The sequence below is a fragment of the Stegodyphus dumicola genome, chromosome 9, assembly GCF_044657685.1.
Source record: "Stegodyphus dumicola isolate Sdum_Otavi_A_Nest chromosome 9, ASM4465768v1".
In the NCBI taxonomy this organism is placed as follows: Eukaryota; Metazoa; Arthropoda; class Arachnida; order Araneae; family Eresidae; genus Stegodyphus; species Stegodyphus dumicola.
In genome coordinates this window covers 89,970,151-90,042,239 of record NC_140776.1, presented here as the reverse complement: position 1 = coordinate 90,042,239, position 72,089 = coordinate 89,970,151, and the positions used below count along the sequence as shown (strand labels likewise).

The 72,089-nt window shown below is 34.8% G+C and overlaps 1 protein-coding gene across 1 annotated transcript; it reads left to right on the top strand.

The window, feature by feature from the left end:
- Window positions 1–21,333: 21,333 nt before the first annotated feature.
- LOC118189715 (acetylcholine receptor subunit alpha-type acr-16-like) lies at window positions 21,334–61,062 on the top strand. The gene is made up of 8 exons (XM_035360373.2): window positions 21,334–21,554; window positions 33,147–33,292; window positions 36,124–36,168; window positions 36,299–36,408; window positions 43,255–43,461; window positions 46,019–46,224; window positions 55,167–55,292; window positions 60,654–61,062. The coding sequence occupies exons 1-8, from the start codon at window positions 21,440–21,442 to the stop codon at window positions 60,992–60,994; spliced, it is 1,296 nt and encodes a 431-aa protein (XP_035216264.1). The 5' UTR covers window positions 21,334–21,439; the 3' UTR covers window positions 60,995–61,062.
- Window positions 61,063–72,089: the final 11,027 nt, after the last annotated feature.

Genomic DNA, 72,089 nt, shown 5'->3' with positions numbered 1-72,089 from the left:
CATTCGGGATTATAGATCGTCAAATTCCCGATGGAAAATTGGCAGAGTGACAAATAAGGTGGAGCGCTGCATTATACCATTGACGTTCAAGGAACTTTACTGCTCCGGCACGTCGATCAGATCAGATCGATAGGGAGCGAGGTTCCGTCTGCACCGGTAATCTATGAACCTCGTATGGCTGCTACTTCAGATGGCAACGTGAAGCCACAGGCTCCGGACAAGGGCATAGAACAAAGAAGTGAAGCTGTGCACATTTCAGCCGGACTTGAAACATCGTCAGTTCCAAGGAAAACTGAGCCAGTCATTCCAGTGAATCCTGATAAAGAGTTGCAGCAACCTCAGCCAGGACTTAGACGATCTTCGCGCATCCGCAAAGCTCCTCAGAGATTAAATCTCTAAATAAGTGGGGAGGGATGTAGCATCTGATTTCGAGAGTATCAGTACTCTTATACCTGAGAACCTCTGTGAACGAGAGTAGAAGAGAATGTAATGTAACTGCGTAAATGGTGCATCGCTGCTGTCTTATGAGTTAGTTAGAAATAAATGTTTGTGTTGTGAACTAGTCCTTTTGGTTGCGTCATGCACTTCACTGAACCCACACCGCAAGACACAACACTCTATTATCATTTAGATTTGATGTGTCATATTTCCAAGACAATCTAACTCTGTAGAGAGAAGTTTCTGGCATTATATTTGATTTGTCATTTGCTCAGATTTAAAAGCTCTCCCGCAACAACACTGAAAGTCAGAGCGATGTTATCATCACATTTTCATTCTTGTAGGCACCAGCCAAGAATAGTTTCTACTACAATAAGGTTTTTGTTTAAATATTTAATGCGTCCTCTTAGTTATATTATAGTAATAATTTCCTCCAGTGAAAATGGCTGTGGATTTTTTGTTATAAGGACAATCTGCAAGTATAAAATTTTTTAAATGCCTGTTTTGCCTCATTTCTGATCTAGGAGGAGAGATGTTTTCTGCTTTCTAAACATAATTGAGTAGTATCAGAATTCATTTTTGAGTGGGTGAGATGTTCCCAAGCATATAGACCGTGAACGCTTCTTTTCTTATGAATTGAAGGTTTAATTGGTTCATTAAATAGCGAGTACAAAAGCTTTTCATACTTCCTCTATCCAACAGAATTCTGGCAAATATTTTTTTCCTTAGCTGTTTTAAAGTTTATCATGTAAGTCTGTAAGAGTAATATGTTATTTACACTATGTGAAACGGCAGAAAAAGTTTTTTCCTTCTTCTGCTTCATTTTTCGAAACTGTTGAAATATCCTTCTTATCAGTCCCTGTATTTTTAACTGTCAAGCTGAACTTAAAACATATGACTTCCTATTGTTAACCTTTGCGAACTTTGTTTGCCGTTGTCTGCATTCCCAAATTCTGCGTTTTGGCTAAGGCACGGAAAACAACGCGCCTGCTGCTTCAAAATGTATATTTATTCATCAATTGTAGACATTGTGCACGATTCTGAGTAATGATTTTTTGAAAAAAAAATGTAGTTTCGATTTGATACAGGGATAAATTCACAGTCTGCGAGGATCCTCAGCCTCCGTGCTTGTAGGTTGCTCAAAATGAGCAGCGGTGCCGAAGCATTCCCGCCTAACAGCGATTCTTATAACCACATGGACGAAAGCATCAGTACGGATATTCATCCTAAAAACTGAACTGTTAATGCAGTGGTCGATACTGCTGACGGAATTGAATATAATACTCATGAATATATAATAGAACGTATACAAGAATTGGATTTATAAATCAAAAGTACTAAGATCTACTTCAAGGCCTTTCAACAGAAACGTTGCTGTAGCTCTAGCCGAAGAAGCTAGAGCTACAGCAGCTACTGCAGTTAAACTTCTTCAGGATTTACGCCGAGAAATCAACGAACTCAGAGGTAAATGTAATTTGACTTGCACTACAGGTATTGTTCTACTTAAATGTAAAACTGATGTTCTTAAAACTTAACGTAAAAGTGATACTGTTGAAAATACTAAGACTGATAGTGATGGTTTTAAATTAGCGACCAAAGCTGCTAAACAGATTAAAATTGATACTGTACATAAGTCTATTAAAATCAGTAACCAGTTTCATGTTTTGAACAATGAAAATGTTAATAATAGTAATAATGAAGCTCCAGCGGTTCGGGTTGTAGAGCAGCAGCCGAACAATGGCCCGCCCCCGGCTATCCCGCCCATCATGGTTAAAGCTGGCAGTCTATCACATAAGGAATTTTTGAAAAAAATTGGCAGATAGTATTGATACTAAGTTTTTGGGGAACTGAACGGTGAATTTATAAAGATTTTCCCTCATACTGAAAATAATTATAATATACTTATTAGTGCTTTATTCAAAGCATATGATGTTTAACATTATGTTTTAAATACCAGATATGCTAAACCTTTAAAGGTTGGGATACGTGTCTTAGCGAACACTACTACTACAAATAATAATAATAATAATAATAATAATAATTTCTGCACTTACTGAACGTAGATTTATTCACTCAGCTGGCGAAAAGGAAAACAAAGGCTCCCATGCCTTTATTCATGTTAAAACTTGTTAAAAATAAGAATACGGATAAAATTTATGAGCTAAGAGATCTACTGTACTTCTCAGTGACTGTATAAAAATATGTATCCAAGAATCAAGTGCTGCAGTCCTATATCAACGATAGCATCATTCTTCGGACAATTGTTATTTTCAGCCTCGTTGTGGAAGGGCTCTCTTCCACACAAAACAATGGATTGTCCACAAAAAGGAAAGATTGAAGAACCCCAAGTGTAGTAATTGCCAAGGATCGTACATTGTTTCCTATCGTGGATGTATTATATTCCCTAAAATATGCCCAGCCAAAGTAAAAATACTAGCTTTGTTAAACCAGGCATCTCATATGCTTACATGGCCAAGAAACAGGCTGCGCTGCAACAGACACTCCAAACACCAATGCTACTACCTCTGACTCGGCAGCTGCTGTACCTGCCAAGTTGGTTAACAATCCTAATAATAATAACAGTAAGTTATTGTTTTATTTTAAAATTTATTCAGTACTAGTGATATAAATGGCAAAAATCAAATTTCTGAATTACGTTCTGAATTTTTTTTTTTTTGAAATAAATGAAAGTTTTAAAAAAAATAGGATTAAAGTAATGAATAATGTATTCAAAAATTACACTCCTAAGCTAAAACCAGTTAGCGAACCTATTGATAAAATGTATATTTTTCTTGAAACAACTAATGAAATTAACAATTATTACTCGGCCTAAGCAAGTGTTTGCATTTACGATAGTTACATTTCTGTTTTGTTTAATTTTTTTCGGCCAACTTAATCAAAAATACTTCATTCCTATATTAGCTTGCCTCCTTCCAATATCTGTTTTGCTTGTTAAAACACCCTAGCCTCCTATGAAATTCTTTACCGCACTTCAATAATTGCCACACCTTCCTGGCTAAAGTTACGTCAACATTTCAAGATTACCTTTTTCATGATGTTGGACTTTCCGATGTGTTTTTCTCTCTTTTTGTGTTTCACCTACTCACCATATGATTTACTGCAGAGTTCCACTAACTTCACTTTGGAGGTATACCTACGTTTGGATGACTTCATGGTTTGGAAAATTGCTATTGCCTTTTCCTCTCCTCCACACTATCGTGTTAGCCATATTTCAGCGTTATGTTCACACCCCAACGCAATTCCCAGGCGCCTGAACATGTGAGTGTCATCACCTAAGTCAGTCATGGACTGTAACGGCTTGCTTATGTTTTGGCGCTAAGAATTTCCATTATTTGCACGATGAAATTCTACGGTTATATCATTCGGAACAATTTTCATCAAAGTTGGAATAAACATGTTGGAATATGTTTCTTATTTCATAGCGAGTGCTAAAAGTTTCTGATTTGAATGCTAATTGCCTCATACAGTCTTCGAAATTTCGTTGCTTCATTTGAGCCTTGAATGGATTTCAAATTTAAGACGTTAAATATGTGTGTATCGATAACTGACTGTTTTTAAGAATTTTCTGTTTTTAAGAATGTCTATAGCCGAATCATAATTAGCCTCTGAAATTGAGAGATCTTCTATAGCTGATCTTGCATTTCTCCCTAGGTTTTCAAATAATTGAATTTTTGGATTTTCGAAAGAATAATATTATCATAATTCGTTATAGTTTCCATAAAATTTGTAAATTAACACTGCGAAATTTCACATTACAATCAGTTTGTCTTTTGGTTTCGGTTTCTATGTTGTTATTGTCTTGTCCACGCATTTCATGAAAGAATGGTTGTTAGGGCCTCAAGTAGGTTGGACTATTTCCACCACAGTTGTGAGAAAGAGCACCCCGGGTTGTGTCCGAGGGTCTCCTTCGTCTCCTATATATTAATTGTTTAAATTTGTGTTGACATTTTTGGCACTGGATTTCTTTAAATAGCGGTTGATTGTAAAGCATTTTATAATTATATTCCAAAAAAGTTTTAGAATCTGACTCAAGTTTGAGTCACCTTCAATGAAATTTTGTATTTTTCATCTAAATTGTATAGTTTGTTTTCTTTGTTTTTGCTACCAAATCTTAGAGTCCTGCATTATATTTGAAAAAATTAAATAGTGAAAAATCTACATAAATGTATATATATTTCTCGCATTGTGATAAAACAACGGTAGGTAAAGCCATCGAATTTTGATTGACGTAATCCTTCTACGAATATGGGCATGTGGAAGACCAAATTTGAAATTTGGAATTTGTTTTATTATCGATTTCCTATTTTGTAAAACTTTAACGAATTTTTGATTAACAAACTCAAGGATTTCAAAGCGAGCAATGGCAACGTTGTACAGAAAAAAAAAAATTTATCTCCAACGCTCGAGTCTCTGTATCGGAAATTCTAAAGATATGTTCAATTTAAAATTGTTTTAAAACTATTTTGCGATATTGCTGTTGAACTGAATTTTATGGTTTAATTGCAAAGAACGTGATATTTAATAAATAAATGTAACACACAAAATGTTAAAAAAACGCCCCTTTGGACGTAATTTAAAATCTGAAACCCTTCAGATTTTTCTTTATATATTTTTTTTCATATTCACAAATTATCAAAAGAAGCTTATCGTTTGTAGTTTATGCATGCCTGAAAGCACTAAATCCGAAAGTCGAGAACACTATTTTCAATTATTAATTACATTCTTTCTGGACGATGCACCATATTATAAAATGGATCAAAAGAGAAACTGAAAAATCAAAGAACTGATAGATGCATGGCATGGAATGGGTTCTTTTCATCTTTTAATTAACATTTAAATAATCATATACACATATATTCATAAGGTAAGCTAAAAGCTTAAAATCCAATTACAGAGCTTAAAAGCGAGGTCTTAATAGTCCTATTAAATATTTCTAAGGCTTCACTACACTGTGCACTGCATTTCGGATTCTAAAACAAAGAAGATTGAATTACTTATTAATTTTTACATTATCACGCTACCAGATGGGGAGGAGCTGAGTAAATCGAACAGGGAGACTTTTAACGCTATCTTTTAGATACATCAGCAAATATTTCTCAATAAGTTTGTTACGCAGATAACAATCTATTTCCATTTTCTATAAAGCACTCGTCTCAAGCTGGGCCTTTGAAGCAGTTTTACATGGCCCGTCAGTACATTCAGTATTTGTTTTAATGCAATGCTTATATATTTCGATGTAGCATAAATTCATATTGCAATGGGTTGCTAAGGAAACAGATAAGGACTAGTAAATGTTTCAGCTTTCATTATATTCCAAATGAGTTCGAAACTAGCTTTGGCGAACAGCCAAATGTAACATGCATATAACAGCTCTGTGACAGACTCACAAGAGACCAAAGAGGTTGAGGGTTTGCCTTCATAAGTGAAGGTTGCTCTTTTGACGCTCTGACTGGTTTTACCAAGTTTGGACTGCCAGACGTAGTAACAGTAGGCCTTCTGGATTTTGCTTCTTTATTGACTGAGTTTTTTTGAGTTTGTTATTTAACTTGCATTCTCCCTTCATGCGACTAGTTTGATCTGGTTCATCATGAATTCTCTTGAGATTGAAGAACGCCGTAAGCAAGAGAATATTTTAGACGAGCAAGACGATAACAACTTGCAAGATTTTGTGGCTATAAGGGAATTTTTCCTGCTTAGAAAAGCCTCTACGGTACCTCTCTCGCGGAGTATTTTACCCGGGAATGTCGTTACAACAAATCCTGAGAGGGACCGGACTACAGTTCGAAACAAGCGACCGCTAAACCTTCCATCTACGAAGTCCCATCAGATCCAGCTTTCTGATAATCAATTCTCTCTTCTTGTAAATTGCGAAAAAACTTCTCTTTCACCATATGACTCAACGTCGAAGTTGGAAAATCCAGGGAAAAAGGTAAAATCTTCGCCCAAAAGACCGTCCTCTAAGAACCCCGCTTCCAGTGTGGCACGTGACTTGGAAAGCCACGCCTCTGAAGCTGCTCCGGATCAAGTGCTGTCCAAGCAGTACTCATCCCAGGCAACCAACCAAGAAGTTCCTTCAAACTCGAGTGAGAAAGACATGCAATATCCGAAGAGAAGTTCTAAGATTCCACCCATCGTTATTAAGGACGCGAAGATTACCTGGAAGCAACTGACAGATTTACTAGAAAATTCTGAACTTACGGACTTCCGTGCTAAAGGCTGATCAGGAATATGAAATTAAAGTTTTTGACGCCGATACTCATCGCAAAATAACGGCTCTGCTTGAGGCTAAGAAAATATTATTTCACTCGTACCTCCTTCCTGACGACATTAATCTTAAAGTGGTTATTAGAAATCTTCCTTCTTGCACAAAGATAGGAGATATTGCTGACAAGCTTCTGGACCTAGGTTTCCCAGTCCTAAAAGTGGGTCAATTTACCAGACGATGCGGACCGGATGTCACCAAGCTTCCGCTCTTTCTTGTAACCCTCAGGAAAACAGACCTCGTTCCATTCAAGACCTGGATTATCTGATGCACATGAAAATCAGTGTTGAAACTTACAGACGTTGGCGAAGTCCCACACAGTGCTTCCGTTGCCAGTCATGCGCAAGCTACATGCCGTCATCCGCCTCGCTGCGTTAAATGCGGTATGGGTCATGAATCTCGAAACTGCGATAAGCTCAGCACGAGCCTTCCAGGTGCGCCAACTGTCAGGGCCCACAGACGGCCAGTTATCGTGGTTGTGCAATTTTCCCAAAACAGCTAGGAATTAACCGCTGTACTGTTCGGAATTATGCGGATCGTGTGGTCACCAATGCCAGCACTGATCCATATCACAGACAGGAAGCTGATATTGTAATCAAGATTTCAGAAGCCAAGGAAGTTCTGGAAACCCTCACCTATCTCGTATCAATGCTCAAGGATTTGGAAATACAAAACATCTTGAATCTAATGATGAAAAATCTATCTCAACTGCCAGCCCAACCTCACATCATGGATAAACATGCTTCAGGGCTTTCTACAAGCACGATTCTCCTTTGGAACGCATGTAACCTTACCACAGAATTTGCTGAATCTCACAACTTTGTGATCAACCACGATGTTGACTTAGTATTGGTTACTGAAACGCATACCAAGCCACAGCACAGCATGAGAATGGGTAATTTCAATTCTTACAGGTGTGACAGACTTCGTCATCGGGGGTTTGGTGTAGTTATATATGTAAGACGTTCCTTGAACTCCTGCCTAATAAGCATGGATAATTTAAAAGGTTATGGGGCAGTTAAAGCATCTGTTACTCTCCCTAAGTATGGAAAAATTATTTTTTGTGCATTCTGTAACCCACATGATAATCGTTTAACGGACTCTGATTTAAACGATTTACTTTGCGATCAGCATCCTACTTTTATTGGAGATTTCAATAGCAAGCATGTGGAATGGGGCTGTCTACATTCTAACGACAACGGTAAAATCATTCATGGTTACATTCTTAACAACCCTGTTTATCTGCATATTCCTGACAGCAGCACTTACAGACCGAACGTTCTAAATCGTAGGCACGTCATCTTGGACTTTTTTCTCAGCAACATAAACATCCAGATGCAGCTTGATGTGATTTAAGACCTATCATCCGATCACGTGCCAGTGATTGCCCAATTAGGAGTAAGCATCCCCAAGGACTCTTCTGTAATAAAAACCACGGATTGGAAACTTTTCTGGAATCTCGCCTTTGACTCTTCCCCCAAAATCTCCTGTTTCAGTACTAATGAAGACATCGATGAAGCAATTAATCGCCTTACTAGCAATCTTCACAGTTTTTTTGAAAATTCTACTACCACATGTAACACGGATCGCTATCATGGTCAACTTCATCTGCACATCAGGAATGTTATAGTGAACGCAACAGGCTCAGGAAAAATTTTAATCGCACCTGGAATGCTGATGTGAAGACCAAAACCAATCAACTTAATCGCAAAATTAAACATCTCATCAGCGAACATAGATCAAACCTCTGGCAGTACAAGTTCGACCAACTCAATTTAGTAGATGGTTCCTTTTGGCTTTGCGTTCCTATGCTGAAAACGAGCAGGCCCCACTCCTAATCAATCAGGAGCGAGCATTCTATTGCCTACGCTGACGACAAAAAAGCCAAAGATTTTGCTGATTTTCTCCAAGATCAATTTAGACTAAATAATTTCCCCACAAATCCCATATCGGATCTAGAAATTACGAAATTTGTCAACGAATGGATTTCCTCTCCCTTCCCCCCAAAAAAAACATGAAGTTTACTCCTCCTGCTGAAATTAAGAACATTATCAAGCACTCTCCTTCCCGTAAAGCTCCAGGTCAAGATGGCATCACCAATCAAATGCTTAATCATCTTCCTCATAAGTGCATCACTACGTTATGCAACATTTTCAGTGCCTGTATTTGGAACTGCTACTTTCCCATTTCATGGAAGAAAGCATCTATTTTCATGATTCTTAAACCTCTCAAGTCTCCGGATTCTTTTATTAACTATTGTCCCACCAGTCTCCTTTCTACATTGGCAAAATTTCTTGAAAGAATTATCTGTCATAGACTTCAGCAGTACTTGCATGCCATCAGCGATGTCCAATACGGCTTCCGTAAGGGACTCTCTACTACGAAGCAGTTAACCAGAGTTAGTGAATTCGTGGGTGCCCCTTTGCACAACAAGCTCAGTGTTGCGGTCCTCATGCTGTGCTCAAAGCATTTGACCGCGTCTGGCATGAGAGACTCATCTACAAGCTTATTAGAGTGAACCTATCCCGTGAACTGATCCTGATACTCAAGTCCTTCCTGTACAATAGGACTTTTATCGTACGACACGGCATTTCCTATTCTTCTCCCAATGTTATCTCAGCGGGAATTCCACAAAGAACTATTTTAGGACATATTTTGTATGTTATCTACGCTAACGACTTCCTCAGTCTACAAGATGACCACAATATGCTTCTTGCCTGTTACGCCGATAATACGGCGATTCTCGCCAAATCTAGGTCAATATATCATGCCATCTTACGGATTCAGAACAAGATTCCCGCCATCGAAGACTGGTGTCGTAAGTGGAAGATTAGCATAAATCCAGCCATATCCAATGCTTGTCATCAGAAAATTCAAGAGATTTGATCCCATCACCTCCCGGATCACTCTCTTCAATACCGACATACCCCGTTAGTGAGCTCCGCCAAATATCTGGATGTTACACAAAACTCTACCTTCACATGGTCAAACCATACCAGGAACGTTAAAGGAAAAACACTACAAATCATGTTCAAGCTTAATTCTCTCCTTTCGAGCACTACAAGACTCAGTCTACAAAGGAAAACGAAGAATTTACACGTCCATCATCCGTCCTATTTTTTCCTACGCTTCTCCCGCCTGGGCCCATGCCACAGCTAATGATATCAATCATCTTCAAGTTATTCAAAATAAAATTCTATGCATAATTACAGGAGCCCCATACTTTGTCAGAAACTATTCTCTGCACAGGGACTTAAAAATTGAATACGTTCAAGATTACCTCAACAAACTGAACGACGCATTTTTCAGCAAATCCGCAGCCTGTCCTGTAACGAATTTCTCGGAGCACCTTCATTATGAAATTCTTATGGATGATCTTCTTATTAGGTCTTTTGTAGCTCACCAGCTCAGAATCCAAAATTACTAGTTGGCTGTATTAACTCTGTTTATTGTCCGTCGTAAATTACTTTTCCCGCTATTCTACTGAAATAGGCTGTTTTCTACTTGTACAGTATTTGGAAAAATTTTGCATTTATTCTTAAATTTTTAGTAGTGCATTTTAATTTTTGTGTATTTTTAACTGACTCTGACCTACTGCACTGCTTGTGTAGGATTTCCAACAGTATGGACTCGTTTTATTTATTCTGCCTCAGATAGGAACTATATTTTTTACGCAACCTTATTTTGGAATTTTGCTTCTTGTACATATTTGCTGACTTATTACATTATCCTGCCCTGGATATGTTTTCTCCTACCAGCTCAGAAAATTTCATCACCATTAGATAACGCCACCTCTAACGTCTGCTTATCAGTACTTATCAGATGTTGCTTTCCACAGAGGATAATGTTGCTTCTTTTCTTCTATTTTGCGACCTTTTTCAAGAAAACTTCCATCAGGTTCTCAAATTTCGTCATACTTTTCCTGCCAATAGGAGCTGGAACGAGCTAACTTTTAGCTGTATGTCGGCCTAAATACCAGCATCCAAGTCTCGCAAAAGACGCTAAGGAGAAAAAATTATATTAACCATTGCATCTCAGAAAATGACAATTTAAAATATTGTTGCGTGCGAACGGGTTCGTTATGAATTGAATGCACAAGTTCAATGAAAAATGAACAAAATTTATTATTATTACAACAAATAAAACAAAATGCTTAAATTTCCTCAGATATTCGTTCAGTATTACAATATCTCACAGTAGTTATTTTTCAACTACTCAAACGTTCAACAGAACTTAATTCAAAACAGCTAGAGAAAGCTAATCCACGAATTCGCCACAGTCAACAACAGCAGTTTTCTAAACAAACTCTTAAAACAGCAACAAACTAACTAACGAATTGAGATCATAGATCACAGATCATCATTAGCGTAAAAGTAATGTGGCCTGTTGAGGCCTTTACCAGTCTATATATCTTAAATTCTTAATGGCATAAAGATGAGAAAAAAAATCCGAACAAGCGGAAAGTCTTAAAGCACTGAGTGCGGGTCTCATAAGAGAAAGAAGTACGACACCATCTGTTGACTTTAGATTGGATTATTCAATTATGGCAAAGCACACGAGGGCTATCTGCCTAAAGGGAGAGATGCCTTCGTGGAGGACTTTCTAAGGGAAACTGGCTCATATACACGTTACACATGGGAAAAACCACGAAAACACCCATGCAGCCAGCCCGTTCGCGGGATTTGAACCTCCCACCGAACTACCACTGTTCAGCGTCTTTACCACTCGGCCGCTGGTGGGCCTCTGTTGACTTTAGAATCTTCAGTAATGGCATATCTTTGGCGTGACGTTCATGTGGCGCCATCTGATGCCATGGAATGAAACAATGGCATAACTTTGAAAAAGTAGATTTTTCTTGAGTTAGTTCCTTGAGACAAATTCTATTTGGCATAAATACAGTGAAGAGCATAAAATTATCTACTACGCTAATAGAGCTGCCGCATGCAGAATATAACACAGTGTATACAAATACAGTCCACAAAACCTGCTATCAGGTAAAAAAATCTTATTTGCAAGGCACGAAATAAAAACTTTGTTAAATATGAATAAAAATAAAACTTGTTTAAATGAAGTAAATGAAAAAATATTAGATAATATAAGCAAGCCCTACCATTTAGAATTATGATGGATAGTGCGAGGTCTTTTATGCTTTTGCTCTATGACGTAGTCATAGTTGCCTAATTTCTTAATGATTTCTTTGTTGTGTTGATCACATTTGAGGAAGACTTTATGCCAGAATTTTAGAATTTCTGAGTCTGTAGGTTTAATCCTAAGGTCATTATGCAGAGTGAAGTTTCTTACAGACCAGGGAGCATTGACTCTGATTTAAGGCTTTATTTCGTATTCTTTGAATTTTCAGTCTGTTCGTACGAGCGGTAGCCGCCCAGGCTGGAGAAGCATAGAGTAGTATATGTCTTAAGGCTTGTAAATATAAAATTCTTTTAGTTAGCGATGCTAAGAGTTCAGTGTCTGCCTATTAACACTTCCATTAGCTTGGTTTGCTTTCTTGCAGATATACTTGATGTGATTTTGAAACGTTAATTTTCTATCTCAGTGAACGAACAGGTATTTGACTAAGGTATCACGTGCTATTATTAAGTTTGATATTTTCAAGAGGCTTTCTGGTGGGGAGTTTTTGAAAATAAACGACAGTAGATTTTTTTTCAGCGTTAACTTTTATCTTCCAGGCTTCAAACCATGGATAAATCTTATCAAGGACTGCTTGAAGTTTGGAGACGGCTTTTTTAGGGTTTAAAGATTTGCTTAAAATTGCCGTGTCATTGGCATATCATGAGATGAGGGCTTCTCTAGGATAATTAGGGATATCGTTGATATGTTGAAAAGCAAATGTTCTAAAATACTACCTTGTGCCACTCATGCAGTGATTTTTTAAATTTCAGATAAGGAATCTTAATTTTAACTTGAAAGGTGCGAGATTAAAGATAATTGGCTATGAGAAGAATGATTTCTAGTGGAAATTTATATCTCGCTAATTTAATGAGTAGGCCTGGTTGCCAAACTTTGTCAAAAGCTTTTTCTATGTCGATGAATATTCCTACGACAGTCTCCTTTTTGTTAAAACTTTACTAGATAAGCTGAACTATACGGGTTATTTGCTATGTAGTAGAGAACCCATGCCTAAGGCTAAACTGGTGATCTCTAATGATGTTATGATCTTATATGAAGGTATTGATACTATTTATGATGAGACGTTCAAATAATTTTCCTAAAGCTGAGAGTAAGCTAATCGGTCGGTAATCTGAAGTTTCAGAACCATTCTTCCGAGGCTTCTTCAGTACCAAAATAACGGCGTGTTTCCAGTTGCGAGGAAAAAGGTTTAACCTTAAGCAGGCATTAAAGATATTTGTGATTTGCAGAATTCCTCTTCTGGTAAACTCCGTGAGTGCTTTATTAGTGATGGTGTCGAAACCTGCTGCTTTTTTAGGATTTAATTTAGTAATTAAAGATTTAATTTCATTAGGTGAGGTAGGATAGGTTCCTTTAAACGAATTGAGAGGTTTTCATATCGCTTATATAAGCGCGAGAATTTTCTGGTATTTTCTCGAAATCAAAAAGAGATATTTATTTATTAAATATTAAATACACGCGCTCTTGTATTTTTAATTTTCCGGCTTAGCTTTCTTTTAATATTCGTCACGAGCTGCGCTGAACGGGAAATAAAACAATTTAATTTATAACTAGCAGCTTCGCTGCCAGCCTTCCTCTGGCTTTTAAATGTACCGGAAAAATGGCTGAAGGGAACACCAAACGTTAAATTTAAAAACTGCGTAGAATTTTACTCTGCAGAACAACTTCATAAAAAAAGTTATTACGTATAATAAAATTACAATGAAATAAGCAAAATCCTTTAATACAAGTATTAATTATCCTAATAAATAAATAAACCGACTTCCCCTTGCAAAATCTTAAGAACTCAAATGGTATAAAGAAGATTAAGAACTTTGCTTCCTTAAAAAATCACTCAAAACTTTTCAATGTCTTAAAAACAGTGAAATGTGCAATAAATAACATAAAAGATTACAAAAACAAAAAATTCTGAAAAGCAAAGTATAATTAATGATATTTTATCTCATATTTTCAAGAGAAAAAAAATACATGAAATAAGCTATATCCCTTAATACAAATATTAATTATCCTAATAAAAAAATTAACCAACTTTCCGTTGAAGAAAAAATAATCATGCAGAACTTTTCAATATCTTACAAACAGTGAAATAAGCAAAAAAAAAAAAAAAAAAAAATAACATGAAAGCAAATCAAAAAACATAAAATTCCGCGCAGAATTTTACTCTGCAGACTTTATAAAAAAAAAAATCAGTAAAAATGTATTATATATATAAAAAAAACAATGAAATATGCCAATCTCTTAAACACAGTGACATAAGAAATACGATGAAAAATAGTTGCCAAACCCAAATTTCTAAAAGAATGAAACTATTCAAAATGATGCGATTTCATCAAAAATCTATCAACAACAAAAGACAGGAAAATTTTTGCCAAAATCACATTTTTAAAGATGTGAGATGTGAGAAGTACACTCGGAAGCTTCATTTAAAAAAATTTTTAAAAATACAAAATATTATAATTTTTCCAAAATTCTTTTTGTAAAAGCAGTCGCAAGGATGAAAGTTTAACGTGTCCAAAAATCAAAGAAAAATAAACTGTACATTTTAAAAAATAAACCCTTTTTAGAAAAAAATCCCGTTGAAAAGGTGTTAAGCTCCCTTTGTTAAATAAATTCGTATTTAATCGAATTATTGAAACACGAAATTTATTTTAAGTTCGTAAAATAGCTAAGTGCCTACGTTTCATGACGATGTGAAAATGGAGTGTGTAGAGTAAAATCTCGCTTTCCTATAGCCCATTATGTATCAAAATGACGCGATTTCGTAACAAAACATAAAGTAAAAAAAAATTCTAATTCAAATTTCGAAAAAAATCGCTTCGAGATGCACTGGCTCTTGTCTAGATGCACACAGACAGACTCTTTCTTTTATTATATGTAGAGATTCTAATAACATTAGCTATTTAAATACAAAATCCGTAACAATATAAATACAAACAACACTAGAGACGCAGAAATATGAATTGTGTTTTTATGCGCGAATGCTATTCAAATGAAAAAGAACTAGAATGAATTGGTTGTACTTTTATATGCTTCCGTGCCAGGCCACATAACTGGACCTAAGGTATGACGTCAGTACAATCAATAAATGCATTCGCCAGCAGACAGTTGGTAAAACCTTTGAATTCTGGTGTTTCCTCTCCCCGCTCCTAATGGGATTGGTGCTTTTACCTTCCTCGAATCTGTCACTATTTTTTTATAAGCTGTATGCACAGTTGCGCAGTTTATCTTGCTAAACACAAACTAACGCATGGCTTGTAAAATTTGTCATTTGTTCTTATTGTTAGATCTAAGCAAGCACTTGAAATTGTGCAAAAGTTTTGAGTTTTGCTTTTATGTGAAAATTCATCTTATTGAATTAAAGCTTTAAATAAAATCATAATCATTATTTTAATTAAGAGTTTAAAATACAAGCCATATTTTTAACAAAAGGTAAAAGAAAGGTGACCAAAAAAAAAAAAAAAAAAAAAAAAAAAGACGTTTTTTAAGATAAATGGGAAATTACGTACTTTTCTGGCGTTGTCAAGGATTGTTAAGGGAATATCAGTTCCAAACGAACACAACTTACTTCGCCATTACGAAACGAATCATAAAGAAAAAATTGAAGTGTTAGAAGATGAACTGTTCTCAATAGCACTTGATAAAAGTATCAAGATGTAACAACACAACTTGCCGTTTTCGAACGAGGTGTTATTGTTCGATTTGAAGTAGTTCAGGAATTACTGGAAATAATTCCTCCTCCTAATGAAATTAAAAACTTTTGCATTTCAGACACACAATACTTTCTTCTGAAATGAAAACTGATATAGATAAATATAAATTAAGTTGGGGTAAAATGGTAGGTTTTGCAAGTGATTTGCAGCTGGAAAAAACTGAAGTAGATGTAAAATTGAGAAATATAGTGAAAGAAAATAAAAATTTCAGTATGCGTATGTGTTCAGTATGTGTATGTTATATTAGATTATTCATCAAGAAGCATTCTGTGGGAAAAGTTTTTAATGAATAAAATTATGGAAACGATAATTAAAACAGTTAACTTCATCCATGGACGAGCTCTGAATCATCGAAAATTTGTTGTATTGTTTAAAGCAATTGAAAGTTAGTACGGAGAATTGATTCATTATAATGAGTTGTTGGTTACATCGAGAAGCTGTATAAAAAACGATTTTTAGTAAATGAAATTAAAATTTTCCGGATGAAAAAAAATAAAACCATCGACGAACTACTAAATGATACATGGAAAATTAGCACATTTGGTTGACTTAATCGGCCATTTAAATATTCTCAATAAAGATCTGCAAGAACGGATCAACTTATTGTGAAATATATGCTTCTGTTAAAGCTTTTAAAGGTAAATTTCAAATAATAGGAAAAACACAACAGAAATAAAAACAGTACGTCGCACATTTTCTATGTCTGAAATCCCTCCCTATAATTTCAAACGAAAACTCTGAAGAATAGCAAGAAAGTAACATCATTACAACAAGAATTTGAAGGTAAATTTAAGGAATTTAATAATTGCTATGTTAAGCTGAAGTGAAAAATAGAGAACTGTTTAATTATTTACATACAAACACATGTACTTTTTCTGCATGTGTTGATAAAAAAAAAGTAATACATTAAAAAAAAAAAAAAAAAAAGGAGAATAGGCTGTCGTTATTTATTGTCAAGTTTTGTTTCATTGGAAAAGTTTTTTATGAAAATAATGCAATTTTCATATTTTTTTTAAGTTGATGCTAAATGTATGTTCTTTAGTGGTTTATTCAACATATTATAAATATTTGAAATAAATGTCAGTCCAAAAATTAAATATTTAGCTGCAAATACATTTGAATTATGAAATTTAATCAACACAAATATGTTACAGATAGAAAATAAGCATAATAAATTATTTTTTTTTCTTTTGATCTATTATTTTTATTGCTTATGTATGTTTTGATAAATATATTAAGTAAAATTTGAAATTATTTTAAAATTTAGTTTATTTGAAGTTTTGTTAAAAATATCTGGCCCGCCAATTGCTTTCAGGTCTTGCATGCGGCTCGCATGCAATTTCAGTTTTTCATGTATTTTAAATTATTATTAAAAATCAATTTGTAAAGATTGAATTCTTTTAATAATTCAGATACATACATACCAGTAGAATAACAGCACCAATTTCAGCGGAGTCGAGATTCTTAACGCGCATCCGCTAGGAGAATTCAGGACGTGACCTCATCGTCTATGTTGGAAAAATGTGGGGGGGGGGGGCGAAAGGTAAAAAACCCTTACTATAGCCCTTCTGGAAAAAAAAATTGCGTTAAAAATCTGTAGGAAAAAAAAAAAAAATTAGTATCGTCTAAATCATTTTGGATAGTGAACAGGACTTCCAGAAAGAGTTTGGTTATTTGCTTTCGTAGGAGACTGTTCATTAACTGAACAAGCTGGTTGTTGTGATGAGGTAAAGTATGAGGTGCAGATATATCGTCCGCGACCGAGTAAGCAGGTTTTGCCCTGTTGATAGACAATGATATTGTGTCCTTTTTCCGAAATGGTAAAAGTTTTGTCACTATGTTGAAGCACTTTATAAGAACCAGTGTAGGGTGAGTGCAAGGATGGTTTTACTGCGTCTACACGGAAGAAAAATACGAGAACATTTGTCTAAATCTTTGCAGACCAACATCTGCGTCTTTTTGAGTGATTTTTTGTTGCTGTTGGGCCAAGGTGATTTTTGTAGCAGTTGGGCTCTGTATTGTCAATAAATTTTTGTAGGAAGTCATTCTTCTGATTTTTGCTTTCGGGAGGTATAAAGAATTGTTCTGGAAGATATAAAGTTTGACCATACCCACTTTCAGCTGGAAAGCATTTAAGTTCCTTTTTAAAAACGATTAAGCCTTAAAAGAACTAAGGGTAATGCTATAGTCCAGTCTATAGATGTATGACACATTATGGACATTAAGAGACCAGTGCCACCTTTCAGTGATCCCATTGACTTGTGGGTGGTACGAGGTGGCATCATAAAAGCGAATACCAAAGTTTTACCTAGCTTTCAAAAGAACTCCCTTCGAAATTGACTGCTACAATCAGTGGTGAAGTACTACAATCAGGTATACCGAATCTAGAGATCTAGCCTGCGCAAAGAGCAATCGTGACGCTCTCTGCCGGCGTATCTTTCAATGGATAAGCTTCAGGCCAACATACTTACCTGTCAATGCATGTCAGAGAGTAAAACATTCCTTGAGATGAAAGAAGAGGTCCAATCTACATTAACATGCGAAAAGCGTTCATCTGAAATCAGTGCCGGCGCTAGGTTTTTCGCTGCCCGGTGTAATCACTTCGATTCGTAGAACCTACCGCCTAGTGACTCCCTAAATTTTACAAATTTTGTCACCCCTAGATCTTGCCACTCGGCGCGACTGCTTATGTTGCACAGGCTTTGGCGCTGTCCCTGTCTGGGACGATAAAATTAGCTAAAGGGGAGTGTACAAGGCGAGACATTAGGTTAATTTTTGGAAACAGGAAAGATGAAAAATTAGTAAACGCCTTCGCCGGGAATTGAACCACGGACCTCTAGAATACCGGCCAAGCTTGCAGAACCACTACACCACGAAGGCCCGCTAGGAAAGCGGGAGAAATACCTCATATACTCCCCCTTTTAAAGGGCGACTGGGGTTTTCAGGGGACTCAATCGCTAAATCCTGCGTATGGAGAATCCTCATCCAACAGCCGTTTAGTTCGGGCGCCACTTGTAGAGTCATTAGGTTAATTGGAAGCAGAAAAGATGAAAAATTAGCAAAAGCCTTCGCTGGGAATTGAACCGCGGACCTCTGGAATACCGGCCCAGCATGCAGAACCACTACACCACGAAGGCATGCTAGGAAAGTGGGAGAAATACTTTATAACTGTATGCAAGTTTTAATAAAGTTCATAACATCCTTTTTCATTCCGGGCTAGACAAATCGGTCATTGGTCAGCTTCAGCGTTGCTTTTGGTCCAGGGTGATAAAGGTTACGCACAGCTGAAAAGACAATTTTGTATGACTGTCTGGAACAAAAGAACGGATTTTACCATTTGAAATGTCGCAATAGAGTTTTACTAAACTTTAAACCAGGCATTTTCAACTTCTTTAATTACAGAACTGAATATTCTTTATCGGAAAAGGATTGGAGTACGGTGTCACTCTATTGCGCTTGAAACATAGAGTCGTAATCAGTAGGAATTACATTAGTAACCATTTCGATGTGAAAAAGAGCATCGGCTGGTCCGTTTTCTGCACCACTCACATGCTGAATATCAGTAGTGAACTGAATTATGAAAGTAAGTTGATTAATTTGTCGAGGTGAGAGTTTGCCATCTTTTAGAAAAATGCTTGTATGAGTGTCTTATGTTCTGTAAACACTGTAACGTTCATAACTTTAAACAGATATCTGAAGCATTTAATAGCGGAAAATATCGCCCAAAGCTGTTTCACCCTATATTAATAATTTTTTACACAAACAAAACAATAACGATTAATAAACTTTCGTTTTCTGTAAGCGAATCACTTATATAACCTCAAGTTCATAAGAATCAATTAGCTATTTCCTCTCTCTGAATGCCAAAAATTTTTAATTTTCAATCTAAGTCACCTGGTAGTTCAATAAAACAACTTTAGAATCAATAAAAGAATAAAAGAATTTGAATTAAAATTCTTTGGCCCAATTGATCAGTAGTTTCTTGACTCAGTGCTTGACATAATAGGATCTCTTAAGGTATGTGTACTGTGTTTCCTGGTTTTCCAAGAACTATAGCTGCTTCGTATAGCCTTTTTTAAGAACACTAACATAAAGGTGTTTTCGTTTTATAAGTAGCCTAAACATGATTATGAATTCAAGTAATAATTTTTCATTTGAAAATTGCTGAAATTCTGAATAAATGTGTGTAAAATGAAAAAATAAATCATTCGAAAGTTTCCTTAAGTTCGTTATATCCGCTTTTTATACATTTGGAGGTTCGCTATACCCTTAAAAAATAACATTAAGTATATAGGAAACTGAATGGAACCAAAAATGATTTCGTTATATTCGGTGGTTTGTTACAAACCGGATTCGCTAGAAAGGGGTTTGACTGCACTACAACATCATTTGCTATTATTGCTGTTATCTCAGACATTTCCTTTACCTTTTTGCATTTCCCGCTGAAAGTTTGCATTATTCTGATGAGTTTGTATTTGTAATTTTTCCATCGTTCGGCAATAAAAAAATTCAATATTTCTTTTAGACACGGCTCAGTTAATTCCCAACCTGGTGTAAGTGCTTGTAGGTATGACTAAATGATACGGTACATCTTTTCGAATTTCAGAATTCTAGAAAGGAAGTTTGAGATATGGGTTCCACGACTGGGAATAATATTTGACTTTCAGCGGGAAATGCAAAAAGTTCCTTCATTTCTTGTTCCTTCATTCCTTGTTTTATCTACTCGCTCAAATACTATTGATAAATATCAAGCTAGTTTTATATCCCAAAATACAATTATGTATTGTATTTGAAGAAGGCTTTCTAAATCACTTTCTATTTTCAGTATATTATTGTAACAAGAGTTTAAAATATTCTACATTGCTGAATTAAAAATAATTCTCTAACCTTATTAAAGGGATAGTTATTGTTCGATGTTAATTAAGAAAAAAGCATAAAGAAAATTATTTCAGGATCATTCTATAATTTACAATTTACTGAATGTTTCGAGTTAAAGAAATACATCTTAGAAAGAAAAGTGAACATTAAAATTTAAAAATTTTGTCGGTAGGAAACACTTTATTTGATTTATCAGAATTTTCAAATTATCGAAGTTCCACTAATTAGTATGTGTATTGGGGAACAAAAAGAAAATTTATGAGCATTTTCTAATACGATATCTTAATATTTAGTTGAAAAATGCAAACTATAATTTGCTACTTTAATATTCAACATAAATAAAATATTATTTAACACTCTAATTTGATGTAAAATAAAAATAATAATATTTTTTTAATTTGATGTAATTATCAGTCAAAATATGCCGAATATTAAGAAGTTTTGCACTTGATTACTGTTTAAATAATGTTTTTCTTTCGATGTAGTTGACTGAGTGATTAACACATATTAAAAGATTTTTTTCTCATTGTTAATGTGATAAAGTTTATTCTGCCTTATACTTGCCGATTGCTTGTAATCTATTATTGGTATTAAAGTTAATGGTCGAATTTCTGATATTTAGCAATGGTTTTGGTTTTTACTTCCTTTGGTATTATTTCCTTTTATTCAGAAAATAATTCAAGTAACGACAGAGAGCCTTCGGTAAATTTCGTTGAGCAGCAACTATGATTACTTAAAATCATGATTTTCTTTCGTTTAGGGGCATTACCGTGTTCCTACCAGTTAATTTTCTTCTGGCACAGGTGTTTTCTTTCGTGTGTGATTGGCAGCTTCCCCGCCTCACTGTAAAAGAATCTCGAGGTTTAATTTCCATACACCAGCGCTTTCTGTTACAATGCAACATTTTAAGACCACCAAAAAAGGAAGAAAAGTTGATTTCTGAACCATTTTTAACGCAGAAAAGTGTCGAAACGAAAAGAAAATGCATATAGGTGTCCCATACTTAAAAAAATGTTTGAAATTCTTGATTGGAGGTATACTTATAGTAATATTATTCTTCCTTTTTTTACAAGTGCAACCTTCAGAAGGACAGCAAGGTAAGTTTCCTTCATTTTTATGATTTTAAAATGATTATAAAATTTTGTATTTTATTTGATAAGTCTTGTTTTATCTACTCGCTCAAATACTATTGATAAATATCAAGCTAGTTTTATATTCCAAAATACAATTATGTATATAGCTTGAAGAAGGCTTTCTAAATCACTTTCTATTTTCAGTATATTATTGTAACAAGAGTCTAAAATATTCTACATTGCTGAATTAAAAATAATTCTCTAACCTTATTAAAGGGATAGTTATTGTTCGATGTTAATTAGTATTATGTTATTTGTGTTAAAATAATTATACCTATTAACTTTTACATCAAATTCTGCCAAATAAATAGTTTTTCTTGATTAGGATTGAGCCTAGGTGTTCAGAAGAGGTTATGAATAAATGAACTGTTCAGATGTTTTATAATCTTTAAAAATCCAATTTCCACAAAGAATATTGGTTTTGCACTATTATTAAAAGTTCTTAAAACACGAACACCTTTTTAAAATGCAAATCTTAAGTCATTCTTTGATAACATTCGGTATTTATTCTTAGTTTTCATTACAGAAATTTTCAAAAATTCAGTTTCACATAGGTAGGTGGGTACAGGGGAAAAGAAAGCAACGATTGTATAACTTCAGAAACTAGAAAGTGATTATTTTTCAAACTTATCTAAAATGATCATAGTTCCTGTTTTTGAAAATTATGACGTGAAGCTCATTTAAAATTTTAAAAAACTCTGATTCTCTTCAAACACTGCATACTCAACTACATTTGATCCTATCTTCTGGAATGGAGCAACGGAGCTCAAGGTTTAATTTTTGTAGGCGCTGAATGACATTTTTGTCCTCAGCTAACTTAACATTTTTATCTTCTAAACACAAATTTAAACTTAGGAACCAAGTTATTTAAGCCTTTTTATTTTATTTTATTTCATTTTTGAGAACATTTCCTCGAAACAATCATCTGACCTGAGACTGATAAAAGAAATAGATGCATTCAGAACTCACTTCTAAACAAGTTCGGCTAAATATATTAAGAGATCTTTTTGCTTTCATATAATTGACGTTTTGAACAATAGCATTAAAATTCTTTGAAATCTTTAAGTAAAAGTAAGTACGTCCAAACTAGCTTCTTTTACTCTTGCCTTAGATATTGAGAGCTAAACGTCAGTACAAATGCTACGATACTAATCCCAAGGCAGACATTTAAAGGATGAGTCTGTTAAATTAAATTTTTTTTTCTGTAGCACTGATGATGAGTAGATGACAAAACAAAAAGTCTTCTTCCATTTTGATGAACTAGCACAGCATGTGTTGGCTATTAGTCGTCATTTAACGTCAGTGGTTTCATGAAGTTGTAAACCAAACCATACACTGGTTTTTAAAAGATGAATTCACCTTGTAGAGTTGCTAGGGTTTCTAAAGCAGGAGACATGAAAAATGAGCAATACCCTCGTCGGGACTCAAACTTTGACCTCTCGAATACGCGCCGATTGTGCTACCGTTACACCCCGAAGGCATGCGGAAAGGATGGAGAAACCTGTTTCCTATTTCGTAAACCTGATAACCTATTTCGTATCATCTTTCGACATATCAGAGATATATGTGCGAATTGTATCATTTGACAGCGGTATTTGTTCAGCTTTTTTTGCATATATGTAATGTCGATCATCTTTATCATTGCTTTGTCAAAACCTCTCCAATGACGTGGGGGCAACTTCTGCTTTGCAATACGCCTACCTAGAAGAAGCTGCTTCATTTGCATTGCAAAATGTTGTCGCTTTGGATTCCCCCCCTTTCTTTCATAAAAGGTCCTTCTTTATTAATTAAAACTCAGTGTTTATTCGCTAGGTAACGTGTTCTGTGTGTGCTGCTCATTGCTCAGAGACGGATGATACATTGGGGTTTTACTCTTCCTCGATCTTTTAGAAATGCGAAACTAAAATTCAAAAAAATCATCATTTCATTGATCATTCACGGATTCTGCAAATCACAAAATTAATACAATAAATGTTTGTTTGATATGATAATAAACAAATAAAACTGACGAAATGTCATATATCCAAACCCCAACGCAATGGTAAGAAACAAAACGACAGATTCTACACATTGGTATAGCATAGGAAAACAATTGAAAAAGAGCACTGCTATGTAGTGACTTTATGAAAACGGCTGAAAAAGAGCAGTGCTATGTAGTGACTTTATGAAAACGACTGAAAAGGAGCAGTGCTATGTAGTGACTTTATGAAAACGCCTGCTATCTTGGAGGCCAGAAGAAGCAAAACTGTGGGTTCCTGCATTTTCATCGTGAAGAATCCCTCAGTTTTGTATATAAGCCTGAGACATTTACCGTCGAAAGGAGAGGTTAATGAGGTTCAGACAGCGGAAAGAGCTAATAGCAAAATATGCTTTTTTTTTTTTTTTTTTTTTGTTCACTTCAGACGATTGTTCCCTATTCATACACTTCAGCATGCACACATTTTCATATTTTATCGTGCATTAAATATGAAAAATACTTAAAGTTTAAAATAAAAAAGTTTAAAGCTTTTAGTTTCCCAAGAAGTTCCGGAGACCAAGTCGGAAACTCCAGCGATCAGGAACGTCGTCTTAGTACATGCAATATAGGCGACTCATGTCTATCAGTTTAAAAGTGTGAAAACAGAATATTATTTTTTAACTCACTCGTATACAATTGATTAATACTTATTGCTTTAGATATACAGCTTTGCATTGAATCTCGATTTTATTTATAATTAGAAATTTAAAACAAACCGAGTTGCTTCCTGTTGTGTCTTCTCTGATTCTACTCCTGCATACTATCCAGATACAGCAAGCATCATTAACAATATACTGTAATTAAAGAAGCCAAATGGAGCTTCTCTCTTCCCTCAACGTGTTAGAGCGCGACAATTTTTTCTCATCAGAAGGCGATCAACTTGTCAAACATTTTTCGTTAATGTCAGCACTTTAAATAAATAATTGTTGCTGGCAACGTTTTTGTTTCAGATTACGATAAACACGGTATGTTATTGCCACGCTAATTCTTTTATTAATATTGATAAAATGTTGTTAAATTAGATTAAATTTAAATCATGACGTCATACTTAGACGTATTAACCTGAAGTGTCTCAAAGTTTGTTCTTGGTTTGGCAAGAAAAAAATTATTGACGAATTGGTTGTTGCCTGAAAAGAATGAGCTCACTCATATTGAAATGTTTTTAATGCCTTTTCTCTTCAGGAGTAGAACTCATAAATTTTGCTTTGGTCTCAGCTAGCAACTTTGTATACAGTATATTAAATTAACAGTTCATTTTATTTTAACTTTTACAGTACATAGAACTTATAAATATTGCTTTGGCCGTAGCCCGCTAATAATGCTTTAAATTTTGATAAAAAACTGTGCTTGCTCGCCAGAAGCTTTCAGATCATGCATTCGGCCCGCAAACGATTTGAGTTTGAAGCCACTCCCTTAACCTAATCATATTGATTTTTCGTCGGTTAGAAAATGAAAATCGAATTTTTCATATACCTACTTTGTTTGCGAAATTAAAATATCACTTTACTTCTACAGTGAAAAGGTATTTTCTGAAAATTAATTCTTTTATTAACTGATTCTCGACTATCTGATGTATTAACTTTTTTTTTTTCGAAGTTTTGCTTTATATTTATCTTTCAAGCTAAATTTCCAGATTCTTCAAGATTATCTTCTCTCATCTACTGTAAAATAAAATTCTTATTCCTCAATTTTAATTGATACTTTATTTAATTCAATACGGCAAAACCTGCGAAGGCTATTTGGTAAGGAAGAGTATGCCATTACACAAAACTTTCTAGGGGTAAAGTCGGTCTGCATTCACTCTGCATTCAAGAAAAAATTTAAAAAATCCATTCAATGATATTCGAGCCCAGGATTGAAACTGAAGCTTTATGTGTAAAACAGTTACAACTTTTGACTGCAAAACTTTAAGTAGCTTTTCACCTTTTTGCAATATTAAATTTGGTGTAGAAAATATACATAATTTTTTTTAATTAATTTGCATCAATATGCTATTATTTTCAACTCATTGATATGATCTCGGCATGCATATAAATGTTAAGCAATAATAGCTAAGGAAAATTGCGTAAAATACGAGATACTGATTTTCTGTCTCACTTTGAATGTAAAATAATTTTAAATCTTGATTGAATATCGAAAACTAAATAAATTTTCAATTTGGTTGGGTTAACTAAGGCAGAGAAGGAAAGGCATATCTGCCTAAGGGGAAAGAATGGCTTTGCAGAGGACTTTCGAAGAGAAATGGTTGGTGCTTATATCGCACTAAGGGGGGGGGGCACTAAAACACTAATGTAGTTGCCGTTCGCCAGAGTTTGAACCTGGGTCGAACTACTAGGGTTAATATCCATTCAGCCGTTGTTGGACAAAAAAGTCTTTGAAGACAATACTTTCCTAAGAACTTTACACTTTTGTCCTAAGTGACAAAAGTCATGGGATACCTCCTAATATTTTGTCGGTCCTCCTTTTGCCGGGCGAAGTGCAGCAACTCGACGTGGCATGGACTCAGCAAGTCGTTGGATGTCCCCTGCAAGAATATTGAACTATGCTACCTCTATAGACGTCCATAATTGTGAAAGTGTTGACGGTGCAGGGTTTTGGGCACGAACTGACCTCTCGATGATGTCCCATAAATGTTCGATGGGATTCATGTCGGGCGATTTAGATGGCCAGATCATTCGCTGGAATTGTCCAGAATGTTCTTCTAACCAATCGCGAATAATTGTGGCCCGGTGACATGGCGCATTGTCATCCATAAAAATCCCATCGTTGTTTGAGTACGTGAAGTCCATGAATGGCTGTAAGTGATCTCCAAGTAGCTGAAGGTATCCATTTCCAGTCAATGATCGGTTCAGTTGCACCAGAGGACCGAGTCCATGCCATGTAAAAACAGCCCAGACCATTATGGAACCACCACCAGCTTGAACAGTGCCTTATTGACAACTTGGGTCCATGGCTTCGTGGGGTCTGCGCCACACTCGAACCCTACCATCAGCTCTTACCAACTGAAATCGTGACTCATCTGACCGAGCCACGGTTTTCCATTCGTTTAGGGACCAACCGATATGCTCACGAGCCCACGAGAGTCGCTGCAGGCAATGTCGTGCTGTCAGTAAAGGCACTCGAGTCGGTCTTCTGCTGGCATAGCCCAAGGAAGACAAATTTCGCCGCACTGTCCTATCGGACACGTCCCTCGTACGTTCCACATTGATTTCTGCGGTTATTGGACGCAGTGTTGCTTGTCTGTGAACATTGACAACTCTACGCAGACGTCGCTGGTCTCGGTCGTTAAGTGCAGGTGGTCGGCCACTGCGCTGTCCATGGTGGGATGTTATGCCTGAAATTAGATACTCTCGGCACACTCTTGACACTGTGGATCTCGGAATGTTGAATTCCCTAGCGATATCCGAAATAGAATGACCCATGCGTCTAGCTCCAACTACCATTCCGCGTTCAAAGTCTGTTAATTCTCGTTATGCGGCCATAATCAAGTCAAAGCCTCTTCACATGAATAACTTGAACACAAATGAAAGCCCTGCCAAAGCACTTCGCATTTATACATTTTCTACGCGATACTACTGCCATCTGAATATTTGCATATTGCTATCCCATGACTTTTGTCACTTCAGTGTAGTTATTACTGCCGACTCCTTCTGCAACTTACAAACACTTACTTTAAAATCAACGCGCTTAATTTTCCCTAATTTTTCCAGTGCAGAATTCAAAATTTTAAACATTTTTTTCATTTTTTTAAATTTCAATATTAAACAATTCATCTTACTATCTCATTATAAACATTAGAATAACTTCGAAATTGAGAAAATTCTCTTATCTCACCTCAAACAAATTTCTTAATTCATGTCTTCACATTCGACTCTTAACAGAATTCTACCTGCAGCCAAGCGGTAAAGTCGCTGAACACTGGCAATTTGTCCTGCATCCGTCCCAGCGAATGGGCTGTCTGCATTGGCGTTTTCGTGGTTTTCACTCATGTGTAACATGAATACGAGGCAGTTTTCCTTAAAATGTCCACATACGAAGGCATCTTTCCCTTTAGACAGATTGCCCTCGTGTGATCTGCCAAAATTGAATGAACCAGCCAGTCTTAAAAAAGAAAAGGAAACTAAGATGTAGATTTTAGTTAGTGTTCTAGTTAGTACTTTAGTACTTTAGATTCTAATTAGTACTAGTCAGTAAACACTTAAAATACATAATGCTAAAAAACTAGCTAGTTAGTACTTCAAAGTACTAATTAACTAATTAACTAGTTTTCATTAACATCAATAATTATGATGTTAAAGAAAGATTTCCTTTTCCCGTGTTAATTATAAGTTATGAATTTAACAGTTTTAGTGGGTTATTAATATCTATATTAAGAAATGAAAAATTTCGCATTGATCAAGTCTTGAATTCAGCTAATGTCCGGTTCCATTACTTCTGAGTTTTTGAGTGAAATCTTAATTCGAACCAGAACACACTGGAGCTTGAAATAAGAACTCTGTTGCACAACTGAATTACAATATTAACGAATATACTAGAAATAGACAATATTAACACCGCATGTTTTACAGAAATAAGTATATAGGGTATTTCCCCCGCCTTCTTAGCATGCCTTCGTGGTGTAGTGGTCAGTACACTCGGTGCGTATTTGAGAGGGGCGTGGTTCGAGTCCCGGCGAGGGCATTGCTCATTTGTCATGTCTCCTGCTTCGAAATAACCTAATGTCTCTACATGTGACGATATGCTTTATTTACTGGTATTGGTATTAGATGATTCAATTTCCCTGAGAAGGGTAAAACGTGTGGAAAAACTTGAGCGATTAAAGAAAAAAAAAATCTTTCTTATTAAAATGCGAGCCTATTAGGAAGAAACTTTTTTATAGGCTATATTCTTTTGGTCAAGATGTCTTTAAATATATCATAAACCAAAATGAAAATGCAGTTATATTTGGATGTGAAGAATATTGGTAAAAACATTTACGTTTGTTTTAACGTCCCCGTAAATTGCATCGCGCTTATCTGAAGCTGATTATTACCCTGAATTACAGAATGAAAGTTTGAATCGCCTGTAAGGTTTATCCTTCTCCTTCATATATTCTCACGAGCATAATATCAGACTACCCTTAGTGATGTACCCTGTGAAACGTTCTCGATGATAAGACCACTAAATGATTGGCCATTTCGACTATTCCCGGGAAAGGCGTAAGAAATAAGTATACAACCATTTGAAAATAAATAAATAAGTAAATAAACCATACCTTTATTCTATGTGTTATGTCTTGTTATAAATTTGCTCACTTTTCATTATTTAATTACTTCACTTGATTTTTTTTCGATTTTGTTTACTTAGTTAATTATTAACTTAATTTATTATTATTTTTATTCCTTTACATTTTATTTAATTATTCATTATTTATTGCTTTATATGTTCTTTTATTTGTTTATTTTTGTTCTAGTTTCTGACGCTGTTCTATAGATTTCGAGCACTTCTACCTTTAGAAATTAAACCCTACATTACAACTATAATTATTTATACTAGAATTGGCTGTAATATACAAGTGTACAGCTTTTCACATACGAGGGATGAAGAATAGATTTTCCGTAAAATAAGCAGATGAAGATATCTATAAAACTTTTTAAAGAAGAGATAATAAAGCAAAATTTATTAAATCGATTGATAAATTACTTTATATACAGTGGTGGCGAAAATTGTGGACACTTTTGGAAATTTTTATGTTTTTCAGCTTTGTATGCTTATAGAAAACGTACGTTTCACAAAATGCAAACTTGTATATATCATTTTAAAGAGAATTTATTACTGAATTCAATACAAAACACAAAATTCAATTATTTGCAATACAAAAAAAGTTAAACGATAATAGTTATCGATATACATTAGATAGTGATGATTGCAGTGAGTTATCAGTACTTAGTAGAGTACCTTTATTTTTGATTACAGCTTTACATCGACGTTTCATTGAGCTGACAAGAGTTTTAAGCTCTTCTTTCGTTATTACATAAAGCCAAGAAACAATTATAGCCTCAGTTAGTTCCCTTTTATTTGATGGGCGCCTCATTCAGACAAGAGGTTTCAAACGGTGCCACAAATTTTCGATAGGATTTTGTAAAAATTTTTAATATTTAGTCAAGACGCAATGACATCAAATAAAAGAGTAGATGGGACACCTAGAAAGATATGTATTATTATTGTGTTACGAGAAAGTGGTCTTTCCTATGCTGAAATTGCAAGACAGGTGGGTGGTTCAGTGACTACATCTAGAGCCCGAAAGTTTTGTTTACGATATCAGGAGACAAATTCAATAAAACACAAAGAAGGAAAAGGCCGAAAAGGTGCACCACATCTATTGATGACAGAAGAATAAAAAGACAATGTCTCCAAGATAGAAAAATGAATACTAGAAAGACCGTCTGTCTTTCTAGTATATATGTTACGGTGAAACACCGAAATTTGGAGAATGTCGACTTTCACCGGTGAATGTCAACATTCTCATAGTCGCTTGGTGTATGTCCGAAATATTTTCCAAATACTCTTATTTCTGACTTACACCGGTAAATGTCGACATTCACCATGTACTAATGGTGAATGTTGAACATATAAGAATATCATATTTTCTTCTCCGTAATTCAGTCGCGAAAAACGCACTTGAGACTTAAAATAAGAACTTAAGAACATAAGAACTTAATACACACAGTATATTCAAAAGGAGAAAGGAAAATAATAGAAGTTAAAAACTTACTAAATTATGTGATTCAAATCTTATTTATTGCAACAACTTAAACTATTATGACACTTTGAATTGCACAAGAGACCCTTGCATTTACAACTGCATTTATTTGTGGAACACTTCCTTTTGCAATGACAGCATGTACATAACTCCTCTCTTTTCGACCTACACCAGAGCGTATCTGTAATTGTCGACATACACCGGTGAGGGTCCGAATGTACAAGAATTTAATTCACTATTCGATCTTTCACCGACGTATTTAGTGAATGTTGACATTCTCCGGTGAAAGTCGACATTCTCCAATTTCGGTCTTTCACGGTAACATATATATACCTCCATAAAACAACAGGCCTGCAAGTAAATTAGCAAGTCTGCTGATTTCACAAATAAATAAAATTTCATAAAACTGCTAACGTTAGGTAAGAATAGCTGAAGAAATATTCGTGCTAAGATGTAGGCACAATTGGGCATGGACATGTTTTATTGATTGGATTGACTTTATAAATTGCATTTTAAAATCATATAAACAACATGTAAAGATTCAATCAAAATGAACACTTACGAGTCACAAAAAGCCAGTACAAAAAGAAAATAAAAATAAAAGGTTTTTCCCCCAAATATAATGCGCATCGAAAAATATGAAATCAGTTTGCGGTATTATGAGGCTGTAATATGTCCAAGAAAATACGTGAAAAGCATGATTCTAATTCTAAGTGCGCATTTATGAATTTTCTGAACGCAGAGAAATTTCCTATTTTTCCGAAATTTCATGAAATATATTTAACACTAGCGAATTATTTGAATTGAATAGTCTCTTTTTTTCCCTCGTAAGATTGAAAATAAACTTGTACGTAAATTTATGCCATGTATAAATACAATATTCATAGCATGATAAACGGAATTTAAAAGATTGTGTCACTGATTTTGTCAATATCAGCATTAATTGTACCAGTACTCGACTTTATCAGAGTCAATAAGTAATGAAAGTCATTTATATACTAATTATACTTGGAAGTATGTAAGATTGCTATTGGTAACTGGAGCTAGAAGATTAAGTCCTGCAGATCCTATTAGACAAGAATCTTAACAACTCGCAAACTACTAACGAAGGTTTAAAAGAACTTTTTTTGTTTTTATCAAAAATTTAATATAAAAGCACAGTTTATACCACAGAAAAACCACCACTTGTGGTTACTGAAATTAAGCAATAAGAGACAAATTCAAATGCAGGTAACGTATAGTCTATAACTACACATTCAATAGAATAAGAAATAAATTGACTCTGTTATTTTACTGGGGCATAACTTTAAAGCATCGGCAGACGAGAAATGCCCGTGCCAGAATATCACTTTTAAATGGATCTGGCGAAAATTAACAGCAGACGAGAGTGCCAGATGCTCTCAAAACCCTCGGTTTAAATTCTAAAAGCTAACTTCTGTTCTGATGAGGAATGCGAAAGGAAGAAGGTATAGCAATGATAAAAATGGTAAATTAACATTAGATACGTTACAAATATATTATAGCATGATCTGCATAAACCAAACAAAATTTTATTATGACTTTAGAATATAAACTGCATGTAAATCTTAATTGAAAAAAATTTCTATTTAGACATTTAACTCGGTGAATATAAAATTTACTATGTTCATTTCATTACTTTACATGCTGTGCAATATTTATAAATTTATTACTTTGTAACTAGTATAGCCAACTTTCGAATACATGTAATTCTAACTTCCAAATTATTCTATTCATTAATATAATTTTAAAACAAAGTTATACTCAATTATACTCTTTATGCATATTCAGAATACTTGCCTGTGAATTATAGTTAAGAGTTCCTGTTGTAGAGGGGCTAGCTGAGTGAGAGTTTTCGTGGTATTCTACACATGACTACGATCTAGTTTCTGTTAAAAAGTCCTGCCTAAAAGTATTCTCCCTTAGGCAAGTACTCCTCACGTGCTTTGCCGGACTTTAAATAATTCAATCGAATCTAGAGTACGGATATCAAATGTGGATGGATAAAAAAGTATGGATATAGTACAGAATAATAACTATTTTTATTGCTAGATTCCTTTTAGACCGCCAGCGGCCGAGCGGTAAAGTCACTGAACATTGTTAGTTCGGTTCGAATAATGGGCTGGCTGCATGAGCGGTTTCGTGATTTTCTGCATGTGCAAAGTGTATACGAACCAGTTTCTCCTAGAAAGTTCTGTACGAAGGCATCTCTCCCCATAGGCAAATAGTCTTCGAGGCTTTGCCATAATTATATAAACCAAAATAAACTTTCCTTTTTATTATAAAAAAGAAAATGATTCGGAATAATAGTTGTAAAAATTATTGATGCTTATATTTTAACATTCTGTAATTTTTTCCTTTAATATTTCTGATTTTTAGAGTACTTCTTGTTTTTGTTTAAGGAAAGGTAACACTGAAAGGTAGCACTGAAAAATAGTTTTATTACTAACACATTTATAAGACGTCAAGAAGCTATGTAACATATACGCTGCAACACCGATGGCTGAGATATCAACTTTTTTTTCATTTTTTCAAAAGCTTTCTTTATTTGAAAATGATCGAGGTTTGACGTGCAGTTGAGGATAATGCAACAATATTCTGGTGCTAATAAACACGGTACGATATGCTTAAAATTTTTCATGTCTGATAAAAACAATATTTTAATTAGAGACTGCATAATTGTGAATAATTTATTTTCCTATTGCCTATTTTATTTCCTTTTTTATCATTGTATTTTAATTTACTCTGCAATAGCACTTTAATACATTACTTCTTTTAGTATTAGATGCAACGCCTGCAAGTGAGTTAAGAAGATTGAGGTCGGATTTGCTGAAGAATTATGATAAGATTACACTTCCTGTTTTAAACCAGTCTCTTCCTATTACCGTCAAACTGTTGTTCGATATTCAGTATATTGTTTCATTGGTAAGTCAATCACATATCTGGTTAAAATGTTAGGTTTCAAAAATATAATCATGAATAGCAATAGAAAAGTGTGTATATATTACTTAACGTTTAATATAATATATATATATATATATATATATATGATATAAAAACACACATTATTAAGTTTAATTTTTAACTTCATTTAACTTTTAGAAATTATTTTTTAATTTCAGAGCTAACTGCTTTTCACTTTCTGTCACCTTATTCATGATTAATTGCTTCTTTCTCTTTCTACCATGTAATAAATTTTATTACATAATTTGTATATATCTTCATACTACAGGTACGAAATTTCACTTAATTACCATCAAATAATTTCGCAACCAATAAAATAGACCAAGATCGATGCTGAAATTTTCTGCGGAGTAAATTTTAAAAATCGTAAAACATGAATAGGAAAATTAAACTTATAGATTTTTCACTGTTTTCTCTAATTTCTCTTTTTTAAGTTTACTTTATGAAAATCGCGCAGCAACGTTTATTTAATAATATGCCATCTTTTGTAAATCATTTGTCCAAAATAGGTCAAGTATTTTGCTCCTTATACGAACAACACGTGTTTGCATTAAATACTTCAAATTAAAAATCATAGTTTCTCCAATTGCTTAGATTGAAATATGAAACTGAAATCTTCTTATTATACCAAAATGTCTACTAGTCTCGAAACACGACTTTGCCTTGATTCATTTTAAATGTCCTCTTTGTGTTGTTTCACTTTTCATTCATCTGTTGCCACTCGGAAAAATGTAAAATATTTGTATTTGAAATTTAATCTGTCTGTTATTGATTAATAAACTAAACTATTCAAAAACAATAGATGAAGTTCTGAAGAAAATTATTTGTTTATTTTTTAATCTGGTTGATTTAAGTGAAAATGTATTTAATTAAGGAATATCGAAATAAAAGCTTGAATAAATGTTTTTATGGAATTACGTCACATATTTTTACTTCTTTGTAAGAAGTAAAGGAAGTATTGTAATCACGAAAAATTTCGGGTATCATACTTCATCGAAAATATTCATTTTGACCGTTCTTGAATCCATTTGAGCGGCGTTTTTGCGGGACATCTGTACGTACGAACATAATAAATATCTTCTTCCGAAAACGGATTGTAAAATGGATTCAGAAGAAATTTTTTTTTTCGTGATGGTAAACGTATGTATGTATGTCTCTCGCATAACTCAAAAACCAGTAGCCTCAGAACGTTGAAATTTGTACTTGGGTGTATATATATATATAAAGAGAGGGTGTATATACACCATACACCCTCTCTTTTTGATTGCAATCGGTGGCATCAAAAGTGTATATACCTATATACATATTTCACTCTGTTACCGGTCTCGGTGAGCTCAGTATTATTATTGTTATGTATTAGTAAAGTGTCCATTTTTTACTTTAAAAGTTATTGGATTATGTTGTCCTTATGCTCCAATTAAGGATTTTATGCTTTAATTAATATGCATGCAATATTTGTAGAATTATCCACAATTTAAAAGTTGTTTAAGTATTAAACCGCCGTTTATTTACATTTGAAACTCTTTAGTAGAACAGTGAATTAAGTCAGTTTCTGTACCTTAAGTATTTTTTTGCCCAGGGACCAAAAGTAAACTTTCAGTTTTGTGCATCGAAAAATCTGCCTTCTTGCCCTCTGGCCGAATTGCTTGTTTTTGCGTAGAAACTCTAATTTTAATTGTAATAATCACTTGAAAAGAATATAATCTAATTTATATAGATCAAATAAAACTTACTCTAGTCTAAGAATTAATAGTCGCACATAAAAAAATTAAAAAATTCCCATACTGAAAATAATAATGAAAGCAACAAACTGCCATTCTGGAACATTTTCAGTACCATAATTTTGAAAATATTGAAATAACTATTTTGGATATTATTTGTGATTCAAAATTAAGGCTCTTTAGAGAATCGATTTGCATTCTGCAGAGCAGATCACTTTACCCTTATGGGCTCAACTCGTAACTTAACAAAACGGCTAACAGCTACAAATAAGAGTCCATATACGAACAATTTAGATTATTTAGTAAAAAAAAGTACATGAGGAAAAGGATTATTCTTTCACGAAGAAAGTTGAAAATATAGTAAAAAGGTTAATAAATTCTTTAATGAAAGGTCTTTCACCAAAAATATTATAAAGTTGCCCCACACATTCAAAAGCAATACGTTATGAAAAATTCTAAACTTTTTTAAGGAAAACTACACAGGATACCAGATTATTAAAGATATAGTACTCGACTTTTGCAGTTATAAATTGCGTAAAAGTAGTTTTCTCCAAAATGAGATTTTTTGTACTATTCATTTCAAGCACCCATTCTATGATAGAATCACCATTAATCAGATTTTTAACAACTATCAAAATCTACTGCTTGCTAAGCACTTCAAAGTAACCACTTGCTACAAATTTATGAAAACTATTGGAATTGTAATCACCAACCACCACGAAGTAAACAATAAAAATTTCTGAGACTGCAAACTACCAGAAAGCAGTATTCATTTGGATCAGAGCTAAATATGCTTACAATAAAGTAATTATTTTTGAATTATTGTTTAATTATGTTAAGTGTCATGTACTAAATGTATTTAATACATTAAAGGTCATAAATTACACAAATAAAAAACTTCAGTCGCTAAACAGTGACATTAATTTTGCAAAATACACTCTTAAAAATGTAGCAAAAAACCGGTAATTAAGGATTAGTATTTAAGGAAATAAAATCAGTAACCACCCTTTTTCAAACTCTGTGCATGAATTCTTTAATTGAACTTCTTGTGATTTGTTTGCTTTCTTCCAGGATGAAAAGTACCAGATTTTGACAGTGAAAGGAATACTGATGCTGGTATGCGTAATAATATACTTTCATAAATTTATAATATTTATGACAGCAAGTACACCTGTTATAATTTTATTTATAACGAAGTAAGAACCGTTTTCGAACGGACTTTGAAACTGGGGCATTTTTTGTTTAGAAATGGATAGATGAACATCTGAAGTGGGATTCTGGAAGTTATAGTGGTATTTCAGCTGTTCGGTTTTCACCTCAAGAAGTCTGGCTGCCTGATATCCATTCCTTATACAAGTAACCCCTCTTTCAAACATTCATTTTTGAAATTATCAGGATGTCATTGAAATGAACTTGATGCCAAGGATTTGTAAAATTATGAAACTGAATTATGCGTATTTTTGCTCATGAATCTGAAATTAACAAAGTTTAGAAGCTCTATAGAAAAAAAAAATCGATAATATTAATCAAGTTATTTGTTAATGCACATTAAAATCTTTATCGAAACCGATACGGTCTCACGATTCCTTTTTCTGATTGGCAGAGGCAAAAATGTATTTTTTTTTTACTCAATACTAAGAGTGAGGAACATGCATCAGCCTGAAATGCCTCATTCCATGCTTTTGCGAAGCGATACTTAAAATAGTTACATAAAAGAGATTGTGTCGTAACTGCTTGGATTTAACTTTTGCAGCATAAACTTTCGGCATAATTTTTAAATAATTTCCCTGATAAATAAATAGATAAATAGCGAGAAGTAAGTTTCTGAATTGCTGTTTCGGAATAAAAATTACCTAATCTTGTTAAGCAACACAACAGCTAGTACAAAATCCTATAACTCGAGAAGTATATTTGGTTTTGATGTATTTGATTCAAATGTATCTATTAATAGGTACAATTAAACCAAATACACAAGTTTTATTCTCCTGTAGTGGTGTTCTAGAGAATGAAATTTATATACAATGAAATGCAAGTATAATGGTGCTTTGCTTAATAAACCCTTCGCATAACAAACATCCAAAAAAATAAACGCAAGCACGGACAGAAATATGCATTATGCTGAATCTCGCATAATGTATATTTCTGTAACATACTCATAACATACTCAGTCTTGGATTACAAACCATACACAAATATCGATAAATATTATCAACACCTTTAACGCAGCGGCATTAATACTAAAAGCATGCCTTAACTGTCAACTGAAAGAGCAGTCTAATAGTAGTCTTTTTCAACCGAAGTGCTCCAGAATTCTACTACTCCAAGAAAAATCAGTGGAAGTTTCTTAAGAAATAGAGACAAAATTATTTATCACAAATAAGTATACAGCTGATCATACGTAATTTATGTCGAAGACACTGACAAAGAGTTGTGCAAGGTTAACAGTTTCATAAACGATGTCTAACACCTAATCGAACACTTCACTGTTTAACTGGCTACAGATAATAATAAATGAAACTGACTTGCAGATTTCTCTTCAGATACTCACGGAAAGTTCTGGAATAGTTGTAAAGGCAGATTAGGGTATTTTAAGAGAATTTAACAGAATTTTCCTTCTCACAGCTTTGTTTTAAGTCACCCACCACTCCTTGTGTAGAATTCTGACCTACTCACTGCTCTTTTCGATACCAGTAAATCATTCTTTGGATCGAGTTGGAGCAAAATAGCAGAGTATAATAAAAATTAATTTTTGTTAATACAATTTCACAAATAAAGAAATAGATAAAAGTAGAAAAAAAATAATAAAGAAACCATGACTGGACGTAACGGGAATAAAAGGTATCTTTTGCCAATGCTTTTCCTTGATGTACATGTCTCCGTTTAATTCAGTATTTTATGTTTTTAATTTAATGTAAATTTTACGTTATGGGCTGTTGACGTACTGAATATTTCTAATAGTATAAAGATTAAGGATCTCCGAACTTTAGCATACCTACATATTGGAATGAGAATCTAAATTCTCATTTCGCAATGAATGAAATATATACAAAGTTTCGCAGTAAAATGAAATATATACATACATCTATGTGTGTGTAAGAAAATGGTCATTCATGATGGCGATTCGCATTGCATCGTAAAACTTAATAATTCATTTAGCATTATTTGCGTCGGAAAAATGTATATTAAGACAATAACAACTAAAATGAATGAAGAATGATATAAAATATCATACACAGATGCAAATTTAGAATACTGTTATATACACTGGTGTGCAAAAATTAAGGATGAGACTGTTTTTTCAATATAACTTTGTACAAAAGCTTTCCAAATCAACACATTTAATACCGTGAGATCCCCAATACATAAGGAGTTGTTGAGGCATTGCTGCCCATTCGTCTTGCAGCGCCAATCGAAGCTCCGGAATCGTTACTGGTGGTAAGGTACAAGCTGCCAAGCGTCTGCCTAGAAAATCCCATACATGCTCGATGGGATTGAGATCCGGAGATCGTGCCGGCCAATCCATACGTTCAATATCCTCACTCTCTAAGAGCTGTTCAGCAGCTACTGTGCGATGACATGGTGCATTGTCGTCCATGAAAAGGAACTGCGGACCCATAGCGCCTCTAAAAAGACGCACATATGGAAGAAGAATCTCATTACAATAACGGGTCCCGTTGACTGAACCTGCGTCGAAGATGTGAAGGTCTGTACGACTATCAAGCATGATGCCTCCCCAAACGAGAACACCGCCACCTCCATACCTGTCCCTTTCAATGATGTTCCAGGGATGATTGCGGCTTCCCCGCTCTCTCCAGATGAGTATGCGATGAGAATCGCTACTCAGACTGAATCTGCTCTCATCTGTAAAGAGTACTTGTTCCCATTCATTGTCTCTCCAATTCTGGTGTTCCCGGCACCACAGAGAACGCCTTCTCCGATGGGCAGGCGTTAGAGATACACACCGTACACGGCGTCATGCAAACAGACCACCACCGTGCAGTCTTCTGGCCACGGTAAAACGCGATATCGGTCGTCCAGTCGCCTGTGTCGTGTGTCTAGCAATTTCTCCTGCTGTCTGCCGCCTGTTTCTTCTGGCCTGTAAGGCAATATACCGGTCATCTGCGGGTGTGGTTCCTCGTGGACGACCACTACTAAGCCCCCGGATAGCTGTTCCTGTAGTTTGAAATTGTCTCCAAAGTCGTGAAACGTTGCTGTGAGCAATTCCGAACTCTTCAGCCACACTTGTCACACTGCGGCCTTCCTCCAACTTCCCAATGATTCGACTTCGGGTAAAAGCATCCAGATGTCGTGTAACAGATTGATTATTCGCCATTTCTTGCTGAGGCAGCAACTCGGTGTGATTTTAACTGCTATACGGCGTGCAATCTCTTTGCCAGAAATACTGATCTTACACCGACAACATGCTTTATACTACTCAGACACTCCCCCATTACGTCTACCTGCATATCTGCACATGTGCTACCGTACATCACCTTACTTAATCTCCTGATTGGTCTTTCTGTCGGCTTTGCCTCTTCGTTCAGCTGATGTGCTAATTTTTCGACTTGATTTTTGCCCACCAGTGTAGTTTCTTTACATCCAGCACTCTTAAACAAAGTAGTAATTCAGTTTACATTTAAACTAAAATATTAATTGCTTATAAATTGAGGCAAACGTCTCTGATTAACAAGAAAATTTTCATATGCAATCGAATTCGGTTATAACGAACTTCAAGACACCGGATGTTTGGTTCGCTATATCCTATCAATTATGAAAAATGGCTTATATCACAAACACGTGTAAAAACTGAATGATGAATACCGAAACAAATTGTTTAACATTGTTATGTCAACCAAAAGAAATAAACAATAAATCTAATTTTAAACAAATCATATTAAGTTTTAAATACACTTTTGTTAAATTTCATGTTCATTTCTTTTTCCAGTCTCACCTGATTAAACTAGCAAATTGCTTCCACTCTCTCCTGATAAAGTGTCTGACAAACGCGTTAGTCTTTGTTTGCAGCATTTGTCCAGATACTTTTTAGATTACTGTTTTTCTGAATGACAAATCATTTCAGCAGTTCTTTTTCAACTCCCTTTGCTCCATGTTTCTCGACAATTTTCTCGTAACCAAACTTTTCCAATGAGCAGAAATTGCATAACTTTGATCTTTTTCATATACTACAACTGTATATTTGGATAAAGTGTATTTCTAGATGGCATCGATTTGTTTGCATCCATTTTGTATTTCTTAAATAATGCTCATCTTATCTTCGATACGGAAGTTTTACTTTTGAAACTCTCTGTGTGGAGGAATTTTTGACCCAGAAACAGAGTAGTTCAACAGATTTAGTGATAGCGAACCTCTCTAAGAAGAATAGTTAACGATTTTGTAATAATAGGTATTTGTGAGTTCTAAATTCAATATTCACAAAATTCACGCAAAATCACTCAAAATTCGAGCTACTATTATGAAAATCGATAAGTCTGATTACCGAAATTAATCTAATGATTACAAACGTAATGACAGGGGAAGTATCTAAATTATTACTCACACTTTTCCAGACATAACACTAGAAATAAAAAGTTATTTCATGATTAAAAATTTATGTTACATTAATTTGTCCCCTTTTTTTTATAAAAAAGCTATTTAAAAAACATTTTAACATACTGTAGTCGAATATTTGAATAAGCGCTGCCTGACATTGTGTGATATCTAAAGATTTTGCATTATAGATTGAATTCTTTCATCATTTTTAAATGCTGTTTATTCTTCTTTTTCCGTCTAAATTTATTTAACAACGAAGAATAAAAAGTGCATTTTGTATAGTTATCTTTGTTAGCTTCATGTTTAAAAAATTTTATGAAATGTAGAGTTTTAAGATAGATTTTTTGACAAGGTAATTTAACCTGTGATGCCAGCCTTCTGGAGTATTTTTAATGCATATTTTTAATTGCAATTTCACATCTCTGTTGTTACGAAGTCATTTTCAAGATGAGCCCACCAGCGGCCGAGCGGTAAAGTCGCTGAACACTGGTAGTTCGGTCCGAGGTTCGAATCCCGCGAACGGGCTGACTGCATGGGGTTTTCCCCATGTGTAACGTGTATACGAGCCAGTTTCCCTTAGAAAGTCCTCCACGAAAGGCATCCCTCCCCTTAGGCGGATAGCCCTAGTGTGCTTTGCCATAATTAAATACACCACACCACCATTTTCAAGATGCTGAAAAATAAAGTAATCAAACAATTTTTCTGATCTTGCGTCACATAGTGAATTTTGTTGAATAAAAAGGCCAACCACCATTGGCATATTTTATGAATACGTGTGCAAAGAACTGGCACATTCTGACATGAGTTCTAATTTCTTCATTTTGAATATACTTGTTAACAAGTCCGAAGTTTTGTGTCTTTTTTCAAAGACATTAATGTAAGAGGAAAATGAAACTTTTTATTTCTAAAGAAGGAAAAGTTTAAAGCGTAATAATATAGGCAACTTCAAAATCCATTAGATAATAATGTAATTTTTAACTGAGCAAAATAATCTCTCACAAGTCTGCTTTCGTTTATCGAAAAGTAAGAAAAACAACCCTGGAACAACATCTCTCTCATTCATGGCACTACCCGTATGAACATAGGCAGTATACATTTAAGGAAAATGCTCTGAACTACTTTTAAAAGTTCCATCCATCCATCCATAAAGAACGTTTGGCCGCTTTTCATTGCTGCCCTTCCCTCCGTATTCGAAAAACAGCCAAAATTTGGTTATCTTTTAAATCATCAAATAACAAAAATATAAGAATAATATTCATTATTATCATATATAATAATTCGTTTGGAATTTATAAATCTTCCGTACAAGTAGCTTCATGAGCATATTTTTCGAGATCTTACTTAACTGCATTTTGAAAATTGTTGAATATTAATTAATATGTAAAAACCTTGATTGCATAGTTTTCTTTATTGTTTGTTCACTATTAATTTGGGAAACTTGAATATTTTATACTTATGCTCTTGCTTTGCTACAAGTATTTGAATTTTTCTAAAGGATTTGCTGTGTCAGGTTGACGTGAACGAAAATTACTTCTAAAATGATTTCATCTTTATGAATGCAATAAACTACATTTTCCTTATGTCGAATTCGATATTGATAGCCTTTATAAAAGCTAATAGTTGCTTTCCGTAGTCACAGTAATGTCTAAAACAACCATATTAATTAAGACAAGAAATCAAAACACCAGCTAATATTGTAAAGAAATTACAAATAGATTGAAACTACAGATTTCGAGAAAGAGACGAAGCTCAGATACATCTTCAACCTAAAAATTAAGTTTGTAGAGTTCAGCAGAATCACTTTTGTGTGAAAACTGGAATAGTAGTAACTGCACAAGAGAAGGGTTAAAAGTACCCTTTATTAACTCTTTAAAATTTACAATGCGTCAACTCGACGCCAACAAACTACGCCTCTGCTTGAGCGGTAACTAAAATCAGATTACGAAACTAAAAATTTGAAGATATGAACAAGTGATAGAACTAAACCACGGGGCTCAGCTAGATCCCGTTTTTTAAACTTCCGTCGAATTAGTGGCAAAAAGTAAATGCAATTAAACCACTTGAACCAGCAATAAGCAAATATTTAAACAGCAGAGGTGTCGACTGTAGCCTAACTCTCCTCTTTTCTACCGAAACTCGGGTTTTAAACTCTTTTTTCAAAGTGAAATTTTTCATTCCTTCAGGCGCGCTACGAAATTAAAATATTGTGTCACTGACAATTATGGGAATGAAGGCTTATAAGAAAGAATAACAAATTAGATAAAACTGGTTATTTAAAATAAATATAAATCCCTAAAAATGTTCACAAAGAAACAGTCCAACCCTTTTTAATGATTAATCTTGATATCTCTCAGGAAGTACTGTATAAGTTGTGAGAGGGCGGAAGCAGGACAAATTTTCAAAACTCCGAAAACAAGACATATTCCCTTGTGGTAAGGACTTTTCGGATTCTACTGTCAATTTAGCAAATTATCATTTATTAACTTTGTAGAGACATTAGGTATTTTTTGGAAGCATACAACATGAAAAATAACTGCGGACCTCTCAATTACGCGCTGAGCGTGCAGACCACTACACCACGAAGGCTCGCTAAGAAGGCGGGAGAAATACCTTATAACCTTACTAAGAACTGTTCCTTTTTTGTTTTTGCAGTGTTAAATCGGTAGATATATTTGACAAAGATCATGGGGCGCCAGTACTGGTGTACTCTAACGGGTCTGTTAAGTGGTATCCTCCAGCTGTGTTTGATGTACCTTGCAGCACTCAGTTCAAACATTATCCTTTCGATCGCCATAACTGTACAATCGTTTTTGGATCCTGGTCCCACTTGGGAGATGCCATCGTCTTAGAAACAATTGAGTAAGTTTCTATGTTAAAAGTGTCTATCTTCTGTCTTCGTAAATAGTCTTCATTCATTTGAAGTACTAAACTATTTATTGTAACTGCAAACGTGAAAATTTTCAGAGTTTCCATCTCTAAATCTTCATATGTTTATTCGAATTTTGTTCATAAGAAAATAAATTAATACTTCGTGTCGTCAGTTTGTGTTAAATGTGGTATTCCTGCTGTTTTTTTAAAGTCATTTATTTATTCAAAAATTCCAAATATTAAAAAATAGGTATTTTCTGCTATATTTCAAGGAGAATATATACAAACAAGCAAGGATTTTTATTCTAGGGCAGATTTAGTTAAGAACTCAATCGATTTCGAGGGCAAATAGGTGCAGGTTCCTCTTCATCAGGAGAAAAAGTGCAAGACTGGAAAGTGACGATCGTATTTATACCCTAGAGCAGTAAGGAGAACGTGCAGATAGCTTTATCTTTCCCCAGAAATAGTAACGAAAGTAGCAGAATTAAGTCAGTCAAATTTTAAGAGTTATGAAGGACTGGATTAGACTCTTTGCTCTTGATGAAGAGGGACCTGGACCTGTTTGCCCTCGAAATCGACTGAATTCTTGAATAAAGGATTGGAATTCTTGCTAAATACAAGTTATGTCTTTGTTAACTTTATATTTCACATTGGTGTGTTTCTCTTCTGTTTAGAATATATATATGTAATAATAAAATTCCATAATCAAGAATACACTTGAAATTCTAACTGAATGTTCTTTTTATTTTTTAATGGCGACGTTCTCTTATTTGAAAATACGTGGAATTAAATTCACAGCCCCGTAGTCAAGTTGTTTTTCCCGCCTTTTCTACACATACAGTTTTAGAATGTTCTGGAGATATTTAAAGCGAACTGGATTGGCTGACAAGGCTGACGTCATTTCTTGGAAGCTCCGCCTTTCCAGAGGCTATAAAAAGACTCGCAAAAAGAATATCGGGGCTGTTTCTTAAATGTCACGATGCAATAAACTTCATACAAAAAGTTATTAGTAATTCTTTTTATTTACTCCGGATATCTGATTTTTGTAACTGCTATTTCTCCTGAATAATAATAAATGGATCCTGTTTTTTAAACTTATCGTCTGATTATTTAAGCTACGACTAAAGCTGATACATCACATATATATAAACAATTAGAATAATAGGACGGTTTTTTTTTTCTTCTTAATGCCCTTTAATGATATTCTTTTGTGATTTTCTAATGTTTTTAATTTGGCATACACCTGGTATGCCAAACGAATTTTCATGTAAGTAATTTGTAAGTTTTCACAGTCTGCAATCCCTGAATATGATCTCCGATTTTGATATAAAATATCTCCGTTAATTTTTCCACATGGAATTCACACTTTTTCTGCTTTTTTTTTATAACGACTACATATCTACATATCTTTCCTAAATATAAGTATAGAAGTGGCACTGTCTAAGCTCTTAGAAATCGAAAAAAAAGGGGGGTCAATTTCGTAATTTTTACAAAAATGATTTTTTATAAATTTAAAAATGCACAACATGAATGTTTATATCATTTAAAATTTTTTGTTATTGGAAGTATATGTCAACGGCAAACATTTTCGAAAATAAACACCTGGTAAGGACGTAAAGCTGCGTTCAGACGGGGCGTAAAGGACATAAGTGTTTAAAGCCGAGCTCCTTTGCCAAGGCAACCAGTCTGTGCTACGTCACAAAAGCTGGTTTAAACTTTGAACCCTATGCCACGAGCCCTAAACCAGCTTTTGTTGGGATAAGCGTCGATAAGCGTCGACCAGCAGAATTTGGGATAGGCGTCGACCAATCAGAGCGAAGCTAAAACGAAGCGGCGTTCTACAGAAGATTTCGCTGTCACAAAACAAGCAGAGCGAACGCGGGAAATCAATCGAGCAAGAGAACAGCGCGGGAAAGTTGTAGACACATCCACGCATGCGCAAATTTAGCTTCTCTCATTGGCCACGGCTTACACACCGTTCTCGCAAGTGTGAACGGAATTCCCATATTTTATGCCCTTAAGACTACGCCTCTATGCCCTTTACGCCGCCGTCTGAACACAGCCTTAGTGGACAAGATGTAGTACTGGACAACTCGCTCCCTCATTTAGTCTTATGTTTCTAGAAATAAAATAAGGCTAAGTATATTCAAAGCCTAAAGTTTAGTAAAATCAAATAAAATTATGTTTTTGTGTTAACAGAGTAATGAACGAAAGGTATCTTTGAAAATCCTTGCGAGAAATTTAAGTTTCTTTCAAGCATACTGGGGAAAGTAAGTCTGCCAGTGAGATCATCTAAAACTCAGCATTTTCATACTGAACTCTTACTCTCTCAGTATGCTTCCAAAAACTCCTTAAAGGAATTCAAACTAACCGGTATGACAACCTATAAATTGTACTTATCTTTAATTCGATTTCCTGATTATATCTCTTACCGTATAGTTTAGCAAGAATGTTAAAAAACGAAATGCTTTTTGCAGAAATATTTATTTCTAGATGCGAAACATAAAAAATGATTAACTCTTAATTAATGTTCTTTTTATATTTTTAGATTGCCACTAGCGCCATCAAATGAAGCACAGAGCAGTGAATGGGTTTTAACAAATGTGACGCATGAAAATTTTATATATACTATGCAGAAGGAATACTACAAATACCATGTTGTTAACGTACATGTTTATCTACAAAGAACTTCACGAATTTATCGATATATATGTGTGGTACCGTCTCTGATTGCACTCTTTTCCACACTCTTTGGTAAGTCATTATTACTAGTTTAGTATATTATAACGCACACGAGCTCGTGTTTAATTATTGGGTTAACTTTAACGAGGGTATAGATTAGATTTACTAAAAAGAATAATTTCTAAAATGCAGTTAAATTATTCTCAGTTGACACTGATTACGAAGTCCTAAGAGGACAATTATGTTTAAACTATATTTTCATCTAAAACACAATAAATAAAAATGCAAAAATAAAATATAACTGTAAAATATATTCATGCATCTATAAAATATGTTCTTAGAATTAAATGATTGAAAGCTATTATAAATATAAAAATGCAATGTACAAATATCTAATTGTATATGATTTCTTGTTGAGTTTTATGTTTATTAGTCAATTATGTTTTCATTTTGTGTTTACTATCATTTCTAATTCATCGCCTCACACCAAGAAGCAAATTAGTTAATGCATTTACATACAGCGCCTTTGAATTCGAGGGAGAGAGAGAGAACTTAGCATTGGGAATTCGCCTTAAACTAGAAAACGCATTGCAGTCGGAATTCCTCTAAACCCAGTTTTGTTTAATTTATTTGTCAACGATCTGCTAGATACTCTGACTCGTGGCTTATTTTCCTACACAGTCTTCCACTGCAGTCTTTTGTAACGTCCAGGCGGCAAATAGTGGCTAATGACGTAAATTACTGAGTTGGCTTCCGACCCACTTATATAAAAGAACACTGCATGATTGGAAAGCAAACTCAACAGGAGCTTCCACTATCAGCCAGCCACAGCCGATGGGCCTGGTCGGCAACTCAGATGACATTTATTGAATCATAAGTAAAATTACAGAATCATAATCTCATGCACATCAAAATTGTTATAAAGCTAATTCTCCTACACACATCGAAGTGAGTGTACGTGGTACATAAGGTGCAGTACATTTCGTTACAAAATACAAAATGTTACGCTGGTAAAGTCAGCAAACTAAAATTTTATTTACCAGTTTACATGCTAAAAGTACAGTAGACTCCTGATTATCCGCGCCTGCCGCACAAAGTTTTTTTTTTTTTTTTTTTTTTTTTTTTTTTTTTTACAAGCGTAAAGCAAAGAAAATAAAAATATTCACAAAACTGAGCGAAACGTTAAATTTGCTAACATCGGGCTTATTTATAGCAAAAATATCCCAGGCCTTTTCGGAACCTTCCCCTCGACCCCTCTGATGAGTAAGTGATTTCTTACTCACCCTTGGAGTGCCCGCTCCACCGACCTTTCTCGTCTTAATCTCACTGACACGTCCACTTCCTCCCACTCGTCATTGTTAGTTTAAGCCTAATAATGTTTGTGAACCAGTCCGAGTTAATTTATTATCTTTTTATTGTATTCAGTGCTTGTGCTTTTTGGTTTTGTGTTTTTGTTACCTATTTAAAATGTCAGGAAAACGAAAGAAGGTTGTGTTGACGATTGCGCAAAAACTAGAATTAATTTCCAAAGTAGCAAACAGCGCTACAAGGCAGCGGATAGAATTGGATTACGGAATCGCGGAAACAACAGTGCGTGACATTCTAAAGCAAAAAGACAAACTGGTGAACTTTGTCGGACAGTGTTTCCGCAATGAAAGCGCGAAAAACTGTGAAAGGTTCTACCTTTGATGGACTAGACACGGCATTGACAGAGTGGTTAGCTCAAGGGTAGCGAAAAGAGGGTACTCCTGTAAATGGTCCTATCATTGCAGCGAAGGCAAAAACCTTTTTTGAGTTGTTAGGCCTGAAAGGAAATTTTGATGCGTCTTCTGGCTGGTTGACTCGTGTTAAGCAGCGACATGGAATTCGAGAAATTGGACTTCATGGGGAGAAACTTAGTGCTGACCAACAAGTAGCCGACTATTTCCACCATAAATTTGAAGAATTTGTTTTTTAAAAAAGAGCTATCTTTTGAACAAATTTACAATGCCGAGGAATCGGGACTTTTGTGGAAATGTCTTCCCACTCGCACTTTAGCATTTTAAAATGAAAGTAAAGCGGCGGGTCATAAAAGCAGCAAGCAAAGGATCACTATCATGTCTTGTAATAACGCTACCGGTGGACATAAACTTAGACATGTTGTCATTGGAAAGTCAAAAAAACCGAGATCTTTCAAAGGCACAAGGATAGAAAATTTGCCGGTTGACTACTTTAACCAAAAAAAAAAAAAAAAAAAAAAAGGATGGATGAACCGAAACATTTTTCAAGAATGGTTCAAAAACATCTTTTTTCTTCAAGTGTGTAAACATATTAACTCGAAAAACTTGCCTAAAAAAGCTGCGCTATTGATTAAGCGTTAATTAAACATTTTCTGTTGTTTATTTTACGTTTTATTGTATATAAAACGATTTTTCAAAGCTGGAATTTCAATTCCGCGGATAATCGGGAGTGTACTGTATGGCTTAAGACTGATAATGTGTGGGTAATTCTGCTTTAAAGGTAACGTGCGATAGGTCGAAAATTGCACCATAGTGCATACAGTCGAAAGTTAAGAGAAAATACCTTCAGTAGTACAACATTTCTTATTCCGAAACATTACGAAAATTCCTGTTTATACAGTATCATATTACAGACAATTAGATTCGCATTCCATATTGTTGTCCTTCTGAAATATAATCAAAGCGTGTTTAGGTTCTCTAGAGGTACTTCTGCATTTCATTATTAGTTAATCAACAAATTAATAATGGAAGAAAAAAAAGATGTATTCAGATTAGTGAGTAGTAATTGCGAATGATACTACTATTGTGCCTGCGTAATGTACTTGCATGCAATATCATAAATAGACAATAAAATAGATACAATAAAATGCAATAAAAACATACAATGAATATAAAAAATACATACTTTCAAATTATTAGCAATACAATGCTTATATACAAATATTAAAACAATTCATAGTGCCAAACTATTTACAGTGCAAATACACACATATAATCTCTTAATCTTTATAATGGAAGTAATGTCCTTCCTATTTCCGAGGACGTTCAAAAACGCGGAGATTGAGATGATACGTAATTACATTTAAGAGAGCACCGTACTTCAGTTACTACACAAATTCTAACATTATAAAGATACATTGTACCAGACATTGTGATGAAATCGTCATTCTGCCAGTATGACGTGCTTGCAAGCAATTAAATGCTTTCTTGCAAATGCAATAATAAAATTTATATTTGCATACAGTAAAATATAATATTTTATACTACTGCTATAATTTACATAATTTACAGAAAACATAATATTTTATGCAACTACTATAATTAATTTACATAATTTACAAATGTTACTACCCAAATGTATGACATAGCACCAGTATAAATATTGCAGGCACTAAGTAGTTAAACCGGTTTGAAATTTTTCAGATTCAAATACTTAGTACAAATCTGTGACTATCATAAATTGCAATGTTAAAATTACTGCGTTACTCATTCAATGTATGCCATGGCAACATTTATTCTTTATAGTGTTTTGCTATACTCTGCCATGATTATATTTTCTCTTTATAGTGTCAGACCTAAAAGAATCACTCACTAAAAGTTATTAGCCTCACTTAAATTAACATAAGCTATGCTTAATATGCAGAATAATTTCATTACTAGCTCGCAGCGTACTTTCCTACACAGTTTTCCACTATAGTCTTCAATTTCATTTGTGCAAGCTTGTTTTGTTTTAAATTTTGGAACCACTGAACCCAAAAGTTATTGCTAGCCTGTCCTAAGTTGTTTCTAATCTCTGCAGATAGGAGAATACTAGGTGATCTAGGTGGCCATCTTCCCCACGCTCGCAGTTTCCGTTCACTCTGAGTTCAAACTTGCTGAGGCAGGATAGGAAGGGCCCATGGTCTGTAAGATAATACGTACAGTTATTACTCCCTGTACGGTCTTCTAACAAGACTTTCAGAATCAGTCTACACACTTGCAACCCTGCTGTATCCTCATCCAATTCAGCTTGCATCTTGTCTGTTAGTTGTTGTAGGCTTTGCCTTTTTAAGTATATCACAGTATTGACAGTAGCTTAGATTTTTGATATTTGCTGCATTTTTGGCAGCCAGATCCGCTCATTCATCTAGATATTATGCTCGCATGGAGAGGTAATCATGCGAGTAAAGGCCAGCAAACTTCCGGAAATTGTAACATTATATTTTGGGTGCTCCTCACTATAGGGCTGTGAGAGTTCTGCCCCACTACTGCAGACAGAATGAAAGCTGAGTGATTAAAAATTTTGTTCCTGGGACTGCTGGACTTTTTCTTAGACAATACAGTGTTATTTTGATAGTGAGTAATTCCAACTAGTAAACGGAATTATTGAATCTTAGTTTCTTTTTCCATTCATATTTAAGACTGCATTGTAATGCAGCAATACCCTCACTTTCTGGGATATTTGAGTAATCTGTATTAAAACACCATTCATGTCCGTAAGCTCCTGTGTCCCACTAAGGAGTGTAAACTCAGCCATATTGTTACATTCTGAATGACAAAATTCAGCAATCTATGTTGTTCATAATCCATGTGGATGTAGGCATGTATATCCCTATTGGGTGGCCGTGCGTTGTAATCTCCTAACATGTGCAATAACAACCTTTCTTTCATCTACGATGTCGAGTAGCGTACTTACCAGAATCAGCGTCGTTGTGCAGAATGCTATATGAAACATTAGCAGCAGTTGGCGTTGTAGGAAGAGTGTAATTCGTCTCCATAAAGAAGTCTCCATAAGGAAGAGTGTAATTCGTCCCATATCACAGCTCCATAAAGGACAATCTTCTCAGCTACAGTCTTATACCAGTTTCGATGTAATCTGCTGAATGTGCCCCACCTGCTCGAGATTGTAGGGTTCATTGAGGGCGTGAGTGAGCTAATTAAATTCTTGAGCGAGTTGATATGTGAGAGCTAGTCTGTTGCCAAGCGCTATTCAGAAATATTTAAGCTCTTTGACACAACTGGATGACAAAGAGTCTGAGACAGGGATTTCTTCTTCTCAAGGGTGCCATCCTATAATTAGGGCTTGTGTTTTCGGAACATATAATTGACACCTATGCTTAATAGCCCATTGTGCAAAGATATTCAAGCATTCCTGCCCATGATTCTCCAGTTTCCCAGATTACTGCGGCCCGATACCGTTAGTAAGAAATTGTCTGCAGAGGCCATAAAGTCCCTCCTACCTTCTCAAACAGAGAGAAGGTAGTGTATTTGCTACTAGATTCCAAAGAGTAGGTCCTAAGCATGAACCCTGCGGACAACGTCTTGTGAGTGTTTTCTGCACTATTTAATCTCTAACGTGATTTGCACACTACGGTCTTTCAGACAGTTTCTGAGATGTATTGTATTGAACCTGGGCAATTCAGGGTATCCAGATTCTTCATTATGTTAGGCCCGCTGACTGCCATATCTATGGATCCAAATTCCACCCCCAGAGAAGGCATGGATGTTTGTAAAGGTGTAGTATTTGTGCGGCAAGGGGGCATTCAAAAAACATGGCGAACCCATAGTATTCTCGAGAGGTTGAGGGTAGTGAAAGAGGGGTGGGAGACACTCGGACCGCCATCTCAAAGTGTTCTTTCTTAAAATGCTGACGAACCGTCAGCATAGTTGCTGTTAAAACTTACACATAATACACTTTAAACTGCCAACGATACGCCAGCGTTTCATGTAACCCAAATCATGAACAGATAAGCTACAGTATTGCACTATCAAGTTTTATCACTGGTGTCTAATATGATTTGTCAAAATCAACTCACTGAAAAGCAATATTATTATCTCCTGGAGATATAATAATAATAATGCTAAAGGTATATTCATCAAAAGTACTCAACTTTCCGTTATTACCTGAACAAAATACACTCCTTCTAAAAAACTAAGGAAGAAAGGCGCAACACGGGACAAAATAAAAACTATTCAATGGATATGCGTGAAATTGATTCCAGAGATTGGTGTGGCATTATTAGACCACATAAGCAAAATAATAAAGCAAAGACACACGAAAATACATGCATTACGATCACCACATCCTGGAAGACTAAATGAGTCGGAAGTATGGGCAATGGAAACATCATGCTAATAACGGTTATGATAACCTCCGGCTGAAATGCATTTCCAATGATTTACAACGGCGAGGCAATTTTGGCAATAGTGTCGTTGGCCACTTGCTGTGATGGTAGTACCAGTTCCTGTGGTAATGCATATCGGAGCTCGTGGAGGGTGCCTCGTGACCTACTGCGATCTGCTATTCGTTGTCCAGACATGTCCCACACATGGTGTGGGGGATTCAGGTCCAGTGATCTAGCAGGCCAAGGCAGATGTGAAATGGTTTCACTCTCCATACAACTCTGTACCACTCTAACTTTATGCGGACAGGAGTTATTCTCATTAAATATTGCAACAGTACCCATTGCAGCGATAAAAATAAGCACAAGGGCTGTAGAATTTCATTACGATATTTGGACGGCTATGACGGGACCACCAGGATTCACGTAGAGGTCAATGCAGCCGTTCGCTGCTATCCCATCCCATACAGGTAAGCCTTCTCCTCTGTATCGAGAATCGTTCTGGATGTTAAATCGAGACTCATCTGTAAAGAGTGCCTGGCACAGCCATATTTAGACTTGATAAGACCCTAAGCTATTTGAGACATGGGGCCTTTTATAAGTCTTTTATAATATATTTTAATACTATTTATACTATATTTTAATTTTGGGGGGCCCCCAAGAATGTGGGGGCCCTAAGCTATAGCTTGTGTAGCTTATAAGTAAATCCGGCCCTGGTGCCATGCGACAGGGACAAAGAAACAAAAACCATAGGGCGTCAAGCGTACAGTCCGCTTTCATGCAGTCGACGCGATATAGTTTGGCTGGATATGGGCCGTTCTGCAGCAGCAGAGAGAAAAGACGTCAGCTGTCATGCTGTTAGCGATCTACGGTGTCATGCACACAGCAACAGAAAGCGATCGTCTGCCATTGTGGTAATCCTCCAGTGTCCAGACCCACCTTTTCTACAGGAGTTTTGATCCCTTTGGTAACGATTCGTCAGCCTGCTGATGATACTAAGATGCGCATTCAGCTCTCTTGCAACAGCAGATAGTTTTGCACCAGCTTGCAACATCCCGAGAGATCTCTAACGCACTTCATCGTGAAAATAGTTTCTTCGGCTCATGCTTTCCGTTTTCCGTTTTTTTCGGCTATCTCGGATTACATGAAATTGTTGCTGCTTTCAAACTGACATATAGGTTCTATCCCTTTATAAGGCGTTGTGGTATGATTACGGTATTGCGTTTTATGCTAATTTTGGTTGCCTAATTGCATTTGCCTTATATGTAAATTATATGAGGCAAACCTCATATGTAAATTGTATGATTTAATTCCTCTTTTTACATTCGCACCCCTTTTTTGCGTTTGTTGCTTATTAATTGTTAGTACTAATATACTTAGGAGTCCTTTTAGATGGCAAATTCACCTTTAAGGAGCCTGTTGAATAAGCGTTCATTAAAGCTAACTCCTATACGGCCTTACATTAGCTTGCTTGACAAGAATTCAATGCGTAGCCCCAAGAGTAAAACAACTCTCTAAGGCCAATATTTGCCTATGCCATATCAACTTGGGTCATCATTTTAAAAACCCAACAGCAAAAAATATCTCGTTTCTAGAACAAGTTCCTAAGAAACATGATAAGTTCTCCATGGTTTGTGTAATTTTAAATGAGATAGATATAGTTCACGTACATGACTATAAACAACAATTTACCATAACTTCTTTAGTAAAACTTCAACGTCAGAATTTTCATCATTCACGAAGTGTGTTCCTACAGTATTAAATAATTCTAAAAAACGAAGAATAGTGCACTACGACCCGAGTTTCATATATTACTTTTGTGTTTGTATATTCAGGGGAATAGATTGATTATTTTTGTATATACTTCATTAATTTAATATCGTGAGTGCATCTATTAACGTCTATAATCTGATTCAGACTGTACACAATTCCAGAAACATTTTATTGTTTCCTATCCTCCACCGCTTCTCCAGCTTGACAGCATAATATCACATTACAGTGCAGTACTTTGAGTATTATTTCATATTTTTAGCCAGCTCTCCCGAAGACATATCCAGAAATTCAAGTAAAACATTCAGGTGTTTCCAGGTCTGAAGAATTTCCAAGTCCGAGAGTGAACTATTGATAGATGATTTACTTCAACCGACTTAAGCTTTGCTAGGTTTAATAGCTCGCGGAAGTTAAATGCCTGAGCTAAAATTTCCAGCAGATTTTGTCTTCAGACATTAACACTTCAAATACTTTGTTACCTTCTGTCACTCAAAGGCAGCTCTACAGGCAATCCTGAATGGAAGCTCCCTGATCACCAACGGGATCCACTTTTGTCTAAAGAAGCTTCAAAAGTTAAATAACGTAAATTCCACGGCCAAGTACAGACTGAAGGAACTTTCAATTCCAATAACGCACTAGCTCCACAACATCAATAGAGATCTACTGTAACTAAAACCAGACTTGTCAGACTTGGAATTGGCCATTCACAGAGGACTGAAAATTGACAGAGAGGGTAGAAAGGGTACAGAGAGTGTAGGAAACCTTACAGGAATTGTGATAACTGCCCGAACACAGAACTGACAACTTCATACATTTTTGACAACGCACACACAAAAAAGGAATAAATACAAATTTAAACTTTTAATAATGTCTTAAAATCCTGTAATTTCATTTCGCTTGTGAAAGATAGTGAATAATTAATACCCCATATTTCGTGTCAGCAACTGAATTCCATAAGAAATACTCAAAATAGTTTCAAAGAAGAAACTAAGTTTTTAAATGCAGAACAATGTTGTCGAAAACTGTCGATAAGAATAAACGTATTCTGATTGTATAGTTATAAAATTACTTTTTAACTTTCATTGTATCATTTCCATAATAATATTAGCTAAGGATGTATGCATATTCTTCCTTTATATTATAGGTTTCTGGCTGCTGCCACATGAAACGTCTCGTTACATGATTGGTTGTTCAAATATCATCGTGATGTCTCTGCTGCTACAACATCTTGCTATGACCACACCAGCTGGGAAAGACATTCCTTTAATAGGTGAGCAAAAATGTTAAATAAAAAAATCGATGCAGAGTTAAGAATAATGTTTTTTGATCTTGTGCTATGACGAAATACACGAACATAACAATTTCTGTCGTAGACAGCAGTAAACGCCTTCTGTTTTCAAAAAATTCTCGAGTTTTATTGCTGAGATATTTAATACGAATTATCCGTAACACAAGATGTGCACCGTGCCTACAAAAGTTTTATTCGGCCTTTATTTTCTCAACCGTTAGTTTTAGATATATATGTCCAATTAGAAAAGTGTTTTTAATGGCGCAAATATTCATGTTATGTCACTTTTAAATTTGAAAAAAAATCAGTTTGTAATAACTGCAAAACATAAATTTTACACCGTTTTCCTATCCCAATAGTAAAGTTTAGGCTAATTGTCAAAAATAAAATATAAAAGGTTTGACTCTCGTGTGACAAAAGTTGGCAGGCATATTAATTTCAAAATTTGGAAAATATTACCTCATTTTCGACTTTTCTTAAAGTGCCGCTTAAAACTTTAATTAGAATAATTCGAGGTTAATTCCCCTTCCCCTTAATATCATTCATTGATAATCTTTCGATATTTACTACTGTGTAAAATTGTTTAATTTATAATTTTGCTACCTTTAGTACACCGAAAGAAATTTCTCACGGGTAATTTATAAGTTTTTAACTACGAATAAATTACCTGTGTGAAATTTCTTTTCCTAAAAATACATTACATATCCTGTTAATAATTATAATATATAACCACGTAACTTACTAATTATATAAAAATTCATTAAACTAAAAATAGGTTTCATTTTTAGTTTATGCAAATAATCACATACCATGTAGTTATGTGCCCATAAGTCTGTAACTGTTTTCTAGAACGCGAATACTACAAGATTTTGTGAATAAGATCTTCTTTTTGAAAAAAAAATTATACTGATCTTTCTGAAAATAATATAAAAAAGTTATATTTTTTCATGACAGTCTGCATAACGGTACTCTTTACTTAATCTATTAACATCAGAAACATGTTTCTGAGCATTAATTTCATTTATAGCTGTCTACAGTTGCAAAAATTTCGTTCTTTAATTTATATACAGCTTCTGAACATGATCTCTACTAGTTTATTGATAAATTATTGATTAGCTTTTAAAACTAAATTTCACGGGCAATTTTTGTCGTGTAAGAGTCAAACATTTTGTACTTTATGTTTTAGTACGGGTACAGAGTTTTACTAACATAAATGTAGCGACTGGAGGACCGTACAAAAATTAGATTTTTTTAATTTTTACGGACTTCAATTTTTAAATTCAGAAATGACTTTATGAATATTTAAGTCATTTAAAACATTTTTCTGCAACACAATATTCGATAAGTTTATTTTTTCTTGAATCTTTGTGCCATGGTTCTCCTCACAATGCTTTCTCATGGGCCGAAACAGACATTATAGCCTTGCGATGAAAGTCGCACTTTTTGTTGCGAAATTCTAAAATGCGAACTAACTTGCATTCTCATAGCAGTTGATGCGCACTTTCATGTTAGTACTTAAAAAAGTAATAAAAATGTGATCTTATAAGTACAAAATTTTTCTTCTGAGAAATAAAACAAAAAAATATACTTTAAATGTTTTATAGAAGGTTTCTGAGTAATAAGAGTTATAGTTATGTAAAATTACAATTAATCAAGCACCGTAACATCTTCTTATTGAACTAAAATTTGTGTTTAATAGCATAAAAAATTCTTCAACTTTACTGAGCTCATAGTTGTAAACTTTAAACGTAAGTCCGCTTTCATCTAGTAACTTCATTATGTCCCATTGCTTGAAATGCTTTGATAGCCAAATCATACTAAACAATAAAACGCTAAAATAAAAATATTTTGTCACACAAATTTTAGAATATCTAATTATTCCTTTCAATTTAAAATAATTCGATAGTCTTGCTTCTGAACTATACTTTTATTTTGATTTAACATACATGTCTAATAAATTCCTCAAAACGTTTTGTTTCATATTATATGAGACAAAAGCGGCCACAAACCAAATAGTCCTTTAAGTCTTCCTTTTAATTTGCGTATTTTCCTCTCTATTCTAAAAATAGTAATATTTTTTCTGAACTGCATCATTTTTAGAATAATCATATTACATGACTTTTATATAACGATGATGACGTAGCTACTTCAGAATTTAAAGCGAAGCCTTTGTCTTAAGAAGCCTCCATACTGGATGACTAAGCACTTACCTTCTGCACCTTGGTGTAATCAGCATTTATGCAATCAGCTTTCATACATTACTACAGCTAGTCGACTAAAATATCATCCGTCTCGGAAACCCCTAACTGAAAGCTCAGTTATCTGTGCAGAATGCGCTCTGTCTTAAAGTTCACTTTATTTATTATGTTACACTTCCACACACAAAAACATATAAATGTGTATGTGTATAATAAAATATATTATATATTGACGATTGGGCAATAATTGCAACATGTTTTTCTGCGTAGTTTGGATAATGCATAACGAAAGAGAGACTTTCGGAGAGACGTGGCTGTTGACACATCACATAATTTTAGTTCTTGATAAAGCAACCTTTGAAAACAACATCAGGTTCACATATTATCATGGCCGCATGTGAAAAATTTCGCAGTTCTTGAAAACCTTGTTTGCATATCATAATATAATTTTTACAGTCTTTCTCATGGAAGTCTTCGCAAAACTGTTGTATTGAATATAAAACCGAAAATTTTCTTGTAAGTATTCATGAAAATTGTTATTTATTTACTGTAAAACAATCCGCATTTTTTTATTTTAAAACAAAGTATGTAAGATCTGTCTCTTTTATTCCACATAAACTAAATTAGATCCTACAATGAACCTGACGAATTCTCGCACAGGCGTGAATAAATTACCAGCACAGAGGAAGGGTGAAAATAATCCTTTATTTAAGTCAAATAATTAACAGAAGGCCACGATCTTCGTGCTTTACAATGGCACCATCAACTTGCGGTGAATCTAAAACGTAGAATATAATTCAAGTCAAATCTAAAATAAAATATTTCTGGATTAGTACGTTAAATTACGAACAGGTTGAGAGATAGCAATAAAACATGCGTTGGCTAGCGAAAACACGCTCTGAATAAACTCAGTGATTCACCTATTTGAATACTCACTTCACTTAATTTTAAATTTAAAGCCTGGCAAGAAAATGAGAGGGGAAGTTGAGAAGTTCAGAAAAGGTATAAACTTAAAATAAATTTGTTGTGCAAAATAAAGGAAACCCTACAAGTAAAATGGAACTTTAGAAGCAAATAAACATAGAAAAGTAACAAAATACAGTAAAATAACATAAATTTTGATAAAAATATCGGCAGGTTCTCTACAAGCGAATCAGCGTAACTGCTTGCTGATGGCTGTGGGATGCTCAAATATAACAGCAAATAAATATCTACATTCCTTATACAAGGTTAACTGGCTTTTAACATTGTATAAATATACCAAAGTTATTAATTATGATTTATACTTCACTTATCTTTATTTATGAGTTACTTTTCACTTACCACAAGTATGTTGCCGAACTTGATGAAGCTGAACGGAACGGAAGAATTGATTGAGGAATTATAATTTCCAGAAAGTTGGTTTTTGCAATTATCTTTCTAAAACAAACCATCTAACAACGGCCAGCATACAAATTTCACTGTGCCTGGCAAAACATGGTTAACGGCTCTCCGATGGAGATTTAACTTTTCGGCACGCGGCTCCAAGAAGGTTCGCCACCTCTGACCTAGACCGTAACAGTTAATCACTAATTTCGAGAACATTTTTATCTCTCTAAAGTGAGTTCCTTTGGAGTTTTACGAGACAGATAAAGTTCCTGGTGGCTAATAAATCCGTAATAAATTCTATAATATCTTGATGATTAGGTGATAGTTGCAACAACTTTGCAAAGGCCTTTTTTCCGCGCAATTTGGATGATGCATAACCAAAGAGACGACAGAGTGGATTTCAGACTGACGTGGCCGTAGAATACATCACATACTTTAGCTCTTGATAAGAAAACTTTCAGAAGCATAAACAGGTTCATGCATTATCATGCACCCAATCTTCATAACATTCTTTAAAATTTTACCTCTTAGGCAATAGGCAAAGCAGAGAGGTAAGCGACGCGTCTTAGCAAGAGCGAAGCCAAAGCGAAAAGAGAGAACGCATTCAGCAAAGCTTGTCAAAAGTTTCTTTAATCTGATTGGATAAAAGCTGTCCGCATTGCAGGATTACATAAGAAGAAAGCCTGAAACAGATTAATTTTGAAAAGACGTAGTACAGAAAGTTATTGTAAATAATTTCTAATTTTAGAACAGAAAGGGGGAATACATAAATTAAAATGAAGAATAAGGGAATTATTACTTATGTATGATTGTGATTCACGCATATAAATCTTATACGAATTAAAGTAAAGCACGTGATTCATTTTTATTTTGAAATGCGTTAAATAAGACAAAATTTTGACACAAGAATCTGCTTTGTGTAAACTGAAAATATAAGAAATGAATATTTTGTTGTGCGTAACAGATATATTCGCATCGGCTTTTATCACTGTGGGTATTTGTCAATGTGTATTTTTATCTGATTGGGCTTTTAATCAATGTGATTATCTACCTGTTTGGACTTTTATCAACGTATTTATCGTGTATGCAATCATGATTGTTCGGTTTTTTAAATGGACCTTTGTCGTTTGGGTTTTCGCCTACTGGTCTTTTACCCGGTCACCGAATTTTAGTTATTTTATGCAGACTCTTTTTTTAATCGTTACCATTTTTAGAATTGACCTGCATTAGTAAATTTATATCAATTAAAACCTTTTCAATCAGTTAATTTTTTACCCATTTAGAAACTGATCAATCAGAAAGGAACAGGAAAATATATTGACAAGGTCTGCCATTTCCTGTCCGCATTAAGTAACAAGTTTTAAATTTCCATAGTAAACTAAACTTCTTTAAGCCTTATTTAATTCAGCGAACGCGTGGGGCATATGAATCCCAGCCCCACCGAAATAAGCATAGATATGCAAAGCATTTTGATAAGAAAAGCCCTGAAGAGAGTCTTTGACGCTAGTTTTGTTTTGTAGGACCTCTTTCTTATTCTTGCGGAAAAATAAATAAATAAATAAAAGGTATAAAGAAAATAATATTACGTGATATAAAATATCAATTTTTGTTTTTGTAATAAAAATATACTTTGTTAATTGTCTTAATCTTTATGGTGAAAACGTTTTTCATATTATAATGTGACTTTCACCTCTCCTTTATGTGTTCACTTAGTAATCACATGTTAAAAGTATTGTATTTAGTTTGACTATTTTATTATTATTATTTTTATTTTTAGCACAGTACAGCGCTACATGTCTTTGCATGTCTACCTTGTTTGTTTTGATCACAGTGGTAACGAATCTCCTCAGAGATTCCTCTGGAGCACCACCGAATGGTCTAGTGCGTTTGGCTCATGGTACTCTGGATAAATACCTCTGCTTGTTTATGTTTTCTTATTTTACAAATGAAGACAAAATTCTTGCAGAAGTGTCTTCAGAGACTCGTAGTGTGACTTCGCTTGAGGAAGTTAAAAAACGGAACGACTGGATTTGTGTCTCTCTGGTGATAGATAGGATTGCATTTTTTGTATTCACCTTCATTTATATCATTCTAATTATTGTTCTAGCTTCTGTGTAAAAGACTCAACTGTAAAATTACAGTTTTTATTCGCTTGTAAGAATTAATAAAGCCCTTTGATGGAATAATTTGCAGTATGTTATTCAGAGATTCTGACCAATTTAATGTTTCAACCCGTCAAAACACTAATATTCTGTAGCTCTTAATTTAATTCCTTTGCTTGCCAGAGTCTTGAATCCAACGCCTGTTTCAGACTATACGTGTACCAAGGTGAGCTATTATCAGCACTAGAGTAAATGCTTTACAATAAAATTAAAACAACACTAACTTCATTTGATTAACTTCATTATGACAAGCTTATAAATGAACTTAAAACAATGTAAAGTCCACAACTTCTGAATTTTGCGAACTTCCAAACACATTCAACAATTGCTGGTTTAAAGCTATTACGACTAGAATTTCTAACTAATCAATGAATTAAACACTTGGGAGTAGATTTTCTTTCCAAATTAAACTTTCATCTAATCCTTCTCTCTGTAAATGCTCTCGAAGTCAAGACCAGTTAACATACTCACAATTGCGAACAAGCCCTTTTTTTAACAGAAGCTAATCCGAAGAATATGAATGGGAACGTACCCACGTTCTTTGGCTAATCTCACTAGGATCCAGCGTAAGCTATAGATCAGGAATGACAGTATTTAAACTTTATTCTCAAGTACTTATAATTTCCATAAATTTCTGAACTGGACGACGAAGCCGAGAATAAACAAAACAGTGTAAAAATTTATACTTAATTGTTAGATACACGTCATACTTATCCCGTATTCAGGGCCGTTCCTAGGCCATTGGCTGCTCGCGTACTTTCCTAAGATTGCCGCCCCCAGATTAAAAAAAATGCTCAATGATTAATAAAATTTTTATTTCGTACTCACTAAGTACATACATATGACAAATTGTATAAAAAGTACTTACAATGAATTTAATGAGTTTAAAATATCTAGGTGTGGTGTCGCGAGAGTCCGGCCGACCCTGATTTTCACCACCCGCGTACTTTTACGCACTCCACCCCTGCTAGGAACGGCTCTATTTAATTACTGGTATACATTAATACGTTACACACACACTGGACAAATTATTTAAAATAATTTCTAAAATTTCAGTTTGGTATCTATAATAATAAAAGAAAGTTAGCATATATGTGCACTCTGCTACCTCTGCGTAGTAACGGAAAATTCACAATTATAGAATGCGGCACGTAGTTTTCCACCACAGGGGAATTTCATGTGCCCCTAAAGTGATTCTTTTGAAATTACTCCTTTCTCCTTTTTATTTAGTATTGAAGCTCTTTGCAGATGTAGGTGGAAACACCTATCTTGTCTGTATATCTTGGCTTCCTATCAACATACTGTTCAAATCTAATGAACAGTAAGTTGGTCAGACAATTAAGTTTGTAAGGATCTTAAGTTTTACTAACGTTTATTTTATTTTAAAACTTTACTATCTTTTCTTATTTTCCACTTCCAGCCAGAATTAAATGCGTTAACTTGTTTATGCAAATTGTACTTGCTAACGCCCAAGCATTTAAGTTGTGGCTTTTTGCCAAGCATTAGAGAGAGAGAGAGGAAGTGAGTCGCTTTGCGACTGCATTACACGCAAGTTTTCAATCAGCTGCTGCTTGCCTTTAAGGCCAGAGGTTTCGTCCTCTTGATATTTAAAACGTATTGTAGTTTCGGCAGTTTGTGTACTACATATGTAATCTTTTAAAAGGCCAGTCTTAGTAGACTAGAACTAGAAGAGAACACATATATTACTGGAGTCTCTAAACTGATAAATGAAGCCCATACTGCTCGATCCCTAAAGATCCTTCAACTTCGGACCTCACGAAAGTTAAAAGTGCTATCAAATCTTCTCATATTCTGCCAACGCAGTTGAAGAAATCATTTATTCCACCTATTACTAATTGCGCTAGGCTTTATGCTCTTCCAAAAGTCCACAAAACCGGTATTCCTTTTTGACGAATTGTTTCCAACATAGGTAATGCTTCATATCCTTTGGCCAAATATTTAGTTTCCAGATTTTCTCCTTTACTTGCTAACAATATTCACACTGTAAAAAATTCTGTTGAAGTCATTGTTAAACTTAAAAATATTTCTCCACTTCGTTCCATTATGGTTTCATTTGATGTCAAAATCACTGTTTACTAATGTTCCGGTCGAAGGAGCCCTAAATTGTCTTGAAACTAGGCTTCGGGAATTTCACTTCACACATACTGAAATTAATGAGTTGGTTTCGCTTACTAAAGTCTCTCTAAGTCAAATCCACTTTGTTTTCCAAAATGCATATTTCCGTCAAGTTGAAGGATTGGCTATGGGTAATCCTCTCTAGTCCGGTACTTGCTAACATTTATATGCACTATTTTGAAATGAAATTATTTGATAAACTATCTTTTCGTCTTTGGATTCGGTATGTAGACGACACTTTCACGCTTTTTGTCTGTTATAAAGATGATTTATCCGAAATTCTATCTATTATGAATTCAATTGATCCAGCCATCCAATTCACTCTTGAAATTGAATCCAACAATTCCCTCCCCTTCCTTTATATTCTTATAACCCGCAATGAAACTGATTTTAGCACTACTGTGTATCGTAAACCCTTTGCAGTTTGTTTACCACCCCATGCCAAGTCATGCCACCCTGTTTAAGCAATAAATGGCTTCTTTTTACTATTATGTATTCCGCACGCTTAAAGTTTGTTCCTCTGAATCTTTGCTTACCAATGAACTTAATTATTTGAGAGCAGTTGCGATTGACCGTGGATTTTCTCCCGTGATTATTGATAAAGCCGTTAAAAAATTTTCAGATTCCCATGAAAGAAGACATTCCACTGTTAGAAATAATATTAATGACCTGGTCGTGCTTCCATTTTATCCTTCTGTTAGCTATAAAATTGCACGGATTCTCCAGAAATTCAATTTTCAAGTCGGTTTCTCCCCTATTAATAAAATTCACCCTTCGATTCTAAAAGATTGCGTTTCTGTCTTGAATTCTTGGGGAATTTATAGTATATCGTGTCAGTGTGGTATAAGATATATTGGCCAAACAAAAAGAGCGTTGAAGTTTCGTATCAAGGAACATGAATCTTATGTCAGAAAAGGCGAAATTAACAAGTCTTCAATAGCGTATCATAGTTGGACATTTAACCATAATTTTGACTCGGGGGTCTGCAAAAATTATCCAAAAGGCTTCTTCCATAGGTAAATTGGATTTTTCTTGAGGCTTTTCATATTCACAGAGATTTAGAAGGTTAATGATTTGAAGTCCAATCCAGTCCTTCCTAATGACTTTAAAATTCTACTATCTTAATTCAGTTATATTTGCCGATAGATAGCGTTACCTCCTCGCGTTTGGTACTACCAGAGGGTAAAAATCCGTTCAGTGGTTGCTTTCCATTATTCGAAGTTCAGATTTTGAGCGTGAAGGTGCAATTGCCCCTCGCTCCCTATTTTTAACTTCGCTAATTCTTTGTCCTTTGTTGTTACATGTTTGATCAGATAGCCTGGCCCAGTAAAAGTAGGCGGCCAGTGTAACTCTGATTAAAAATCCGGTTATAACCACGTGCAGTGCTGATAAGGACCACGTGTTTCTGAGACTCCTTCCACTTTATTTTTCTTCTTTCTAGGTATTTCTTTCTCCTGATGAGGAGGGACCTTTAGCTGTCCTCGAAATCGATTGAGTGTTCAATTATACTTACGCAAAATACAAGGTTGTTTTTACAATTTTGATTGCCAGCCTTAGTGTTAGGCATTTGCAAACTAATTCAAAGTTAGCTCTTATTTAAAATTCTAGTTATTAGTTTTATATTTTTACGTTGAGACCACAAGTGGTTGGTCTCTGTATCCCGAAGTGTGGGAGCACCTGTAGCAACCTTATAGAGAATGAAGGGTAAAGTCAACCTTTCCTGCTGGTGTTGTCTAGTCCACACATATTTGAACATAGCTTGAGTAAACTATCTTTTCCTATTCAGGACACATCACGTTTCCAAAGCAAGTCAAAAGACATATTACTCAAAGTGTTTCTGATTGATCATCATCGACCAGTCAAAAAACATACAAGTCCTGACAAGTTAGTTTCAAAACTTAGAGCAACTGAACTCAACGATTTTTTCTCGGCAGTCAACAGTTATTTGATAGTATGCTAACAATAAGCCTTGACTACAGAGGCAAAACTCACTCAGATCTACAACGCATTTTGGGTTGGAATGGGTACTTGTTAAGTTCCTAACATTTCCCGAACTCGGTCAAACCTTTCGTGGATTGCCGAAGTGCAGTAAATGTCAGCGCTAAATTCCTACACTTTGGGTGGCTTATGCTGCTGGACAGCAATACTTCGAAACGGATTCCTCTTGTTCCTAATTAAGATTATTTCTACCTTCAAAATAGGCCGCTTGTATAAAATTTGCATAGTTCTTAGGAATATCGTGAGGAGACAAAACACGTAGATGGAAATTAGTACAAAGCTAATATAATAGTAAGTAAACTCAAAACATAAACGTCAGATCTTAGGATTTCAATTTTTGCACCATCGAAAGAATCGGATTATCTTCCAAATGAAGTTTATTTCGAATCTTCAGCAATTTGCCAGTTTTTAGAAATTTCTCAAAAATCGATCGAATTTTTCGATTTCATAAATGACTTTTCATGACTTTGCACACAATTTCACGATTACAAAAATTTTTTACACTCATTACTTATTTTGAATAATTACAACAAATTTCAAAATTTCATAACATGAATAATTTTTATTAGTTTTATAATAGTATTACTGTTAAAATTATGGAAATTATGGTTTTTGCTGTTATTATTACATTTCTAATTTTCTTATGTTATGCAAAACTGGGAGACCCCCAAAGTTTTTTCTAAATATAAACGTATATCTGTTGGGTAAATCCTATTAAATTTAGCGATCTATTAATTCAGCAGTGGTTAAGAGATTGCTCTGGAAGTTACTTATAAAGGCCTCCGTTCCTTGCATAAGTAAACTGGCCTTTGAGATCTGCTCTCAGAAAAAATTAAAGCTGCACTCCCTCATATATTAAAAAACAAAATATAAATTATATATGAAAAAATTATAAGGTGGGAGCCTTCAAAGTTTACACTGTATGCGGAGGGTAAAAGGAACAATTATACAGAGCTAATACTAGGACTCTATTTCTGAACCAGTACCCTGAATATTCTCTTTATTTTACATTCAGTTATACATTACATAATTATAACATTCATCCACTATAACTTGGAACTATTTTTCTCCTCCGTTTCACTTTTTAATTACATTACACATATCGAATTTCGTTACACTTATATTTAAATTTTTAATTATTAATGTTTTTAATAGTCATTACGATAATGCTGAAAGTCATACTTTGTATATTTTCTAAATTATTATTCAAAACGCATTTTGTATGCTAATATTCAAAATTATTTAATTTGCATTCCATATTTACTTCATTTTTAGAATAATTATAAAATTCTTAACATTAATTGAAACATTTTAAAAATAATTCAAATACTTAATGATTAATCACATTACAATTTAATAATCTTCCCTGAAAAAAATATTAAAATTCTTAATTAATTAAAAAAACAGTTATTTAAATTTATATTTTAGTATCATAAAATTTTAATTTAAAAAATCGCTACATATTTTATGTTCAGTATGATGAAAAATTATCATTTGCAATTCAGTTATAATTCAAGACATTCTCATCTGCTCTGCAATAAACTACTAAAAACGCATTTAGCATATACTATTACCAGGGTAACAACTTTAAATGTACTCGCACATTTTGTAACTGGAAAATCATTTAAAGAAAAGAAATTCTTTTTGTGTTTTACTTACTTTTAAACAACAATTAGTATGATTTTCCGAAATTCCTAAATGAAAGTTATAAAATTTAAATTTAAATCGAAGGCATCATTTTAAACTGAAAACTCATAGAACTTTTACTAATTCCGTATTACTGGAAAAAAAGTTCAGTTTATTTCATCGATGACACTTCTGTCAAAATATCTAGCCTGATACTCTCTAGCCTCTAGATTCTTGGAAATACTTTATTAAAAACATGCGGACTGAATTTTTATGCACTAATATAGCGAAGTAAAATAATGTAAGAATATGCTTTTATTTCTTTTCATTGAACGGATTGTCAAAATATTACGTAGACACAAAATAAATGTTTAGCAGAAGTAAAAAATATTAGTTTTTGCATATGAAAAATGTAAAATTCAGTATTTTAAAATTAGAAGAATTATTGAAAATAATACAAATAAGTAAAAAAAGGAAAAGGAATACAATTAAAATCCGATTCAACTTTGTAAAGAAGAGGTAAGTTTACAAATAACATATGTAAACGTATCTTGTTTACATTGTCATATGTGTTTTATGTATTCTATAATGTAAATGGTATGCGAATTATAATACGTAAATGGAAAAAGTAAATATTTCGTAATATGATAATACACTCTGCCACAAAAATTATGTGAGAAAGAAACGAACTACTATTACGAAACTTAACATGCATGTAGTGTATGAGGACATAAACAATTGATTATAAATTCAGAACAAAAGATCCTTTTATTAAAACGTTATGGCATGAAAAAGGTTATAAATCATTAAATAGTATAGCCACCTCTGGCAGCTATACAAGCAGAACCACTGCACGGCATTGAATCAGGTAGGTCACATATGACCCCATGCGAAGGATTATGCCATAATCTTTACAACTGGGCAGTTAATTTCCCAATATTGCTGTGTTGGTGTGAGGTCTGGTGAACTAGCAGGTCACGGGAGTACGTCAAATCCTTGAAGACATTGTTGGGAGAGTCGCGCAGTATGTGGGCAGTGTGTTTTGTTGATAAATGGCACCTAGGCGACTTAATAACATAGGCAGTACAAACAACGTTAAAATGTCGTCCACGTAATTGCGAGCCGTCATAGTGGCTTGACGGACGACTAAAGGGGATTGTGTGTCCCAACAAATCGCTCCCCACACTGTCACAGTGTTATCGCCGTATGCCGTTAGACATTAAATGCCGGATCGGACCGCTGACCTGGGGGCTTCCACACGCATGTTTGTTAGCAGCACTGAGACTAAATCTGTATTCATCGCTGAAGATTACATGCCTTCAGTCAATCACACTCCAGCTTGTCGGAGTTCGGCAAAAATCCAGTCGACACTGCCTATGATGTAAGACCAGTGGTAGACGTCTTAATGGACGTCGGAAGCATATACCAGCGTTGGCCAGTCGTCTTTGAATGGCTTTCTTTCATACCACCGGATGTATCGAAGGTGGTAAATGGCGTCGATTTGATACTACTGGCGTGGTGCGAAAGTGGCCGCTCTTATGATTGCGCGATCCTCGGGCTCATTTTTGTTCCTGAGACATCCTGACCCTCTACGATGGTAGACTATCTCTTCCGTAATCCATTGTCGCTAACACCCAGTAACTACTGTATCGCTTCGACCGAGGTGGTGGCCGATACGTCTGTTCTACCAACCCACTTCTCTGAGGCCTACTATATATGCCCCTTCTCCAAGGGGCATATATAGTAGACCCCTTGGAGAATGGCCCCATGCCTCACAGGCACTATACATTCTTCTTTCTTCTGCCCTTTCTCCTTCCTCTCTTCTATTATACGCCCAAGTCCAACAACGGTTCATACTGCCGCCGGTTACATCTCAGAAGCATCTCCAGTCACAACATCGTTTATCCAAGTCGACAGATTCGTTTGAATAGTCCTACAGCACGAGCTATCGTGCTTTTAAACTCTCTCAGCTGAGCATCTCATTTGTGCACAGCGCTCTTTCTCTTGTCTCATTGGTGTCGAAATTTAAATCATTTGCATATCTCTTACCAGACTACATTCCTGCGAAGTTTTGTGATTGTAACTCGATTTCTCTTGGGTGCACATATTTTTTGTGACAGAGTGTATTCGGATATAATATAAATATATAAGCATAAAGCAGAATATGATTTGATATGTAAACGTACTCTGAAATGTAAATGGTATGCAAATTATGATATGTAAACATTTTGCAATATAATAATATTTATACTGGGGTGTAATATAAATGTTGATTTATAAAGATCTCTAAAGCAGCGGTTCTCAACCTTCAGACTAACGCGTACCATCTAAACATAAACTGAAAACCTTTAATACCACCACTACAAAGTACTACTACTTTAACCTTATTTGTCCCATGCAAACCTTTCACTATTGCTAGATAATCACCCTCCTGCTTCCTTTCCAAACTCACAAAATACATGTTTATTAATTTAAATTTAAGTTATTTTCTAATATGTTTTATAAATTAAAGTAGAAAAGTAAAGAAAATATTAATAAATACTAAAACTTATATAAAAGCAGCTTTTTATATTCATAAAGCTAAATAGTGTGGTGGACACCCATTGTTTAACCATTGGCAATGTGGGTGTTGTCCAGCTACACTAGATATCCAGATAATTACACCACACAGGGCATATAGGAGACCCTGCCAGGCGTTGCTGCAATGCTTTGTATATTACCACACTACGGGCAGTGCATTTCTTTTTCCCTTAAATATACATGGATGTTTTCACAGTTGGTGCCTTACGCACTTACATGCTATGGAGGACAGCTCCAGGTCTGCTTACATACAATAAAGCCAAATACTTAACAGATAAGTAAAAGACTGACCGCATCACTTTCTGACGCTACAACATTCTCCCCAGAGGGAATTCGATCCAGGTTTGAGAGGCCCACCAGCGGCCGAGCGGCAAAGTCGCTGCGTACTGGTAATTCGGCCCTGCAAACAGGCTGGCTGCACTTATGTTTTTTGTAGTTTTACTCATGTGTAACGTCTTACGAACTCCTCCACGAAGACTTTCCTCTCCTTAGGCAGATAGCCCTCGAGTCGTTTGACGCAATGAAATAAACCATACTATCTGTTCATGCGAGAGTATAAATGTACTCCGCTTTTAATTCAAAATTACAGGACTTCAAGAAGTTGTGACTTATCTCACTTGTCTGACAGTAACATCAGAAGAAGCGCACAAAATTCATCTTGGCAATGAGTGCAAGATTGCGCCTGTCGTTGCCAAGAGCCATGAGCACCATGCAGGTGACAGGACGACTTTCCTTAGTTTCACACCCCAGTTTTGATGGACAGCACCCAGGAGGCACGGGTTCGAGGGTCTCCCACACCTCTTCCCCTACCACGAACCTCTCGAGAGGACTTTCAGCTCGCCACATTTTTAGAGTACCCCCATGCCGCACAAGCACTATACATTTACAAACATCTACGCCTTCTCCGGGATTCAAACCCAGGCCCTTCGGTACTGCAGTCAACGTCGCAGTACCGAAGGGCCAATACGTCGCTAACCACTATTCCGGTATGGGCGACACGCAAGAACTGATGTCCAGAAATGGCAAAACATTTACCATCAGCTGAAATCGAAGAAAAAGGTGTGTTTTACTTGACAGATTCAAACGAGCATTTGTCTCCAATGGCTTGACCTATATTTAACATCCCTGAACTGAAACAATAACAATATCCGTGGATTCTGAAATTGTGAAATCTACTAATATACCAATGACTAGATCTGGTGGCTGAATAAAATTCAAGAAACCTTTAATCTCTGTACATATGGTCTCGTATACAGATGGACCTATCGAATGCTTAGCCATAATTGAATAAACCAAAGTAAAAAATCCTGGTTGAGAACACTGTCAATGAGTGCAACTGAAGTACAGAAAATGACGGGATATACTGGCGTTTCCGGTTGCCCCCTTCGAGCGAGCCCCACCACCGCCATTTCCCTCTAGTCACTCTTCTGCCACACTTTCCCATGCCATCCCTGCAACACCATACCCCGATGATTGATGACAAATAACACACTATATTTACTGCGTTATATTACAGTACGCGGGATCTTCGTGAATGAATAATGGGATTTTATGAGGATTCTATAAAATGTATATTATATGAAGTGGACTGAAAGAACTTTTATTTAATAGTATCACTTAAAACGATTATATGCATAGCATATATTATCAGGCTATAGTATATGCACATAATCGCAGACATGTCCACGGTCGTCAGATTGGGCTTCTGAAAACACTTGAGTGAGGCCCAACACAGTCGAGATTCTCCTACAGTATGTTATGTTATAAGGTATTTCTCCCGTCTTCTTGGCATGCCTTCATAGGGTAGTGGTCAGCACGCTCGGTGCGTATTCGAGGAGCCCGTGGTTCGAGTCCCGGCGAAGGCGTTGTTCATTTTTCATCGCTCTTGCTTCGAAACAGCCTAATGTCTCTACAATGCGACCTAATGATTTAAAAAAAAATTGGCCTCTTTTCCCTCTTTTTCCTTGCTGGTATTAAATAGTATTTGCACATACAGCAGACGTGTTTTCCTTCCTCAAATCGAGCAAATGGAAGTGGAAGATTATGATCTTAATAAGTACATTTTTTAAACAAGATTGAGCGTAGTCTCATTTTGTGGATCATGTGCAGGATTTTTAAGATGACAGATTCCATGTGGAAGATTTCAAGACGATATGCAGGATTTCTGTTGATTTTCAAGAAGGTGGATTTGTTAGGACTTGTTGCCGTAGCGTCGTCAATCGCTGGCCTTAACTCACTAGATTTCTTCCCATCATTTGCTGAAAATGAAATTTACAACGGAAGAAATCATAATCTTGATCAACGCAAGTCACAAAACAACTGCAAGCTTTACGTTAAGTGCCCTTTGCCAGAATACGAACTGAAACTGAATAATGCTCTAAATTCTGTCGTGCTGTAATGATATGCATGTTAAAACTTATACTACCATTTTTATTTCGTAAGATTAATTATTGTTCTTTTTGCTAAATTATACCAAACTATTTAGCTTATTTTGCAAACATTAATGAGAATAAACAGCATAAATTATTTTTTGCAAACTAATTTTGTGCAGTTTTATGCCATCGTTTAATTTTTTTATCTTTTGGTGGTATATATAATTGATATAATTTGAAATGTATTTGGTTTATGATATAATATATAACTGGAATATGCATTTGTTACTTTACCGTAATTAAGAACTAGTTCTTAGCTTTATATATTATGTACATAGG

Bases quoted from the DNA above. Each gene is read 5' to 3' on its own strand.
- LOC118189715 (XM_035360373.2), top strand. From the start codon at position 21,440: ATGCATATAGGTGTCCCATACTTAAAAAAATGTTTGAAATTCTTGATT. The intron at 21,555-33,146 runs GTAAGTTTCCTT...TACTTCTTTTAG, and splicing joins ACCTTCAGAAGGACAGCAAG to TATTAGATGCAACGCCTGCA. The intron at 33,293-36,123 runs GTAAGTCAATCA...GCTTTCTTCCAG, and splicing joins TTCAGTATATTGTTTCATTG to GATGAAAAGTACCAGATTTT.